A 67,010-nucleotide genomic window follows, 5' to 3' on the forward strand; every position below is an offset into this window, starting at 1 on the left:
CAAAATGTGCACACAAGCAAGGGCTGCTAGTAAGGACAAAAGCAGTTATTGTATAAGGCAGATTAGCAAGATCATGGGTGGTTTTGTAATCTTTAGTCTTTGTCTTTAAAAAAATCTTTTTTTTTTCCTTTTTGGTTTGGTTTGATTTTTTTTTTTTTTTTGGTTTTTTCCTTTAAAAGGAACACATTTTAGTTCCCTAGGCACACTGTGAGGGAAACCCCGGCCCAGAGAAGTCAGGACCTGAGTCCCCCCAGGGACTCCCAGGAGGTGACAGGGGACCTGGGCCAGGCCTGGGCAGAGGGCCGCCCCAGAGACGGAAAGCAAGTGGCCAGTGAAGCGGAGAGAGGTTGCATGACTAACCTGAAGAGGGAAAAAACAACCCACCAGGGAGTTACTTCTATTTAAGCTCAAAGAATTGCAGAAGTAGGTCTGTGCGGCCCTATCTCGGGTTTAAAGTGAAAGCGATGGTGCCCCGGGGTTCTCAGAGCACGGGGGTGGGGGGGGTCCTCAGCAGCAGGAGAGCACAGCCGCAGCAGCTGCAGCGGGTCGCGCCTCCATCAGCACTTCTTCCCTCTCCCGCCAGAAGGAAGGAAGGGAGGGAGGGAGGGAGGGAGGAAGAAAGGAAGAAAGGAAGAAAGGAAGAAAGGAAGAAAGGAAGAAAGGAAGAAAGGAAGAAAGGAAGAAAGAAAGAAAGAAAGAAAGAAAGAAAGAAAGAAAGAAAGAAAGAAAGAAAGAAAAGAAAGAAAGAAAGAAAGAAAGTCGGGCGGTAGCGCAGCGGGTTAAGTGCACTTGGCGCAAAGCACAAGGACCGGCGTAAGGATCCCGGTTCGAGCCCCCGGCTCCACACCTGCAGGGGAGTCGCTTCACAGGCGGTGAAGCAGGTCTGCAGGTGTCTGTCTGTCTCTCTCCTCTCTGTCTTCCCCTCCTCTCTCCATTTCTCTCTGTCCTGTCCAACAACGACAACAACAATAATAACTACAACAATAAAACAACAAGGGCAACAAAGGGAATAAATAAAATAAAATAAATATTTAAAAAAGAAAGGAAGGAAGGAAGGAAGGAAGGAAGGAAGGAAGGAAGGAAGGAAGAAAGAAAGGAAGAAAGAGAGAGTGCTCACCAGGGCAAGCATCTGAAGCCACGCCAGGCGCCCTGTGGACTGTCCCCCCCCCCCAGCCTACCCCTGCTTGTCCCCGTGCCCCAGGACCCCCACCCTGCACAGCCCTGTGCTCCCTCCACCTGACAGGAATGTGGTCACAGGTCAGCAAGGTGTGGAAGAAACACTGACTTTGGCCAACTATTTGTTTGGCCTTGTATGTTGACTCTCTTTTCAGCCACCAGCTTCCAGATGCCAGCAGGATGCGACCAGACTTCCCCGGACAGACGACCCCACCCATGTGTCCTGGAGCCCCGCTTCCCCAGAGCCCTGCCCCACTAGGGAAAGAGAGAGGCAGGCTGGGAGTATGGATCCACCTGTCAACACCCATGTTCAGCGGGGAAGCAATGACAGAAGCCAGACCTTCCACCTTCTGCATCCCACAATGACCCTGGGTCCATGCTCCCAGAGGGATAGAGAATGGGAAAGCTATCAGGGGAGGGGATGGGATACGGAGCTCTGGTGGTGGGAACTGTGTGGAGTTGTACCCCTCTTATCCTATGGTTTCCTTTTTATATAAAGAAATATAAAGTGTTTCCATTCTATATAAGGAAATGCCGACTGTGCCACCGGGCTCATTCCCCGGCGCGGCGGCAGCATAAGCGGCAGCCCGGCGGGGGGGGGGGGTTACGGCACGTGGCGCGAGGCGCAGGGACCGGCGTCAGGATCCGGGTTCGAGCCCCCGCTCCCCACCTGCAGGGGAGTCGCTTCACAGGCGGTGAAGCAGGTCTGCGGGTGTCTGTCTGTCTCTCCCCCTCTCTGTCTTCCCCTCCCTCTCTCCATGTCTCTCTGTCCTATCCAACAACGACGACAACAATAATAACAACAACAATAAAACAAGGGCAACAAAAGGGAAAATAAAGAAAGAAAGAAAGAAATATTAAAGACTTAAATAAATAAAAGAAACCCAGTGCCCGGTTGCGCGCACACATCACCATACACAGCGACCGGGTTCGAGCCCCGCGTCCGCACCCGAGAGGGAAGCCTCACGCGCGCTGCGGCGGCGGGCAGGGTCTCCCCGTCTCTCTCCCCGTCTGTCTGTCCTGCCACGCGAAAGTGAACTGACCCACATCTCTCACAACGCGCATGCGGAGACTGGGGGCAGAGCTCTGCGCCTCGCGTCAGCGGGTTCGAGGCCCCGCGGGAGCCGCCGGGCTTTTCGGGGCTTTTCGGGGCTTTTCGGGGCTTTTCAGCGACCTGCGGCCGCGCTGGGCTGGGCTCCCGGCTCCGGCGGGGTTTCCCGGGTGCGAGGAGCCGCGGCCACGGGCGCAGCGAGCAGGCGCTCGGGGGAGCGCCCCTCCCGGCCGCACGGCGCACGCGCCCCGATGGCCCCGCCCCTCCCCGGGTCGCCCCGCCCCCGGGTCGCCAAACCACGCCCCCGATGACCTCGCCCCGCCCCGCCCACGCAGGCCCCGCCCCCACCTGCTCCCGGCTCGCCCCGCCCACGCCGGCCCCGCCCCGCCGCCTGCCCTGGGGACCTGCTGCTGTTGCTGCCGCGGGGGAAGGGCCCTCGCGTGCTCCTGATTCGCTGTGCCCACCTGCACCCACCTGCACCCACCCTGACTCACTGTGCCCGCCTGCACCCACCTGCACCCACCTGCACCCACCCTGACTCACTGTGCCCACCTGCACCCACTCTGACTCACTGTGCCCACCTGCACCCACCCTGACTCACTGTGCCCGCCTGCACCCACCCTGACTCACTGTGCCCACCTGCACCCACCTGCACCCACCCTGACTCACTGTGCCCACCTGCACCCACTCTGACTCACTGTGCCCGCCTGCACCCACCCTGACTCACTGTGCCCACCTGCACCCACCCTGACTCACTGTGCCCGCCTGCACCCACCTGCACCCACCCTGACTCACTGTGCCCGCCTGCACCCACCTGCACCCACCCTGACTCACTGTGCCCACCTGCACCCACCCTGACTCACTGTGCCCACCTGCACCCACCTGCACCCACCCTGACTCACTGTGCCCACCTGCACCCACCCTGACTCACTGTGCCTGCCTGCACCCACCTGCACCCACCCTGACTCGCTGTGCCCACCTGCACCCACCTGCACCCACCCTGACTCGCTGTGCCCACCTGCACCCACCCTGACTCACTGTGCCTGCCTGCACCCACCTGCACCCACCCTGACTCACTGTGCCCACCTGCACCCACCCTGACTCACTGTGCCCACCTGCACCCACCTGCACCCACCCTGACTCACTGTGCCCACCTGCACCCACCTGCACCCACCCTGACTCACTGTGCCCACCTGCACCCACCTGCACCCACCCTGACTCACTGTGCCCGCCTGCACCCACCTGCACCCACCCTGACTCACTGTGCCCACCTGCACCCACTCTGACTCACTGTGCCCACCTGCACCCACCCTGACTCACTGTGCCCACCTGCACCCACCTGCACCCACCCTGACTCACTGTGCCCGCCTGCACCCACCTGCACCCACCCTGACTCACTGTGCCCACCTGCACCCACTCTGACTCACTGTGCCCACCTGCACCCACCTGCACCCACCCTGACTCGCTGTGCCCACCTGCACCCACCCTGACTCACTGTGCCCACCTGCACCCACCTGCACCCACCCTGACTCACTGTGCCCACCTGCACCCACCCCACCACGCAGGACCTGGCGGCCCCACCTGGCTGTGGGCTCACCCCGCAAGATGCTCAAAGACCTGACTGTATTTATCTGTTGGCTAGAGACAACCCAAAATGGAGATGGAAGGGGGAGATGGGGGGAGAGAGGCCCAGAGACACCTGCAGGCCTGCTTCACTACTCGCAAAGTGAGGACCAGCGGCTGGAACCCAAGTCCTTGCGCACTGTGACACATGCTCAGCCAGCTGCGCCACTACCTCGGCCCTCCAAAACCACCTTTTCCCTTCCAACTTGTGCACTCAACCAGCCCTGGGGCCCCAGCTGACTAAAAACATTACCTGGAGGTGTGGGGTGGGGGCGGCGTGGGGGCACTGGCTGAGTGAACACATTACCATGCGCAAGGACCCGGGTTCAAGCTCCCAGTCCTCACTGGAGGGTGGAAGCTTCATGGATGATGAGGCAGAGTTGCAGGTGAACAATAAAATAAAGCACAACAAAACATGGCCTCCTTCATATCTGAGCCGCATCTCTGCAACACTTCAGTAGTGAGCCCGGCGGCAGGCTTAGTGTGGCTCAGTGGTCAGAGAGGCAGAGGCCCTAAGTTCAATACCCAGGGTCGCATGTACCCCCGTGATGGTCTGAAGCCCTCGCTCACATGCACTCTCTATCACTCTTAAAATAAAACTTTTTAATTTTTTAAAAATATTTATTCCCTTTTTGTTGCTCTTGTTGTTTTATTGTTATTAGTATTGTTGTTATTGATGTCATTGTTGTTGGATAGGACAGAGAGAAATGGAGGAGAGAGGAGGGGAAGACAGAGAGGGGGAGAGAAAGACAGACACCTGCAGACCTGCTTCACCGCCTGTGAAGCGACTCCCCTGCAGGTGGGGAGCGGGGGGCTCGAACCGGGATCCTAATGCCGCTCCTTGTGCTTTGCGCCTCCTGCGCTTAGCCCGCTGCGCTACCGCCCGCTTCCCTCTTTCTTCCTTTCTTCCTTTCTTCCTTCCTTCCTTCCTTCCTTTCTTTCTTTCTGACAAGCTTGCCCCCTGCAGGTGGGGGACCTGGTTTCCTAGTGCAGGTACCCAGCCACAGTGATAACCCTTGGAGGCAAAAAATAAATAAATACATAAATAAAAATAAAAATTAGGGAGCGGGGCGGTAGCACATCGGGTTAAGCGCACTGGACGCAAAGGACCAGAGTAAGGATCCTGGTTTGAACCCCCGGCTCCCCACCTGCAGGGGAGTCGCTTCACAGGCGGTGAAGCAGGTCTGCAGGTGTCTGTCTTTCTCTCCCCCTCTCTGTCTTCCCCTCCTCTCTCCATTTCTCTCTGTCCTGTCCAACAATGACAACATCAACAATAATAACAATAATAACTATAACAATTAAAAAAACAAGGGCAACAAAAGGGAATGAATAAATAAATGAATAAATATTTTAAAAAATCATTATAGGGCGGGGGAGACCACATAATGGTTATGCAGAGACTCTCATGCCTGAGGCTCCTAAGTTCCAGGTTCAATCCCCCACACCATCATAAGCCAGAGCTGAACAGTGCTCTGTGTTTCTCTGTGTGTCTCTCTGTATCTCTCTCAAAAATAAAATTAATTTAAAAATTTTTTAAAGAATTTTAAAAATCTTTATAAAAAATTAAATTAAAATTTAAAAGAAAGAAAGGAAAAGGAAATAGGAGTGTAGAGGGCCTGACTTGGAAGTGTGAGGTCTTTTTTTTTTTTTAAGTTTATTTATTTATTTATTCCCTTTCGTTGCCCTTGTTTGGAAGCGTGAGGTCTTTTTAATTTTTTAATTTTTTTATTTATTCTCTTTTGTTGCCCTTGTTTGGAAGCGTGAGGTCTTGAGTTCCATCCCAGGCATCACAGCTCTCTGAGTAGTACTCTGGTTTGTATCGTCTCTCCTCTCTTCCTCCTCCCCCTCCTCCTCCTCCTCCTCCTTCTCTCACTCTCTTTCTCTTTCTCTTATTAGTACATTTAAAAAGTATAAACTTGGGAGTCGGGCTGTAGCGCAGCGGGTTAAGCGCAGGTGGCGCAAAGCGCGAGGACCGGCATAGGGATCCCGGTTCGAACCCCCGGCTCCCCACCTGCAGGGGAGTCGCTTCCCAGGCGGTGAAGCAGGTCTGCAGGTGTCTGTCTTTCTCTCCCCCTCTCTGTCTTCCCCTCCTCTCTCCGTTTCTCTCTGTCCTATCCAGCAACAACAACAATAATAACTACAACAATAAAACAACAAGGGCAACAAAAGGGAATCAATAAATAAAATTAATATTAAAAAAAAAGTAGAAACTCAGTGATGTGCTGGAACAGACTGGCTATGGCAGAGAAGGAAGGTGTAGACAGCAAGCAGCTTTTGGGTGACTTGGGAAGTCAGCAGACTCTGGGGGCTGCCTGAACTCCCTGCAGAGGCCAGCACCACAGGGCCCGGGGCCTGGGGCCAGGGAGGCCAAGAGACGCCCCGGAGGAGAGTGGAGGGTTTGGGGGTTTAGGCCCGGCTCTGGTTGTGCTAGGCCCGGGGGCTCATACCAGGAGACCAGGCCAGAATGCAACCGGTCAGAAAGACCCCAGGTCCTCCCACAGGGAAAAAGTGACACATCCACGGGCTGTCAGAGAACTTTTCTGGTCCGCCTGCAGGGGTCAACCTATCCCTTTCGCTCTGCGGGACTGAGGCCTGAGCCAAAAGTAGAAGCTGAGGTCACCTGGAAAGAATGCCACTGTGTGTCCTTGTGGTCAGTCCTGAGAGATGGGACATGTGACATTTCCATACAAGGCAGTTAAGGAAGCATCACTTAAGCAAGGAATGTTTACGTAAGTGAGTGAAAATGTAGAGAAAAAAATCCAGGTTTCGCAGTACACGTCAAATTAGGTAAAGCGTCAAGGTCGTAGCTCAGGCAGTTTCTCCAGGGTAGGCTTGTGCCTTGCCTGCCTGAGCCCAGCCCCACCCCCTCACACACCACATCAAAGCAAGACAGTACTGCAGTCTCTCCCTCCTTCGCTGTATCTCTCTCAGTCTGAATGAAAAAGCTGGGCCTCATTCCTTATTGTTTATTTATTACTGGATAGAGACAGTCAGAATTTGAGAGGGAAGGTGGTGATGGGTGAGAGACAGAGAGACAGCTGCAATACTGCTTCACCACTCATGAAGCTTTCCTCCTGCAGGTGGGGGCTGGGGGTTCGAACCAGGGCCCTTGCGCATTGTAACGTGCACTTAACCAGGTGCGCCACCACCCAGCCCAAATTTTAAAACAAAAATTTGAGGATGATTTTTTGTACCAAATAACAAACTTAAAATACCTCAAATAGTTAAAATGGGCATAAATCTGTAGAAAGCATCAATGTACCAGTAGCTAGATAAACAAAGGAAATAAAATACGTAATTCACGAGTACTAAAGTCAGTACATGGAGAAATGTTCCTTGTCCTTGATAAACATGAACTTTCAACATAGACCAACTCTGACAGCATCTTCCATCACTAAAGCAACAAAAATGTTTTTAAGTTGTAATGCGTTATGTTAACAACACAGTAAATTAGTAAGCATGGTTCTTTTAGAGACAGGCAGAGAAAGGGAGTGGAAGACACTACAGCACCAAAACTTCCTCCCCTGTGGTGGAGCAGAGCTGGAGCCAGGGTGGCAAAGCAGTGGGCATCACCCAGGTGAGCTAGCCAGTTCCCGGGCTCCTCGGCACAGCAAGCAGCTACAGTGTGGCCTTTATTTAATTTATTTATTTAAAAAAGGAGACATTAACAAAACCATAGGATAAGAGGGTTACAACTCCACATAATTCCCACCACCAGAAGTCTGTATCCCATCCCCACCCCCTCCCCTGATAGCTTTCCTATTCTTTATCCCTCTGGGAGTATGGACCCAGGGGCATTGTGGGATGCAGAAGGTGGAAGGTCTGGCTTCTGTCATTGCTTCCCCGCTGAACATGGGCGTTGACAGGTGGATCCATACTCCCAGCCTGACTCTCTCTTTCCCTAGTGGGGTGGGGCTCTGGGGAAGCAGAGTTCCAGGATGGACAACATACTCTATGCTACACCTGAGGAAGATGGGTCGATATTGGGGCAGCTTGGAACGTTCCTACTCATGACCACAGAATGTGAGCTCAGATCTACAGGGATGCAGAGGTCACATAGGCTCCTAAGCTAAACATGGGCCCCAGATCACATCAAATGGATGGGGTTTACAGTCAACAATATTTATACCCCTTTCCCATATTAGGGAGCTACTCTCTTCCCTGATCCAGCTTTCTGGTCCTTTTCCCAGCCATGACATCATCTCCCCAGAGAATAACTTGGATCCACCTGCATATCAGATTTCAGGCTCAGGGGGAAAAAAAAAAACAAAAAACAGTATAGCTACAGGTCCTTTGAAATATAACCAAAATATGCCTACTAACTATCTACAAAATGGAGGACCCCCCCCCCAGCTCTTCATCTGCACTATTCCAGCCTTTAGGTTCATGATTGGTCAACAATTTGTCTGGCTTTGTATGTTAACTCTCTTGAGCCTACAGTGTGACCTTGTTGTTCGTTGAATAAATAGCTACTAAGTCCATTAAGATGGGGGGGAGTGCCCTAGGGCAGAGGAAACAAAGCACACAGCCGTGCAGTGGGAGCATGCCGCTAAAGGCAGCCATATTGGGCATAGTTTCAGAATTCATATGCAATACGTCCCAGTGAACCCAACACGCCCATCCAAAAAGATGTGTGTGCACCTGTGTTCACAGCAGCACAATTTGTAGTAGCCAGAACCTCAAAGTAACCCCGGTGCCCCACAACAGATGAGTGACTGAGTAAGTTGTATACAATGGAATACTACTCAGCTATTAAAAATGGTGAGTTCACCTTCTTCACCTCATCTTGGATGGAGCTTGAAGGAGTCAGAAACAGAGGATGAATATGGGATGATCTCACTCACAGGCAGAAGTTGAAAACAAGATCAGAAGGGAAAACACTCAGCAGAACCTGGGCTGGAGCTGGTGTGTTGCAACAAAGGAAAAGACTCGGGTGGGGGGGAGGGTTCAGGTCCTGGGACAGGATGGCAGAGGACCTAATGGCAGTTTAAAGGTTATGGGGGGGGTTCAGGTCCTGGGACAGGATGGCAGAGGACCTAATGGCAGTTTAAAGGTTATAGGGGGGTTCAGGTCCTGGGACAGGATGGCAGAGGACCTAGTGGCAGTTTAAAGGTTATAGGGGGGGGTTCAGGTCCTGGGACAGGATGGCAGAGGACCTAGTGGCAGTTTAAAGGTTATAGGGGGGGTTCAGGTCCTGGGACAGGATGGCAGAGGACCTAGTGGCAGTTTAAAGGTTATAGGGGGGTTCAGGTCCTGGGACAGGATGGCAGAGGACCTAGTGGCAGTTTAAAGGTTATAGGGGGGGTTCAGGTCCTGGGACAGGATGGCAGAGGACCTAGTGGCAGTTTAAAGGTTATGTGGAAAACTGAGAAAATGTTACACAGGTGCAAACTATTGTATTTTACTGTTGCCTATAAACTATTAATCGTCGAATAAAGAATTAAAAAAATTAATGTGCTTTACATCTATATTTAAACAATAACAATTCATTGAATTGAAGTAATAGTCAACTACGTATTTTTTTATCTTTTTAATGTTTCTTTTTTAAATTTTTTAATTTATTTGATAGACAATCATAAATCAAGATGAAAGGGGGAGATAGAGAAGAAGAGAGACATGGGTGGGGGTAGATAGCATAATGGTTATGCAAAATTTAGACTCTCATCTCTGAGGCTCCAAGGTCCCAGGTTCAATCCCCCACACCACCATAAGCCAGAGCTGAGCAGTGCTCTGGTAAAAAAAAAAAAATTATATATATATATATTAAAAGAGAGAAAAAGAGACACCTGCATTCCTGCAAAGCTTTCCTCCTGCAGGTAGGGACCGGGGGCTTGAATAATAGATGTAAAAAATTACCCTTGTTTTTCCACCTGTCAGATATAAAAGTTAGAAAACTAACTTAGGGGGGGCCGGGTGGTGGTGCACCTGGTTAAGCGCACATGTTGCAATGCGCAAGGATCCAGGTTCAAGCCCCTGGTCCCCACCTGCAGGGGAAAACTTTGCAAGTGGTGAAGCGGGTAGCTTCTTTCTGTCTTTCTGTCTCTCTCCCTCTGTCTCCCCCTTCCTCTCAATTTCTGACTTTCTCTAGCCAACAAATAAATAAAGATAATTTTTTTAATTAAAAATTAAAAAAAAAAACTAACTTAGGATGATTATTAAGAACAGAGGTTGATATTGCAAAAGATTCTACAAAATAAAAATACATACCTGTACTATCAGGCTAGAGGCCGGAGGTCAAATTGTTATGCCCAGAGGTTCGAGTCCCGATCTCACACAAAGAAGACCAGAATCACATGCAATAATAGCAAGAGCCTTTATTGGGAAGCTTAAGCTTAGGCCGCCGACACCCTTCCACGCAAGGGGAGAGTCTGTGACCCCGATCACTTCTCGTCCCACCTTTTTATAGTTATCACAGGGTGGGCACAGGTGGAAATATCCACACGAAACAAGGAACAATTGGCCTTGGACCAACAGCTGCTCTCAATACTTGGGGCCCCTTTCCACCCCCACAAAATATCCTCCCACAAAGAAGACCGGTTTGGTGCCTCCCAGAATATATACATCCTTTCAGTTCATTACTTGTAGCTTGCCACCAGCTAGTTGAGTGGTGCTGTGGTGTCCTCCTGTACTTCTCCCTCTATGTGGAATTAAAAGGCTGAAGCAGCTGGCCCGAGAGCAGTGGAGTCACACATACACACGGGCCTGCCACTGCTAACTAAATCAATATTCAGAACTGCGTAAGATGAGCTGACGGGCACACCGACTCTACACAGGGATGCTTTTGTTGCTACCTCTAGGATGTCTCTGGGGCTTGGTGCCTGCACTACGAACCCACTGCTGCTGGAGGCCGTTTTTCCATTCTATTAGACAGTACAGAGAGAAATTGAGAGATGGGGCGATACAGAGGGAGAAAGACACCTGCAGACCTGCTTCACTGCTTAGGGGCTCGAACCCGGATCCCGGCGTGGGGTCCTTGCACTCGGTACCACGTGCACTTAGCTGGCCGCTTGCTGCTGCCTCCTGTTGCCGGCACAGTGAGCTTAGTGTGGGCAGTGTCCGCGTGAATGCAACACGGCTGCATGTGTGTCAGTGCCACCTCGCGTGTCTTCACCTTGAAGTCTGTGGTTCCCTCCTCTCTGTGACCTTTGCTTCTTTCCACACTTGGGCCTCTCATCTCCATGGTCACACTTGCCGTCATCATTGAGCCTTGTCACCTTCTAGAAGTGCCGCCCTCCCTGACAAAACCCCACAAGCCAAACACAGCCACTGTCCCTGCAGCTCCTTTCTGCCTCACGACCTCTTTTGTCTCTTTATCCATCCATCTTCTTGTCATCACATGCCGCTGAGTTGTCGTGGAGAAAATTCCCACTCCTTCACGGCCTAGGGCCAGGAGCTCTGGAGTCTCTCCGTGCGACACCAAGCTTGCTCTTCCCAGTGTCACCAGAGACCAGAGGGAAACTTCAGTCCTTATCTGTTAGTCTTCTCTACAGCTACCTCTGCTTCATCTTTGAAAGTCCTTTCTCCAAGAGCTACTGAGGCACTAGTCACCCTCCCATTTTCCTGTTTCACAAGTCCCTTCCCTCTGCACTCTGCCCCAACAAACCCATAAATGTTGCTGTTTCAAGAGTTCTGCCTGGATTTACTTCTGTTTTTTCCATTAAAAAAAAAATTCCTCAGGTTATTTCATTCACACCTAAGGTTCCAGTGACCACTCAGAGATGCACGACGTAGGATCCGGGGCTTTGGTGGCCAGCCTGTCGTCTGCCGGACATTGCCGCCCTTGCGCCTGCTGGGGACCTGAAACTCGGCGCGTCCAGAACTCCACTTTCTGTTCTGCAACTTGACGTCTCCTTTCTCTTCACGAAAACACTGCATCATAGGTGAAGTGGCAGAGTCTAGATTAAGATGCTGCCTTTCCCCTGGATAAAAAATTAAAAAATGGGGAGTTGGGCGGTAGCGCAGCAGGTTAAGCACAGGTGGCGCAAAGCACAAGGACCGGCATAAGGATCCCGGTTCGAACCCCGGCTCCCCACCTGCAGGGGAGTCGCTTCACAGGCGGTGAAGCAGGTCCGCAGGTGTCTATCTTTCTCTCCTCCTCTCTGTCTTCCCCTCCTCTCTCCATTTCTCTCTGTCCTATCCAACAACGACAACAACAATAATAACTACAACAATAAAACAACAAGGGCAACAAAAGGGAATAAATAAAATAAATATTAAAAAAATTAAAAAATGGGAGTTGGGTGGTAGCGCAGTGGGTTAAACGGATCCCAGTTCGAGCCCCCGGCTCCCCACCTGCAGGGGGGTTGCTTCACAGGCGGTGAAGCAGGTCTGCAGGTGTCTGTCTTTCTCTCCCCTCTCTGTCTTCCCCTCCTCTATCCATTTCTCCCATTTCTCTCTGTCCCATCCAACAACGACGACATCAACAACAATAATAACTACAACAACAATGAAAAACAAGGGCAACAAAAGGGAAAATAAATAAATACTAAAAAAAAAAAGAAAAAGAAGCAAAGGACTGAGTCTCTTTATGATGTTTAATTGAAGCACTGTTTTGTAACATGTTTAGGACTTCCTTTTACCTGGTAGGTGTCCATCAAAGTTAATCATCTTCTTTATTTTGGATACAATCCCTAAAAGAAGGAAAAGTTTGAGGTTAAGGAAAACCTAATATGATATAAACCAAGAGAGAAATATAAATGAGAAAGCAATTGTGAATATATATTACATGTGTGTATGCACATACATACATATATGCATATAGACACAGAAAAGCATTTCCCCCTTAACTCCCCAGGACCACAAGCCACATCCAAATAGTGTTCTCAAAAGTATTTTCTCAAGTTCTTAAAGTCCAGAAGCTCCACAAGATACAGCCTCCTCTAGTCCTCAGCAGAAGGGCCTGCCACAAGGGGGTCTACCTGCATGTTCCTTATCCCAGTGCCTGAAATAAAACCTATTACAAAGAAGAGCCTTCATATTTATTGTGGGGGGGGGGGAAGGGGAGGGAGACATGAAGAAAAAGAGTGAAGAATGGAAGGGGGGAAGGAGGCAGAGGGATACATCTTATCAAGCCTGCCTTTGCCTGAGGACCAAAGTTCAATCCCCTGTATTACAATATGACAGAAATGAGTGGTACTCTGGTTTCTCATAAAATAAATAAATATGGGAGCCGGGCAGTGGCACAGCTGATTAAGCGCAGGCGGCGCAAAGCACAAGCACTGGCGTAAGGATCCTGGTTCGAGCCCCCGGCTCCCCACCTACAGGGGAGTCGCTTCACAGGCGGTGAAGCAGGTCTGCAGATGTCTGTCTTTCCCTCTCTGCCTTCCCCTCCTCTCTCCATTTCTCTCTGTCCCATCCAACGACAGCAATAACAACAATGACGATGATAAACAACAAGGGCAACATAAAGGGAAAAATAAAAATAAAGTTTAAAAAATAAATTTATAGTTTTTTTCTTTTTTTACTTTGCTGATCCCCTCCTCCCACTGTTATTAAGTTTAATTTTCCTGTCGCTGCTGACACTCCAGACCCACTTTCTCAGATACAGTGAGAAAGACTGGGAGACGGAGATTTCCCTCAGTGCTATGGCATTCCACACTGTGCACGGCGAAGCTCTCCCGGTGGACTTCCTGACAGGTCCCTATTGGGGTTTAATTGACAAAAAGTCCGCAGACTCTGGGCTCAGGAGGATGTGCGGGGTTAAAGCACTGGGGGGTGCTGAGGGCTGAGTTATGGCAAGGACGCTCTAGTCCTCTCTCCTTTTCTGTCTCATAAATAATGATTCTATAGATTCAACGTGTCTCGCTGCCAAAGATTTCCTGGGGTGTCCGTGCCTGTATGATTCCACCACTCCATGCAAACATTTTTAAAAATTATTTTCCCTTTCATCACCCTTGTTGTTTTTTTTTATTATTGTTGTAATTATTGATGTTGTCGTTATTAGATAGGACAGAGAGAAATGGAGAGAGGAATGGTCCGGGAGGTGGCGCAGTGATAAGGCTTTGGACTCTCAAGCATGAGGTCCTGGGTTCGATTCCCGGCAGCACATGTGCCAGAGTGATGTGTGGTTCTTTCTCCTATCTTTCTCATGAATAAATGAAATCTTTTAAAAAAAGAAAGAAATGGAGAGAGGAGGGGAAGACAGAGAGGGGGAGAGAAAGACAGACACCTGCAGACCTGCTTCACCACCTGTGAAGCGACTCCCCTGCAGGTGGGGAGCCGGGGCTCTGGGATCCTGACGCCGGTCCCTGCGCTTTGCGCCACGTGCGCTTGACCCGCTGCGCCACCGCCCGACTCCTGCAAACATTTTTTTAACCAAAGCACTGCTCAGCTCTGGCTATGATGAAGTGAGCTTGGGATTCCAGAACTTCAGGCATGAAAGTCTCCCCTGTCCTCATATTTTTGGTTTTTAATTGCCACTAGGGTTATGGCCTGGGCTCAGTGCCTGCGTGACAGATTCTCCACTCTCGCAGCCGTCATTTCCCTTTCCCTTTCATTTGATAGGATGGAGAGAAATTGACAGGGGAGAGGGAGATGGAGAGGAAAAGAAAGGCACCTGCAGACCTGTTTCACTGCTCATGAAACTCCTCCCTTCCCCCACAGCCTGCACCCTTTTTTTTTTAAGGTTTTATTTATTTATTCATGAGAAATGATAGAAGAGAGAGAAAGAACCAGACATCACTCTGGTTTATGTGCTGCCGGGAATTGAACTCAGGACCTCCTGCTTGAGAGTCCGAAGCCCTGTCCACTGCGCCACCTCCCAGACCACACCCTGTCCTTTAAATAGTATTTACCATCAACGTTCATGTATCTGGAAAAAGCACCATTCTTTTGCAGTGAGATTTGGCTTGGAATTCTAGTTCTCATATTTACTGACTTCCATACTGCTCAAAGCAGTCAAGCTGTTTCTTTTAAATAGAAGGTGAGAGATGGGAAAGAGGTGGAAAGAACAAAGAGAAGAGAGATATCACATTACTCTACTGCTCCCAGGGCTTCCCCTTGCAGGGGCTCAAGCCAGGGCCCTTAGGATAACAAACGTGCTGTATTGGGTGAGCTGGCTCCTGGCCCCAGAATAGATAAAACCGTTAGACACACACACACACACCTCACAGTCCAGGAGGTGTCACGGTACATAGGAAGTTGTACTCTCAAGCATGAGGTCCTGAGTTCAACCACGTGTCAGAGTGGTGCTTTGGTTCTCTGTCTCCACTTTCCTCTCTACCTCATAAATAAAAATAATAAAATAAAAAAACTCAAGACATATGCTTATCAAAATATTTATTAACCATATAAAAAATAAACAATATGAACTATGATATAAATGTTGCTTTGAGGTATTTCTCTTCATGGACTGGATTGGCCGAGGTTTCTTAGACTCTTAATTTAATGAAGCTTGAACAGAACATGCCATCTTTTCCTGGTATATCTTCCTAGTGGAAATATAGATATCTTTCCTTACTCCAGAGAGCTTTGAACTGCCTTGAAAATTAGGGTCATCTGCCACAAAAGAAAATAAAATAAAAAAACAGAAAAACGTTCAATGATGTTCAAATGAGTTTTCAAAAGGCAAAAGATGGGAGAGGGACAGTTTGAATGTCTTATTCTTCCTTTTTCTTTTTTTAAGATTTTGTTTATTTATTAATGAGAAAGATAGGAGACAAAGAACCAGACATCACTCTGGTACATGTGCTGCCGGGGATTGAACTCAGGTCCTCATGCTTGAGAGTCCAGTGCCTTAGCCGCTGCGCCACCTCCCGGATCACTTATTCTTCCGTTTTTATAAAATTCTATTTTGCTGCACTTCTGAGAAATTTCTCATTACTATCAGGTTCACAGAAGAAGTTTCTATTGATATATTCACTCACTCTGCAATGTCAGCCAGTTTCAGTGGCATTTTTTAGCTCTACAAATGCCATCATAATACTGAATGAGGCAGTTTGCTCCAAACTCCTAGTACTAAGGTTCGCTTAGGATTTTCATAATATCCAAAACACTTCCAATTTTTTTCCCCTTTTGTTGCCCTTGTTGTTTATCGTCATTGTTGTTGTTATTGTTGGTGGTATTGCTGTCGTCCTGTCCTTGCTTGTTAGGTCAGAGAGAGATTGAGAGAAAAGGGGGAGACAGAGAGGGGACAGAAAGATAGACACCTGCAGACCTGCTTCACGGCCTGTGAAGCAACTCCCCTGCAGGTAGGGGACTGGGGACTCAACCGGGATCCTTATGTCGTGTCTTGCGCTTTCCGCCTTGTGAGCTTAACCTGCTGCGCCACCGCCCGGCTCCCCCAAATTTCTTTTTGATTCTTCCTTCTTGTTGATTTGACTTTTAAAATCTTCACAAAAGGCCAGGAGATAGCTCAGCCGGCTGGAGCACTAACATGCATGCCCGAGAACCCAGCAGCTATAGATTCAGTCTCTGGCACTGCCGTGAGTTACAGCTGAGTAGTGCTGTGGTCCTCTCCTAAGTGAAAATTTTTTAATTGTTAATTTATTTAATTTGATAGGACAGAGATAAACTGAGAGGGAAGGGGGATGGGGGAGAGAGGAAAAGGGAGACACCTGCAGCACTGCTTCACCATTCAAGAAGCTTCTCCTTTGCAGATGGGGACCAGGGACTTGAACCTGGGTTCATATGCATGGTAACCAGGTGTGCCACCATCCAATCCCGTAAGTAAATATTTCTTAAAAAACAAAATTTCATAATAAAAATACCTTAGAGATAAAACTTATTGATCAGTTTGAGTGGAACTGAATCGGGAGGAAGAAAAGCTACTGTCAGGAAGTTACTGCCGAAAGCACTACCCAGACCAGCTAGTCATTTTGTTTGTCTGTTGATAAGAGGGAGGGAGGGAGAGGGGAGCTATCGTTTTTTTGACTGGAATAAAGGCAAGTGGAAAATCTAAGAGTGAGAATTAGTGGCACGCTAGGTGAGCGCATGTCGCACCAGGCATAAGGACTTGGGTTCAAGCCCACGCTCCATCTTCAGGGGGACACTTGACTAGCAGTGAAGCACATCAGTGTCTTTCTACCTCTCTGTCCTGCCAAGTAAAACAGAAAGGGGGGAAACAGCTACTAGGAACAGTGGCTTCGCAGTGCCAGCATGGAGCACCAGTGATAGATAGCCCTGGTGGCAATTTAAATAATAATGAACAGGGCCCGGGTGGTGGTGCACCTGGTTGGGCACACATGTCATGGGCTTGAGCTCTCGTGCCCACCTGCAGGGGAAAAGCTTTGCGGGTGGTGAAGCAGGGCTGAAGGTGTCTGTCTCTCACTCTGTCTCCCCCTCCCCTCTCAATTTCTGGCTGCCTCTATCCAGTAAGTAAAGATAATAAAAACAAACAGTTCTTCAAAAGAATTAACTGTGGTGCAGTTTTAATTTGCAGTGGGTGACGAATCCAACTTGCTTCAGTGCTTCTATGCAAATTCTACTTTTGCTAAGAAATAAAGATTGGGGAGTCGGGTGCACATCAGGTTAAGTGCACCTGACACAAAGCGCCAAGGACCGGAGTAAGGATCCTGGTTCGAGCCCCCAGCTCCCCACCTGCAGGGGAGTGAGTCGTTTCACAGGCGGTGAAGCAGGTCTGCAGGTGTCTGTCTTTCTCTCCCCCTCTCTGTCTTCCCCTCCTCTCTCCATTTCTCTCTGTCCTATCCAACAACGATGACAAGAATAATAACAAGGGCAACAGAAAGGAATAAAGTAAAATAAAAAGAAATAAAGATTGTTGGGAGTCGGGCTGTAGTGCAGCGGGTTAAGCTCAGATGGCATAAAGCACAAGGACCTGCGTAAGGATCCCGGTTCGAGCCCCCGGCTCCCCACCTGCAGGGGAGTCGCTTCACAAGCAGTGAAGCAGGTCTGCAGGTGTCTTTCTCTCCCACTCTGTCTTCCCCTCCTCTCTCCATTTCTCTGTCCTATCCAACAACGATGACAACAATAACTATAACAACAAAGCAACAAGAGCAACAAAAAGGGAGAAAGGGGGTATTTTTCTAAAAAGATAAATAAAAAAATAGGTTTTTTTTAAACAAAAAATATTGTTGAGGCCAGGTGGTGGTGCACCTGGTAAAGTGCACATTACAATGCACAAGGACCCTGGGTTCGAGCCCCTGGTCCCAATCTGCAGGGGGAAAGCTTTGTGAGTGAAGCAGCGCTGTGTTCCTGTCTCTCTCCCTGTCTCCCCTTTCCCTCTTGATTTTTAGCTGCCTTTCCAATGAATAAAAAAATTTAAATAGGGGGTCGGACGGTGGCGCAGTGGGTTAAGCGCACGTGGCGTGAAGCGCAAGGACCAGAGCAAAGATCCCAATTCAAACTCCCGGCTCCCCACCTGCAGGGGAGTCGCTTCACTGGCGGTGAAGCAGGTCTGCAGGTCTTTCTCTCCCCCTCTCTGTCTTCCCTACTCTCTCCATTTCTCTCTGTCCTATCCAACAATGACAGCAATAACAAGTAACAAGGGCAACAAAAGGGAAAAAAATATGGCCTCCAGGAGCAGTGTATTTGTAGTGCAGCCACCAACTCCCAGCAATAACCCTGGAGGCAAAAAAAAAAAAAAATTAAATCAATGTGAAGTCTTTCTATCTAATGAAATCTTCACACCTCCGTATGTATCGACAGCAGGGTCCTAGTTCAAGTCCTTTTTACTTTAATTCTGGTTAGTACCAGAGGTTTGGAGTGAGTCTAAATGTAACTCCCTGGATCCATTCTCTTGTACCAGCATTTTTCCAAGGTACGTCTTGATTCATCACCCTCCATTGCAGTGTTTCAACATAATACTTACACATCGTCGTCATTACTTCATCATTACGTGGGTCTGTAATTCTTCCTGAGCTCCTAATGGACAGACTATTGCTGGTCTACAGACCAGTCAGCACACAGGCGTAGTCAATGCTAAGGAGCTTATATTAAATATGACCCCAGCTTTCAGGAAGCTCAGGAATTCTCTGCAAAAGCATCAACTTTTTTCTGCTTAATCTAATATCCTTAAATATACAAAAAATTTATTCATATCTCAAACCTGACTTTCTCTCTGAAGGTAGTACACTAGGAAAATGGACTTCATGACTCGGTGACCCTAATGAACACTTATTACACTTTTCCTTTTTCTGCGCCTCCAGGGTTAGCGCTGGGGCTGGGTGCCTGCACTATGAATATGTTCCTGGAGGCCATTTCCCCCCTTTTTTTGTTGCCCTTGTTATTGCTGCTCCTGTTGTTGGACAGGACAGAGAGAAATGGAGAGAGGAGGGGAAGACAGAGAGGGGGAGAGAAAGACAGACACCTGCAGACCTGCTTCACCGCCTGTGAAGCGACTCCCCTGCAGGTGGGGAGCAGGAGGCTCAAACTGGGATCTTTATGCCGGTCCTTGCGCTTTGCACCATGTGCGTTTAACCCGCTACACTACCGCCAGGCCCACCACCTGGCCCCCAATTGTACTTTTTATACATTTGTCTTCAGTGACTGTGACAATGTAGTTACCTGCTTCACTTATGAGACATTTTCAGACTTTCTACCACCCACATTTATCAACTTTTATATATAAACCATCTCCCACAATTCCCTTAACAGCTCTTAAATTATGCTTAAGAGATTACACTGGGAGTCGGACGGTAGCGCAGCGGGTTAAGTGCACGTGGCGCAAAGCGCAAGGCCCAGAGTAATGATCCTGGTTCAAGCCCCCGGCTCCTCAGCTGCAGGGGAGTCACTTCACAGACGGTGAAGCAGGTCTGCAGGTGTCTTTTTCTCCTCCTCTCTCCATTTCTCTCTGTCCTATCCAGCAACGACGACATCAATAACAACAACAATAACTACAACAATGAAACAAGGGCAACAAAAAGGGAATAAATAAATAAGAGATTATACTTTATTTTTATAATTTATTTACTAGATAGATAAAAATCGAGAGGAAAGGGGAAGAGAGGGAGCGACACCTGTAGCACTGTCTCACTGCTCAAAGCTTCCTCCCTACAGGTAGGGGGTAGGGGTTTGAACCTGGGTCCTTGCACGTTGTACTACGTGTATGTGTGCTCAAAAAGGCCATAGACTTAAAAGCTAAAATAATTAAGCATGTTAGAAAGTTTTTAGCAGGGGAGTCGGGTGGTAGCGCAGCGGGTTAAGCGCACGTGGCACAAAGTGCAAGGACCGGCGTAGGAATCCCGGTTTGAGCCCCCGGCTCCCCACATGCAGAGGAGTCGCTTCATAGGCGGTGAAGCAGGTCTGCAGGTGTCTGTCTTTCTCTCCCCCTCTCTGTCTTCCCCTCCTCTCTCCATTTCTCTCTGTCCTATCCAACAATGGCAATATCAATAACAACAATAATAACTACAACAATAAAACAACAGGGGCAACAAAAGGGAAAGTAAGTAAGTATATTTTAAAACTCTTAAAACAGGTGACACACCTGTGAACAAAAGGCAGAAGGATTTTGCAGCACCTGTTTTCATCTGACCACCAGGCTTTCCGTTTAGATTCTAAACGGTCAGAAAAAGATGCCAGAGGGGCCTGGAGAGAGCTCGCCTGACAGTGCATTTACCATGTTTAACAAGCCAGGTCTGAGCCTCTGGCCAGTCACATGGGAACACCATGCACAAGTACTGTGATTATCTTTCTTTCCTTCTCTTCAACTTAAAAGAGAAAAGCATCAAGTCCTGGCATGCCCCAGACCCCACCCCAAGAAGCCACAGAATTAGCAGTTACCACTTAAATTTGCTCCCTCAATTTCTAAAAGGTAGCCTCTCAGTGACTTAAAACACTGCCCACTTTAAAGTCCTTCTGTGACTCAGTCTATATTCAATTCACAACTAAAACTATTTTAAGCTATATTTCTTTAAGGTAAGGTGTATAATATGCAATGTGATATGAAATATTAAGTATGACAAAATAATTCTGGAATCCTAAATGTGAACTAAAATCTCCCATCTCAGAATCTATCAAAAGGATGTCCTCTGGAGGGGTAAGGGGTAGCACTCACCAGATACAGAGCAAACTCTATCGTGCACAAGGCCGTGCTGTGCTCTACCTGTCTTCCCCTCTCTCTTCCTCTACCCCTACCCCCCACCCCCAATCTGGAAAGGGAGAAAAGTCCACAGGGAGCAGCGGAATATACACAGGTGCAAAGCCCCAGGCATGACCAGGGGGAGGAAGTGCCCTTTGCTCTCAGTATAATAAAGGCATTCTACCCCTTTTGAATGTAGTGGTAACGTACATCGTATAAAGCAAGCACCACAGCATATACTAGAAAAGGTAAGCTCAGAGTGACTTTTAATACGCCAAATCAATGTTAGTAAGACACAAGTCAAACAGACAAGTGCAAGCACTGGAAACCAAAATAGGAAAACAAACAATAGAAAATTTCTGGGCTTACCCCCCAACATCTGCTAGCCACTTTTAGTCAAATGGCTAATCACAAATAAAATATATTTTTGAAAAACTTGGGATAGTCAGAAGTCATTCTGGCATTTCAGCTATGTACAGTGTCACCGAGATTAGTTTATATACACAAATATTGAAGAGAAACTGGGCAAAACACTTAAAAACAAACTAATAATACAATCCAGTACAAAACTCGGGAAGAGTGAAGAACATTTTAAAAAGAGCCAAGGAAGAGCATCATCAGGCAAAATTACAACACCAGTAATGTTTACACTACAGTAATACAGCATTTCAAAGAGGGGAAAGAAAGGTGCATTCCACCAATGCACTAGCTTCCAAGTTTATGGGGGCAGGAAGGCAAACAGCTGCTTTAACAGGAGCAGCTACCTATTCACATAATTGTTTTCAAAAGAAAGCCTATTAACAACGATGATTGTTTAATGCTACAATTTACAGCAAAGACAAATCTAAAATAGCAGCAAATTCACAAGGCAATACTTCCACAGAACATTCCATGGTTCATGCAGTGCCTACAAAGTGCTCCCAGTTAGACATACAAGTGTAATTCACAATTAAAAAAGAAGAAGGAACGTGAGATTGACACACAGGTACACTGAAGATGAATGTCAATGAGTCTTTCAGCATTCCCCCTTTCCGGGGACGATTGTTTGTAATAAAGCCCTTGAGTCCTCTTTATAGGCCACTACAAGGAAAGAGAACCTTTTATTACAACACAACAGCAAACCATAAGCAGCACACCACCATAGTGGTTAACCCTGGAAAGGCTGGTGAACATCCAACAGCAACTGACACCCTTCAAATAAACTGCTAAGAGCAGGTGAAAGCCTGAAGCAGCAATGCTCAGTTACAACTTCTAACTGGACTTCACAAGTCAAAGTCCTAAACGGTATTTCAGTAAAACTATTGACACAGACTGAGAAAAAAAAAATGCAAACTGCATTCTAGCAGTGATTTCAACCTAGCTTCCTCTTGTCACAGTTTTTAGGGGGAGGTGGGGAATGAGTAGTTCAGTATATGGTAAGACTGACAGATCGGTTCATTTTCTTTCCAATAAGTCGAGATGTTCTATTACTCTGGGTGGTGGACCGAGTGGTCATCCTGTCTGTGAAGAGTGCTCTTTCCTCAGCAGCAGCTTTGGCCATCTGGGCTTTCTTAAGTTCTCTGAAAATACAAAAATATGAAATAAGACTTTTCAGCTACTATTTTACTCTAGAAAGGAATCCCAAGAAGTTAAACATAAACTATATTATCAATTGGGAGAGCTTGAAATGCAATCATTATTATAGAGGAGAGCAAAAACACAATATGAAACTTTAGCTTCTGCTTGAAAATAACCCATGAAAATTTGAATGTTAGAATTAAAATATCATATATATTTAGATACCAGTAATAAAGATGCTAGTGATAACTTTGGACCTGAATAACAAATAATTTCAAGAGACCAGGCAGTGGTGCACTTGGTTGAGAAGACATGTTACAATATACAAAGCTCCAGGTTCAAGCCCACGGTCCCCACCAGCAAGACAGCATTATGACACAGTGCTGTAAGGTTTTCCCCTCTCTCTACCTCGCTTTTCCCTCTCGTTTTGGTCTCTAGTAAATAATAAAAGATGAAAGTAATTTTAAATAAAACTAATTCTTAACTGTGAAAATATAACACATTATCTACCAAACATCTACCAAACTGGTAAGAAAAAATTATGATTTAAGTTAACTATGAAAGCAAACTAGTTACAATTAATAGTTAATATACCAAGTCGGTTATCTTAGGTTAGTCTAAATGTTAACAAAGTGAATGAATTAGAGTAAACATGCCAATCACTTTCAAAAAATGCCTATGGTCATTCAGATTAAACTAACTGACATTAATTTCATTCTCTTGTAAAAAAACAAGAAGAACAGGGGTCGGGGAGTAGCACACCAGATTAAGAGCGTACAGTTCAAAGCGCAAGGATCCCAGTTCAAGCCCCCAACTCCCCACCTGCAGGAGGGGTTGCTTCACAAGCTGTGAAGCCAGTCTGCAAGTGTCTTTCCTCACTCTCTTGATTTCTCACTGTCCTATCCAACAACCAACGACAACAACAAGTACAACAAGGCTACAACAACAAGGGCAACAAAAGGGGAAGAAAAAAAAAAGGCCTCCAGGAGCAGTGGATTCATGGTGCAGGCACTGAGCCCCAGCAATAACCCTGGAGGCAAAAAAAAATAAAAAAATAAAAAATGAAATGGAAACAATGGCCTCCGTGGTGGTCCAGGAGGTGGCACAGTAGATAAAGCATCGGACTCTCAAGCATGAGGTCCTGAGTTCAATCCCTGGCAGCACATGTACCAGAGTGATGTCTGGTTCTTTCTCTCTCCTCCTATGTTTCTCCTTAATAAATAAATAAATTTTTTTTTTTTTTTTTTTTTTTTTTTTTTAGAAAAATGGCCTCCAGGAGCAGTGGATTTGTAGTGCAGGCAACAAACCTCAACAATAACCCTGGAGGCAAAAAATTCAAATAAGCAGAACAGAATGTTGCAAGGAAAATGTCACTTTATGATAAGCATTGAGGAAAGAATGTGACAGGCTCAGTTAGCTTGTGCTGAAATTTAGGGATTTAGTATTACAACACGTGCACATATGTCTTGTCTTAAAAAACTGGAAGCCCATGATCTCCAAGGTTAGAAACAATAAAAACATATACATCAAATACTAATTGAAAGAAGAAATCCTCAAACATCTAACATATCAAAACACTATGTTTTTTTCTTTTTCTTTTTTTTTTAAGTATTTTATTTATTTTATTTTTGAGAGAGATACACCAGAATACTGCACAGCTCTTGCTTATTGTGGTGCGGGGGATTGAACCCGGGACTTCGGAGTCCCAAGCACAAGAGTCTTTTTGCATTACCATTATGCTGTCTACCCTGCCAACACTATGGTTTTCTTTAGTGTAAGGTTCAAGTAACTTCTCATTAAAATTTGAAAATAACAAAGTCAAAACAAAAAACCTCACTTACTTCTGCAAAAGTGAATTTTTGAACTTTTCAGCATTCAATTCTATCCGTAGTTGTTCGGCACTCTTTCTAGAGGCGGACAGCAACACTGAATGCTTGACCAGTGCCATTGCTGAAGGTCTTCTCTCAGGATCGGGGTGAATCATGACCTTAAAAGAGAAGTAAAATGTAGGTAAGGCCATTCAGCTAAAACATGGAGCCAAGTCAATAAAGAGCTTGGTGTATAAGATGCCTACTTTTAGCAACTCTGTAAATTCATGAGCGAGCACTTGAGGAATCCGCGGTAATCTGCCCTGTCTGATTTCATGCCACTGGTCTCCATTCCTAGGAAGAGGCTCAGCGCCAGCAGCACATACTACTGTGAGGGCAAGGGCGAAAATATCCGCTTTCGGTAGATGGGTGTAATTCTGTAAATTAAGAAGAATGGGGAAAAGTTAAGTGAAAAGAATGAAGGAATTATATCGACAAGAATAACTAGAGAGCAAATCAAAGTCAGACAACAATGACTGAGATGACAAGTATGGCTAAATTAAAACATCCAACAAATAAATATTTAAGAAACAATTACAGAAGTATGAGACAGTAAATTCATCTCTAAAAACTGAGTATCTCGTGGGCCGGGCAGTGGCACGTGTGCTAGAGTGTGGCAGTGTGCACACATCACAGGGCACACAGGCTCCTGCTGAAGCTGCTCTTTCCCACCTGTGGGGAAACTTCACCAGTGGTGAGTGACTGATGCAGGTACCTCTCGCCCTCCTGCTTCCCTCTCAACTTCTATGTCTATCCAAAATAAATTATTTCACTTATAATAAATAAATCCTAGTCCAAGTCAACAATGGTTCAAAAAAAAAAAAAAAAAAAGAGCAAGCTATCTCTGTTTCTGAGCATTTATGAGAACTATGTTGGCTGGGCAGGGGTGAGGGGGTGGTGGTGATAGGACTTACTAAATTCGGGAATCGGGCTGTAGTGCAGCGAGTTAAGCGCAGGTGGCACAAAGTGCAAGGACCGGCATAAGGATCCTGGTTCAAGCGAGCCCTGGCTCCCCACCTGCAGGGGAGTCGCTTCACAAGCGATGAAGCAGGTCTGCAGGTGTCTATCTTTCTCTCCCCCTCTGTCTTCCTCTCCTCTCTCCATTTCTCTCTGTCCTATCCAACAACGACAACAACAATAATAACTACAACAATAAAACAACAAGGGCAACAAAATAAATTGATTAATTAATAATTATTATTTATTTATTTATTTTTTTAAAAGAACTTACTATATTCCTGTAATCTTATAATCTTGTAAATCACTATTGAATCATTAAAAGGGGGGGGGGGGTCGGGCGGTTTTGCAGTGGGTTAAGCGCAGGTGGCGCAAAGCACAAGGACCAGCGTAAGGATCCTGGCTCGAGCCCCCGGCTCCCCAACTGCAGGGGAGTCACTTCACAGGCGGTGAAGCAGGTCTGCAAGTGTCTGTCTTTCTCTCTCCCCCTCTCTTCTATCCACTTCTCTCTGTCCTATCCAACAACAACATCAATAATAACTACAACAATAAAACAAGGGGATAAATAAATATTTTTTTTGAAAGGTGGGGAAGCAATGGGATCACACAGCTTATCTGCTTTTTCAACTTTCATTCAAAACACCTATCAAGAAAAAATGTCATACTTTGGGAGTCAGGCTGTAGCACAGCGGGTTAAGCACAGGTGGTGCAAAGCACAAGGACCGGCATAAGGATACCGGTTCGAACCCCGGCTCCCCACCTGCAGGGGAGTCGCTTCACAGGCGGTGAAGCAGGTCTGCAGGTGTCTATCTTTCTCTCCTCCTCTCTGTCTTCCCCTCCTCTCTCCATTTCTCTCTGTCCTATCCAACGACGACAACAACAATAATAACTACAACAATAAAACAAGGGCAACAAAAGGGAATAAATAAATAAAATAAATATTTAAAAAAGTCATACTTTATGAAATGGTGCAATTAACTATGTATCATAATTTGCTTAATTATCTCTACTGATATTAGAGTTAAGTATTATGAAAAAAATAACAAAGAAAAAAAACTACCTCCTGCAAAACTTCATTTGCAAGAAAACGGCTATCACCCTCTTCAACCTGTGGACTGGAGATCCTTGTTACATGCCCAAGATCACCTGAAAGAATAATTAAAAAAAAAAAAAATTTAAACTCATGGAGAGGAAACAAGCATATGATAATAGGGAAGTACTTTCATGCCGGAAGCTGTGAAATCCCAGGTCCAATCCAGGTACCGTTATAAGCCAGAGGCGAGCAGCGCACTGGTTAAGAACAAAACAATAGCTCAGGCTGGCAAAACACTTCACCTAGTAAGCTGCTTTACCACCTGTGCCACCCAGATTCAAGCCTGGTCACCAACATGTTTGAGGAAGCCTTCACTGCTGTGGTGTCTCCCCCCCAACCCCCGTCTCTATAGCAAAAACGTAGTCCAGCATACTGACTTCTCATGGTAACAGCAAAAAAGCTAAAACTAAACAAAACATCCCCTTCTTATTTTAAGGTTAATAATATGACACTTTAAAAAAAAAAATCTGTTCTCCTCTCCCGGATCAACTAGGAATACCAAAGGAGACCACCCGGACCGAAACAAGACAGGACTAGAATGACCACAGGAACCCAGTAAATCACCCGTGAGTACAAACACGCGTGGCTGGTGACAGAGAGGAGAGAGGGGCCTAAGGAGAGATTAAGTGACTGCTAAGAGTTCGACAGTTTGTCAGTGGAGACACCACCTCCAGTCTGCTCCACAACAAGGGGACAGCTGAAGGGAGGAGAGGACTCCCCAGAGACTCCCCAAGTGCAACTCTGAGTCTCCATTGCTACTACCCTCAGAATCTGGAGCAGCAACAGGGAGGGACACCAGGGCACAGAGATCTAACCGGGAAACTCAGAAGACCTATACCTTGGTGGCATAGCTGAGGGGCTGTGAAAGTCTCTTTGCATAACCACTGGATTATCTCTGCCACACCCTGCTTTATCTCTTGGTCAGGAGTCAGTGATTAAGCTAAGAAGCCTATTGATAGTTTAAAAGCCCTCAGGCTCCCATAGCCTACAGGGAAGAAAAAAAAAAAAGAGGCTTTTACACCACTGAGCTCCAACTCAGGGATTGAAAAAACTGTTAACATATATAAAATGGTTAAAACAACAAGAAAAAATATTGGAGACTCGAACCAGGATAAGAGTCCAGCTAAAAGTCCTCCAGAGGGTGAAGCACAAAACAACGAGTTCAACATCCAAACATTAGCTAAGGAAATAATAATGGGAGTGAGTAAAGAATTTGAAAAAATTGTAATCAGAAATGCAGGAACAACAAATGAGAAAATGGAAGAAAATTCTAATTATCTCATGGTTATTAGAGAGCTGAAAGCTGAAATCGCTGAGCTAAGAATGCAACTAGCTGAACAAGCTAAAACAGTATCAGAGCAGGGCAACAAAATAGATGAACTCCAGAAAGCAGTAGAGGGCAGAGAGAATAGAATCTATGAGGCTGAAGACAGAATTAGCAAGATTGAGGATGAATTAGAGACAACTAAAAAAGAAGTAAGAGATCTCAAAAAGAGATTAAGAGATGCTGAAAACAACAAGAGTCCTATGGGATGACTTCAAAAGAAACAATATACGCATTATTGGCTTACCAGAGGAAGAAAGAGAAGGGGAGGAAGAAAGCATTCTCCAGGCCATAATAGCTGAAAATTTCTCTAGTCTAGACAACACCAAAGACATAAAGATTCAAGAAGCCCAGAGGGTCCCAAACAGAATTAACCCAGACCTAAAGACACCAAGACACATCATATTTAGAATGGAAAGGAATAAGGATAAAGAAAGGATCCTCAAGGCTGCAAGAGAAAAACAAAGAGTCACCTACAGAGGAAAACCCATAAGATGAGCAGCAGACTTCTCCATACAAACACTACAGGCCAGAAGAGAATGGCAAGATATCTATCGAGTGCTCAATGAGAAAGGCTTTCAGCCAAGAATACTATATCCTGCTAGACTGTCATTCAGACTAGATGGAAGCATCAAAACCTTCTCAGACAAGCAACAGTTGAAGGAAGCAACCATCACCAAGCCTGCCCTGAAAGAAGTTCTGAAAGGTCTCCTACAAACAACCAGACCACCACAAATAGGACATATATCAAAACACTCTAAAACTCTACAAGAATGGCGTTAAAATATCTTCAATCTTTGATATCAATAAATGTCAATGGCCTGAATTCACCTATTAAAAGACACATAGTAGGAAGATGGATGAGAAAACACAACCCAACAATACGTTGTCTACAGGAAACTCACCTACGTCAACAAGACAAACACAGACTTAAAGTGAAAGGATGGAAAACTATCACACAAGCCAATGGCCCACAAAAAAGGGCAGGAACAGCTATTCTCATATCTGACATAACAGACTTTAAAAAAAAAAATCTCATTATTGTGAGCTTGAGCAGATAGATATCCATTGCAGCGGGGGAAATTCCTAGAGACAGACATAGGACAACACTGAAGTTGTTCATTTTGCTGTCCTTTTGGATGTGAACACCGGGTTCTGGGCGGTGGTGCACCAGGTTAGGCATACATAGTATGAAACACAAGGACCTGTGTAAGGATCCCAGTTTGAGCCCCTGGCTCCCCACTTGCAGGGGGAATGCCTTGCAAGTGATGAAGCTGGTCTGTAGGTGTCTGTCTTTCTAGACCCCTTTCCCCTCTCAATTTCATTCTGTCCTATAAAAAAAAATTAAAAAATAGTCACAGGAGCAGTGGATTCATAGTGCCAGCACTGAGCCCCAGCAATAATCCTGTAGGCAAAAAAGAATGTGGACACAAATGCATTTCATGTATGTAATTTCTTTTTAATTTTTTATTATCTTTATTTATTAGATAGAAATCATAGGATGGGGGAAATAGAGACAGAGAAAGAATAAGGGACACCTACAGCATGGCTTTACCACTTGCAAAGCTTTCCCCCTTTAGATAGGGATCACAACATCAAGCAATGTAACAGAAAGGTTCCCAGAAGCAGAACTAGAAGCATACCAATACTCTATGATATAGTATCATGAACTTCATCTCCGTTTCTAATATTGTATAAAACATAATGTGGAATCTTTAACAATGTAGACTTTGAAGAAAGATAGAATTTGAATACAGACTCCACATTCTAGTGGTGTGATCTTGGCTGAGGTATGTAATCTTACAGAGCCTCAACATTCTCAATAGTTAAATAAAAAAGATACAAAGTTTTTCAAAACACAAACTGAATCTTTTTAATATATAGGCTGTGTATTTGATATGCGGACTCTCAAAAGCCTAGACCAAGTAGATCAGAAGCATCCAATAGCACAGCTATATACAAAACACTGGGTACTGTACAGCAAACCATAACAAAAGGACTTTTCAAAGTTAACCCAATTACCAAATAATGTGATGATAACATTAACTATCGATTGTCTTTTTGAACCCTAAGACAGCAGGAACCTCACATCTCCACTACAGAGCCCTTATTTCCCCCAGTCCTGGAACCCTTGGATAGGGCCCACTTTCCCGTATGCCTCTCCCAATCCATATCAAATAATATTGCATCCGCTGATCACAACCTAACCAACGCAACAATTGCCACCTCAACATGCTTCACTTCAGACTTCACTTCCAGAGACTTCACATGTGGAATGACAACCCTTCAGCTTCATTACTCGGGTGAGACCTTTCCTTTCATAGTACACTCTAATTTCATCTCAGGTGGTTCACTTTCTAACAAAGTCCCAAAACCTAGATATACACCAGTTTCTGTGAGAGAGAGCATATCTTCACATGTATCCATAAACTACTGCAAAATATATACCTGAAAGCAGAAGTACACTAGAGTTTGCAGTGAGTACCTCCCTAACACTTCCTCTCCACTATTCCAAGCTTTGGGTCCATGATTGCTCAACAATTTGTTTGGCTTTGTATGTTAACTCTCTTTTCAGTCACCAGGTTCCAGATGCCATCAGGATGCTGGCCAGGCTTCCCTAAACTGAAGACCCCACCAATATGTCCTGGAGCTCCGCTTCCCCAGAGACCTACCCTACTAGGGAAAGAGAGAGGCAGACTGGGAGTATGGACCGACCAGTCAACGCCCATGTTCAGCGGGGAAGCAATTACAGAAGCCAGACCTTCTACCTTCTGCAACCCACAACGACCCTGGGTCCATGCTCCCAGAGGGCTAGAGAATGGGAAAGCTATCAGGGGAGGGGGTGGGATATGGAGATTGGGTGGTGGGAATTGTGTGGAGTTGTACCCCTCCTACCCTATGGTTTTGTTAATTAATCCTTTCTTAAATTAAAAAAAAAAAAAAGAAATAATTAAGATTTAAAAAATCTACACACACACACACATATATATATGCGCCTATATACCTCAAAGTGAAAGTGCTTACTAGTCCTCTGGTTAGACTTAGACCTAATTAAAAAAGGCACCATAGGGGGCTGGGCAGTAGCGCAGCAGGTTAAGCACACATGGTGCAAAGTCCAAGGAGCAGCATAAGAAGCCACTTCGCAAGGGAGTTGGGCAGTGGCACAGCAGTTTAAGCACATGTGGCGCAAAGCTCAAGGACCAGAGTAAGGATCTCGGTTCGAGCCCCCGGCTCCCCACCTGCAGGGGAGTCACTTCACAGGTGGTGAATCAGGTCTGCAGGTGTCTGTCTTTCTCTCCTCCCCTCTCCATTTCTCTCTGTCCTATTCAAGGACATCAATAACCACAACAATGTTAAACAACAAGGGCAACAAAAGGGAAAATGAATATAATTAAAAAAAAAAAAAAGAATCACCTGCAAACCCCCGGCTCCCCATCTACGGGGAGTCGCTTCACAAGTGGTGAAGCGGGTCTGCAGGTGTCTGTCTCTCCTCCTCTGACTTCCCTTCCCCTCTCCATTTCTCTGTCCTATCCAGCAACAACAGTAACTATAACAGTAAAACAAGGGCAATATACATATAGATCTTCTTTAATATTTTATTTATTAATGAGAGAGATAGGAGGGGAATGAGCTCAGGACCTCATGCTTCAGAATCTAATGCTTTATCCACTGTGCCACCTCCTGGACCACAAAAGATATTTTATCTTCTGACAGCATCAGTGTTATTGCCACCCCTTGATAATCTTTAGAACAGTGTATAAACTTAACCAAGAGGTATAGTACCAAAAAGAATACATCAACTAAAGGACAGTTATCGACTCTAGAACAACCTTTATTAATATCATCAAACAAGTAAATGTAGTAAAACTCAAGGTTGCCTTAGACCCCACGAAAATGGTAGGTGTATTTCCCCCCTAACTTGAGGCCAGACCTCATAAACCTAATACCAGTTTAAATACAACATATGACACTCAACATTTTAACAGCTGGGAGAAAGTCTAAGCTTGTCAGATAAAAAAAAGGGACAACAGGGAGTCGCTAAAGGCACGTGGCACAAAGCGCAAACACCGGAGGTAAGGACCCCGGTTCGAGCCCCCAGCTCTCCACCTGCAGGGGCGTCGCTTCACAGGATAGGACATTTCTCTCTGTCCTATCCAACAACGACAACATCAATAACAACAATAACTACAACAACAATAAAAAACAAGGGCAACAAAAGGAAAAACAAATGTGGTGTGTGTGTGTGTACTGCTTCCTGAGAGATAGCAGGGCAGCCTGACAGCATCCACAGCACCATGTAAACACAATGCATCAGGCATCCAAGTCCTAAGCTTTACCTGGTAAGCCACACTCTGGCCACTGGTTCTTCTTTAGCTATTTTACTCCATTTTCTGAAGATTCATTCTATGTATTTCATATAAGATAGTTTCACATGAGGGAGTTGGGCAGTAGCACAGCGGGTAAAGCGCAAGTGGCGCAAAGCGCAAGGACTGGATTAAAGATCCCGGTTCGATCCCTTGACTCCCCACCTGCAACTGAAGCAGGTCTGCAGGTGTCCATCTTTATCTCCCCTCTCTGTTTTCCCCTCCTTGCTCCATTTTTCTCTGTCCTATCCAACAATAACAATAATAACTACAACAATAAAACAAGGGTAACAAAAAGGAATAAATAAATATTTTTTAAAAAGATAGTTTTTTTAAAATATTCACTTATTTATTTCCTTTTTTGTTGCCCTGGTTGTTTTACTGTTGTAGTTATTATTATTGTTGTTATTGATGTCGTTGTTGGATAGGACAGAGAGAAATGGAGAGAGGAGGGGAAGATAGAGAGGGGGAGAGAAAGACAGACACCCGAAAACCTGCTTCACCGCCTGTGAAGCGACTCCCCTGCAGGTAGGGAGCCAGGGGCTTGAACCGGGATCCTCACGCAGGTCCCTGCGCTTTGTGCCACGTGTACTTAGCCCACTGTGCTACAGCCTGACTCCCCAAAAGATAGTTTCATATGAAAGACAGAGAAAAGTCAGAACAATACTCCAGTATAAACAGCTATTTTTCTTTTTTTTTTTTTCCCTCCAGGGTTATTGCTGGGCTCGGTGCCTGCACCATGAATCCACCGCTCCTGGAGGCCATTTTTCCCCCTTTTTGTTGCCCTAGTTGTTGCAGCCTCGTTGCGGTTATTATTGCCATTGTTGACGTTGCTTTGTTGTTGGATAGGACAGAGAGAAATGGAGAGAGGAGGGGAAGACAGAGAGAGAGGGGAGAGAAAGACAGACACCTGCAGACCTGCTTCACTGCCCGTGAAGCGACTCCCCTGCAGGTGGGGAGCCGGGGGCTCGAACCGGGATCCTTATGCCGGTCCCTGCGCTTTGCGCCACGTGCGCTTAACCCACTGCGCCCACCTCCCGACTCCCACAGCTATCTTTCTTAAGCTATTTTAGTTACTGACGAGAAAGCAAGTCAGAGCATTGCTTTGAAATGCAGTAGCAGGAACTGAACTCGCCCCGCCTGGGTATCTCTCACCTTCTGGCAGCTCACCTATTTTAAACATGACTTTGTTGGACATCCAGTCATCTTCATCTCCTTCTTCAGAGGCAGCATTTGGGATTGAGGTTCGAGAAATGAAAATGTTACCTGCCAAAGAATTATATATGTAAGCCACAATAATAGTATATACATCCAAGTCTACAAGAAAGTTGATCAGAATAATCCAGAAAGCTTTTAAAAATACAGATTCGGGGGGAGTCGGGCTATAGCGCAGCGGGTTAAGCGCAGGTGGCGCAAAGTACAAGGACCAGCATAAGGATCCCGGTTCGAACCTCGGCTCCCCACCTGCAGGGGAGTCGCTTCACAGGCGGTGAAGCAGGTCTGCAGGTGTCTGTCTTTCTCTCCCCCTCTCTGTCTTCCCCTCCTCTCTCCATTTCTCTCTGTCCTATCCAATAACATCGACAACAATAATAACTACAACAATAAAACAACAAGGGCAACAAAAAGGAATAAATAAATAAAATACAGATTTGGGGGCCAAGTGGTGGCACACCTGGTTAAGAGCATACATGATAGTGCACAAGGACCTGGGTTCAAGCCCCTGGCCCCACCTGCAGGGGGAAAGCTTCACAAGTGGTAAAAGCAGGGCTTTACCTATCTTTCCCTATCTCCCCCACCCCTCTCAATTTCTCTCTGTCTCTATCTAGTAATAAACAGATATTAATACACAGATATATATAGATTCTCAGGGGCCAGGTGGTAGTAAGTACACTCGGTTAAGCACACATGGCGTAAAGTGTAGGGGCCAGCACAGGGATTCCGGTTCAACTGGAAGCCGGGCAGTAGCGCAGCGGGTTAAGTGCATGTGGCACAAAGCGCAAGGACCAGCCTAAGGATCCCGGTCTGAGCCCCCAGCTCCCCTCCTGCAGGGGTTCCAGTTCAAGCCCTCTCCCCCCACCCTGCAGGGGGGTTGCTTCACAAGCAGTGAAGCAGGCCTGCAAGTGTCTATCTTTCTCTCCCCTGCTGTCTCCCCCCTCTTGATTTCTCTCTGTCCTATCCAACAACAGCAATAGCAACAACAACTATGGCAACAAAATGGGAAAAATGGCCTCCAGGAGCAGGGGATTCATAGTGCAGGCACCCAGCCCCAGCAATAACCCTAGAGGCAAAATATATATATTCTCAGCTTGAGTGGCAGCACACCTAGATAAGCACACAATATTACAATTCAAAAGGACCCAGGTTCAAGTCCCTGGTCCCCAACTACAAGGGTGAAGCTTCACACGTGATGAAACAGTGCAGCAAATGTCGCTGTCACACCCTCCCCTCTGAATTTCTGTCCTGCCGAATAAATACACACATACACCCTCCCCATTCTAATCCAAGTCCAGTAAGTATAAGATTCTCAGCAAACGAATACAGGTCCATGAAGGATGATAAATGAGATAGTGGGGGTTGTATTGTTAAGTGGGAAACTGGGGAATGTTATGCATGTACAAACTATTGTATTTACTGTTGAATGTAAAACATTGATTCCCCAATAAAGAAATAAATTAAAAAAAAAAAAAAAAAGATTCTCAGCAACCAGGAACCGAGGCTCTGGTTTCTACAAACATACTTCTTGGACTAGCATTTCTCCTTGACTCCTGGAAACCATGTAATTAGGCTCTTGTCATATACATTATGATCTTTAGTTTTTATTACTTAGAAGTAATACAAATGCCAATAAATGTAATTTGCGGTATTCCCCAAACATAAATTTTAATCTAATGGTATAAGCCTGATATGATAAGATTCACTTAGTAGTGAGTTTGATCACATAGCAATGGTTCACTACTTCCAGTAAAAATATCTCATTTTTTCCCTTCAAATACAGGTAAGCTCATGATTAGGTTGTTAGAAGCAGACAGCATGCTAATAATTTTATCAGTAGAATAATAAGTTAATGGGCAGAGGAAACATAATGGTTATGCAAACACTCATGCCTGAGGCTCCTAAGCCCCAGGTTCAATCCCCCGCACCACCATAAGCCAGAGCTGAGCAGTGCTCTGGTGTTTCTGTGTGTGTATGTTTCTCTCTCTGCATCTCTCTCAAAAATAAAATTAATAAAAATAATTTTTTAAACTTGTTTTTAAAAAAAGAAGTTAAGGGCAACAAAAGGGAATAAATAAATATTTAAAAAAAGAAGTTAATAAATGTACATTCACTGGAGTCATGTTTCCAGTACTATATTTATAAGGCATTATTTTTCGTGGTATTTGTAAATTTGACATTTACTCTTCATACACTTTATTTTTCCCTTTTGTTGTCCTTTTTTATTGTTGTTGTAGTTGTTGTTGTTATTGATGTCGTTGGTATTAGGACAGAGAGAAATCAGGAGAGGAGGGGAAGACAGGGGGAGAGAAAGACAAACACCTGCAGACCTGCTTCACCGCCTGTGAAGTGACTTCCCTGACTGCCTTGCATGAGGGGAGCCAGGGACTCGAACCGGGATCCTTACGCGGGCCCTCGTGCTTTGCGCCACCTGCGCTTAACCCGCTGCGCCGGTCCTTGGGCTTTGCGTCATGTGCACGTAACCCACTGCACTACCACCTCAGTCCCACACTTTTTTTTTTTTGCCTTCAAGGTTATTGGTGGGTCTTAGTGCTTGCACTACAAATCCACTGATCCTAGAAGGTATTTTTTCCCTTTTGTTGCCCATGTCATTTATAGTTGTTATTGCTGTCGCTGTTGTTGGATAGGACAAGAGAAATAGAGAGGAGGGGAAGACAGAGGGGTAAGAGAAAGGCAGATACCTGCAGACCTGCTTAAAACCTAACCCTACAGACCTGCTTCACCACTGATGAAGCAACTCCCCAGTAGGCAGGGAGCCAGGGGCTCAAACCTGGATCCTTACGATGGTCCTTGCACTTCACACCATGTGTGCTTAACCCACTGCACTACTGCCTGGCCCCTTAATTTTTTTTTTTTAATTGCCACTGAAGTTATTCCCCCACAGGCAGGGAGTGGGGCTAGAACCCAGGTCCTTGTTCATAGTAATATGTACACTTAGTCAGGTTGCCACAAGCCAGCCCCTCACCTTAATATTGTAAGCTTTTTTGTGTGCAAATTAAGGTAGGAGTATTAGAAAACCTTACAATTCACATTAGTCTAAAGATGTCCTTCCTAGTGGTCTGGGAGGTGGTGAAGTGGATAAAGCATTGGGCTTTCAAACATGAGGTCCTGAGTTAAATCCCCAGCAGCACATGTACCAGAATGATATCTGGTTCTTTCTCTCCTCCTATCTTTCTCATGAATAAATAAAATCTTAAAAAAAAAAAGATGTTTTTCTATATGAAAACAAAAATTTACTGTCATTAATAAACAAATAAATTAACAACACATAATTAAAATAAGTGGGTAGAATGATTTATATTCATAGGAATCATGTTTCCATATCTTTTTAATTTTTTTATATTTATTTATTTTTCCTTTTGTTGCCCTTGTTTTTCATTGTTGTTGTAGTTATTGTTGCTGTTACTGATGCTGTCATTTGTTGGATAGGACAGAAAGAAATGGAGGAGGGGAAGACAGAGAGAGGGAAAGACAGATACCTGCAGACCTGCTTCAATCACCTGTGAAGCAACGCCCCTGCAGGTGAGGAGCCAGGGGCTCGAACCGGGTTCCATACACCAGTCCTTGTGCTTTGCGTCACATGCGCTTAACCCTTTGCGCTATCGCCGACTCCCATTTCCATATATTTTAAAAAAGATTAAATCCAACTTAAAAACACCTAGTCTAAAATGCATAGTTTGAATCTATCAATGTTTTAGTGATTAATTTCAATTTACAAGTAAAGGAGAGAAAAGAATAATGAATATGGGGTCCCGGAGCCTAAGCATGCCAGTCTTTTTACATAACCATTACACTATCTCTCAGATTAGGTACTTTTTTTTGTAAGTGGGGAGAAAAGTAAGAAAAGGAGAATGGGGGGCTGGGTGGTGGTGCACCCAGGTGAGCACACACACTGCCTGTCACGTCCAAGAACCTGCGTCCAGCCCTGACTCCCCACCTGGGTGGTGGTGCACCCAGGTGAGCACACACACTGCCTGTCATGTCCAAGAACCTGCGTCCAGCACTGACTCCCCACCTTCAGGGAGGGATGAGTGGTGAAGCAGGTCTACAGATGTCTATCTTTCTCTGTCTCAAACCTATCAAATAAAATAGAAAAAGAAAAAGAAAAACTGGCTGCCACTGGGAGTGGTAGATTCATAATGCCAGCAGAGCTCAAGGGATAACTCTAGTGGCAATTAAATAAACAAATGAATTAATTAATGAGAAACAGATATAGTGCAAGATTCTGAAATGAATACTAGTTTAAACTTCGGTCAATTAGGATAATTGTTATATGCTCTGTTTAGAAGATAAAGATTTACTGAAGGGGACTGGGCACTGGGGCACCTGGTTATGCACACCTGACCATGCTCACTGACCCAGCTTTAAGCCCCTGCTCCCCACCCACAGGAGAAATGCTTCAGAAGCAGTGAAGTAGGTCTGCAGGTGTCTCTCTTTCTCTGTCCCTCTCTACCTCCCCCCATCCTGAATTTCTCTCTGTCTTATCCAATAAAAAAACCACTCTTATGGGTGGGGTGTAGAGCATAATGGTTAATGCAAAGAAACTTTCCTGCCTGAGACTTCCCAAGTCCCAGGTTGAATCCCCCACACCGCCATAAGCCAGAGCTAAGTAGTGCTCTGGAAAAAATAAACAAATAAATAAAAACCACTCTTACCCTAATTCATACACCAGGACCCCAAATTTCCCTGCCAAACCCTCCTTCCTGAGAATCCTTTGCTTCAGTGCAAAACACCAAACACAGCTCAAGTTTTACTTATGTTCCCCTTGTATCCTTTTTCAGTTTGTGTTAATAATTCCTGTGATACTTTATTTTCTGGATATGACAGTAGCATCTTCAGTGTTTCACTGTGACACTAAGTGGTTCCCATAAAACACATTTTTTGTCATATACAGGGAAGATGCAACAATTTTCCTCAGCTTTCAATAGAAGTGAATCATTGCCACCCCGTTGGCTGGGGCCCTAGTCAGGGAGTCCTGGGATTCCCAAACAGACATGATGGGCCTAGACCTCAAATAAATCTCTCTCTCCATTGTTACCGGTCATCTCTATCAGGAACAACAAAAAAAGACCCCTTTATGGCCCCCATAGCACCTTGCCCTCAACTTGGATCAACAACAGTAGAGAGTGTTCCATCCTCTGAAGGGAGGCTGGACAACATACTCTATGCTACACCTGAGGAAGATGGGTCCTGATATTGGGGCAGCTTGGAATGTTCCTACTCATGACCACAGAATATGAGCTCAGACCTACAGGGATGCAGAGGTCACATAGGCTCCTAAGATGAATATGGGCCCCAGATCACATCAAATCAATGGGATTTACAGTCAATAAGATTTATACCCCTTTCCCATATTAGGGAGCTACTCTCTTCCCTCATCCAGCTTTCTGTCCCTTTTTCAGCCATGACATCACCTCCCCAGACAATAACTTGCATCCACTTGCATATCAGATTTCAGAGAGGGAAAAAAAAAAAAAAAAAAAACACTACTATAGCCACAGGCCCTTTGAAATATAAGTAAAATATGCCTACTAGCTATGGAGGACCCCCCAAATCTTCATTTACACTATTCCAGCCTCTAGGTCCATGGTGGGTCAACAATTTGTTTGGCTTTGTGTGCTCTCTTTTCAGCCACCAGGTTCCAGATGCTAGCATTATGCCGACCAGACTTCCCTGGACAGACGACCCCACCAATATGTCCTGGAGCTCCGCTTCCCCAGAGCCCTGCCCCACTAGGGAAAGAGAGAGACAGGCCGGGAGTATGGATCCACCTGTCAACGCCCATGTTCAGCAGGGAAGCAATTACAGAAGCCAGACCTTCCACCTTCTGCTCCCCACAGTGACCCTGGGTCCATACTCCCAGAGGGATAGAGAATAGGAAAGCTATCAGGGGAGGGGAGGGGATGGGATACAGAGTTCTGGTGGTGGGAATTGTGTGGAGTTGTACCCCTCTTATCCTATGGTTTTGTTAATATCTTCTTTTTAAAATAAATTAAAAAAAAATTTTTTTAAGTGAATCATTTTGGTTTTTCTTTTTTGGGGAGACAAGAAAACGGGTGAGTGGAAGTCATAAAATAATATTATTAAGTGGGTCAAAAGTCATTCAAAACTAACAAAAAATGGTAAGACATCTACTTTTATATTGTTTTAATAATCTATCATCCCAAAGAACACAGAGGATCTATAATACTTACTAGGCTTTATATCCATGTGGACCAAAGACATTGAGTGAATATACCTCAGACCCCGGCCAACTTGCAAAAGGAGATCCTTCAACTCTACTTCTGAAAAGTAACTCATGCTCCTGTAGTTTTCACTTATGGCATCAGCTAAACTTCCACCTAACAAATACAGAAATTAATTAGTAAATAATTTTATTCCACCAGAACAATGCTCAGCTCTAGCTTATGGTGGTACAGGGAATTGAATCTGGGACCTCTTGGGTCTCAGGCATGAAATCTTTTGTATAACCATTATGCTGTCACCCCCTTCCACACTCTCTCCCCTTTTTAACATTTTTTGTTTATTTTGTATAGACAGAATCTGAGAGGGAAAAGGAGGATTAGGGAGGGAGAGACAGACAGAGAGAGAGAGAGACAGAGAGAGAGAGAGAGACACCCGCAACACTGTTCCACCACTTGTGAAGCGTCTCCTTGCAGGTGGAGACCAGAGCCTGACTCCTGGTTCTCAGACACTGTAATGTGTGTGCTTTACCACGTGCCACTACCCGGCCCCACTGGTGGCTTCTTCCTTCTGAAATAGTTTCCCCTATCCTTACTGAATAACCAGAATCAAAGAAAGTGTTTTATAGGCTAAAGTAAATAGCATAATGGTTATGCAAAGAGACTCTCATACCTGAAGGGAAAGTTTTTATAAGACCTATTCCCTTCAAACTGACTACAAAACTAAAGAAAAAAACAGCAACAAACGGATCCTCCTTCCCAGAGTAAACCAATGTTAGCAGTTTCTTAGAGAACTTCAGCTTATTTAAATGGTAACTCATTAGCCAATCTCCTAATAATGAACCTAAAAATGTTTAAGAGTTTATTTATTCATAAGAAAGACAGGAGAGAGAGAACCAGACATCACTTTGATACATGTGCCACTGTACCACCTCCTAGACCACAATTTTTTAAATCTTTTGTTTTTTTTTTTGCCTCCAGGGTTACTGCCTGGGTTCAGTGCCTACACCATGAATCCACTTTTCCTGGAGGCCATTCCCCCCCTTTTTTGCCCTTGTTGTTGTAGCCTTGTTGTGGTTATTATTGTTATTATTGATGTTGTTCGTTGTTGAATAGAACAGAGAGAAATGGAGAGAGGAGAGGAAGACAGAGGGGGAGAGAAAGACAGACACCTGCAGACCTGCTTCACCGCCTGTGAAGTGACTCCCCTGCAGGTGGGAAGCCGGGGGCTCAAACTGGGATCCTTACCGTGGGTCCTTGCACTTCGAGCCACGTGCGCTTAACCTGCTGCGCTACCGCCCCACCCAACTTTTAAAATCTTTTAACTCAGGACTTCGTGCTTGTAAGTCCAGGGCTCTCTGCCACTGCAACACTTCCTAGCTGCTTTTGAATGCTTTTTGTGTTTTTTACCCCATCCCAACCTTTCTCTGTGATGGGTATTTTTTTAAGAGTTCCCATGTCTTTACTGATATGTGCTATGGTCAAGTAAATAATTATACAATTTACTGTGTCTTTTAAAAACAAAATAATGGGTCAAAGAGTACATACAATGTTATGTGTATAGTGTTACTTTATAAAATATAGTGTAAATTTTTATTTATTTAAACTTTTCTTAAAAAAAAGATTTTATTTATTTATTAATGAGAAATATAGGAGGAGAGAAAGAGCCAAGCAGCACTCTGGCACATGTGCTACTGGGGACTGAACTCAGGACCTCATACTTGAGAGTCCAATGCTTTATCCACTGCGCCACCTCCCGGACCACAGTAAATTTTTATTTTTTTAAATATTTTATTTATTAATGAAGAAAATAGGGAGAGAGAGAAGAACCAGACATCACTCTAGTACATGTGCTGTATATACATTAAAAAATTACTATACATTAAAAAAATTATTCTAGTGGTCTAGGAGGTGGTGCAGTAGATAAAGCACTGGATTCTCAACCATGAAGTCCCAAGTTCAATCCCTGGCAGCACATGTACCTGAGTGATGTCTGGTTCTTTTCTCTCTCTGCCTATCTTCCTCATGAACAAATAAATAAGTTCTTTAAAAAAAAAAAAATTATTCTAGGGAGTCGGGCAATAGTGCAGTGGGTTAAGTGCAGGTGGCACGAAGTGCAAAGACCGGCTTAAGGATCCCAGTTCAAGCCCCCAGCTCCCCATCTGCCAAGGAGTCACTTCACAAGCGGTGAAGCAGGTGTCTGTCTCTCTCTCTCTCTTTCTCTGTCTTCCCCTCTTGTCTCCATTTCTCTGTGTTCTATCCAACAATGACGACAACAATAAGAACTACAACAATAAAACAACAAAAGCATCAAAAAGGAATAAATATTTTTTAAAAACTTATTCTAGTGTTCCAGGGATGTGGTGCAGTGAATAAAGCACTGGACTAATTAAAAGTTTCTACAGCTGAGTCATTTCTGTCTAGAATTTTGTGAAAGAGCTTAAAGTGGGGTGGTCCGGGAGGTGGCACAATGGTAAAGCATCAAATTCTCAAGCATGAGGTCCCAGGTTCAAACCCCGGCAGCACATGTATCAGAGTGATATCTGGTTCTTTCTCTCTCCTCCTGTCTTTCTCATAAATAAGTAAATAAATAAATAAGCTTAAAGTGGATAGTCCACACCATAAACGCCAAGGTTTGACTGTCTCTATATAAAAGAAGCAAGAGTGCACTCTGTGACAGTGTGCTTGAAGTGCTAAAGTTTTTTCTTTCCATCACAGTGCTTCACTACAGGTACATCCCCCAACCCCGAAGTGAAAGAGGAGAGACACCAAACACTATTGCACTGCTCATGAAGCTTCCCCTTCCAATGATGCTCCCCACATGGTAGCTGGAGGTTTGACCCGAGGCCTTGTTCATGGTAAAGTGTGCACCCTACCAGGTGAGTCTGTCTCTCTGAGATCAAGCAGTGCAGCCAGGAAGGTGGCTCAGTAACTTGTATGCCTGAGGGCCCAGGTTCAATACCCAGAGTGGTTACTTTATTTTCTTTCTCCCCCATCAAAATATGTATTTAAATTTAAAATAAAAAGACAAAGAGACAAGCTTGATTTCTAATGGGTTTGGCAACTATTGCTGGAGCAGTTAGTTCCTTCTATCTCATTACAGGTAGAGGTAAAGATAAGAAAGTACTAATCTGATAATTCTATCATTTCACTTCATATTTCAGGTTTCTCTTTCTTTTCGTTTTTCTATACTTCTAGAGGGTGGGAATTTCAACCTAACACCAAAACAAAAGGCTTAAAAAATAACTGCGATAACAGAGTCAGTTAAGGGTTAGTTAATCAGCAAGTGTAAATGACTAATTTCAGAATTCATATTCCTTCGAAGGAAGGAGAGAAATCTGAAGATCAAGCATATCACTAGGGCATTCTGAGCTTTATGTGGAGAGATGGAGTGTGGAAAGGAAAACAAAAAGTAAGAAAAGGAAGAGCACAAAGATTATCAAGACAATCTTACTTCATCCATGCCGAACAAGCAGCCACAGGAATAAAGTGACCACCCTGTTTCTCCAAGGCCTGCTCACTTTTGTCCCTCCAGGGTTATCATTGGGGCTAGGTGCCTGCACTAGGAATCCACTGCTCCTGGAGGCCAGCTTTTTTTCCATTGCTGTTGCTGCCGTTGTTGTTAGATGGGATAGAGAGAAATCGAGAAAGGAGGGGAAGAGAGAGAGGGAGAGCGAAAGTAAGACACCTGCAGACCTGCTTCACCGCTTGTGAAGCAAACCCCCTGCAGGCGGGGAGCCGGGGGCAGGAACCAGGATCCTTACACCTGCCCCTGCACTTCGCATTATATGCGCTTAACTCGGTGTGCTAACACCGGGCGGCCCCCAAGATCTATATTCTTTTTCTTTTTTAAAAATTTTTTATCTGTATTTATTATAGCATAGAGACAGAGAGAAATTGAGAAGTGGAGAGGGAGATAGAGGAGAGAGACAAGAGACACCTGCAGCCTTGCTTCACCACTGGTGAAGCTTTCCTCCAGCAGGCGGGGACCAGGGCCTTGAACCTGGGTCCTCGCACACTGTAATGTGAGCGCATAAACAGGTGCGGCACTGCCTGGCCCCAAGATTTATATTCTTGAGCGTTCTCAAAATCACCCTAAATCACACAGCCAGAAGGGCTGGGCAATGGCACACCTGGTAGAGCACACATTACAGTGCACAAGGATCCGGGTTCAAGCCTTTGGTCCCCTCCTTTGCAGGGAAAGCTTCATGAGCAGTGAAGTCGCTCTGCAGGAATATCTCTCTAAATACATATTTCCCCCTCCCCTCTCCATTTGTCTCTATTCAAAATAAACTATTTTTTTAATTACACAAACACATACTTGGCACTGTTACAAATATGTGACCCCTGAACAATTTTTTAAATTTTATTTTATTATATTTATCCCTTTTGTTGCCCTTGTTGTTTTACCGTTATAGTAATTATTATTGATGTTGTTCGTTGTTGGATAGGACAGAGAGAAATGGAGAGAAGAGAGGAAGACAGAGAGGGAGAGAGAAAGACAGACACCTGCAGACCTGCTTCACCGCTTGTGAAGCGACTCCCCTGCAGGTGGGGAGCCGGGGGCTCAAACCGGGATCCTTACGCCGGTCCTTGCGCTTTGCACCACATGCGCTTATCCCGCTGCGCTACCACCCAACTCCCAACCCCTGAACAATTAAAGAAATACTGTTAAGAGAACAAGGTGAACCAGGAGGAAGAAACTAAAAAGGAGATGCTTCCTAGCAAAAAAAAAAAAGGTTTTTTTTTCCCCTTTACCTCTGATTTATTGCTGGAGCTCGGTGCCTGCACCACAAATCCACTGCTCCTGGAGGCTATTTTTTCCCTTTTTGTTGCCCTTGCTGTTATTATTGATGTCATTGTTGTTGTATAGGACAGAGAGAAATGGAGAGAGGAGGGAAAGACAGAGGGGGAGAGAGACACCTGCAGACCTGCTTCACCGCTTGTGAAGTGACTCCCCTGCAGGTGGGGAAGGAACCAGGGGCTTGAACCCGTATCCTCACACGGGTCCCTCGCTTTGCACCACGTGCGCTTAACCCGGTGCACTACTGCCCCCCAATTTTTTTTTAATATTTTATTTATGTATCAATTGAGAAGGATAGGGAGGGAAAGAGAGAGAGAGACAGAGAGACAGAGAGAGAGAAAGAACCAGACATCACTCTGGTACATGTGCTGCCTAGGATTGAACTCAGAACCTCGAGCTTGAGAGTCCAATGCTTTATCCACTGCACCACGTCCAAGACCACCCCAAAATTTTTTTTAATATTTATTTTCTCTTTTGTTGCCCTTGTTGTTTTTTATTGTTGTTGTTGTTGTCATTGATATCTTCGTAGTTGTTGGATAGGACAGAGAGAAATGGAGAGAGGAGGGGAAGACAGAGAGAAAGATAGACACCTGCAGACCTGCTTCACTGCCTGTGAAGCAACTTCCGAGTTGGGGAGCCGGGGACTGAAACCGGGATCCTTATACAGGTCCTTGCGCTTAACCCGTTGCGCTACTGCCCGACCCCCACTCTCTAACAAATATTAAGTGGCTGTTACGATCAAACTTGGGACCTCAAGACGGAGAGTCCAATGCTTTATCCACTACACTACCTCCTGGGTTGCACGTCCATTTTCACGAGCTCACAAAATTTAAAAGGAGTCATTGTATTACTCACCATTACAATATTCATTCTGTATAAGCATATGATCATCTTCTGCCCACGCAGAGAAATATCGCACTACATGAGAATGCTGTCCAAGCACTGCATGAGCATAGACTTCTCTCAAAGCATTCTGCCTAGAAATTGGAGATTGACAGTAAGTCACTTATTCAAGCCTGGACAAAAATCAATGTATCTGAAACTTGAGTTGTGTTATCATCATTATGAAGAACAATATGCTTAACAGAGAGGTGGATTAAAACTGTCTCCCCTAAAGAACATCAAATAAACATATGAGAATTTGCAAGCTCAGATTCATAACAGATGAAACTCTATTTCACTATGGGATTTGTGAACACCAGAAATAAGAAATTTATTGTAGATTTCAAAATTAGATTATTCATATTATTTTACCAGGTCCAGTAAATAGCTGCATAGCAATAAAAATAGTACAAAATGAAAAGGATGTGATAAAATTATAACATATTTTCAAAAGCTACAGAATTCAGGGTTTGATCTACTAAACCCTTAATGTCTGTGACAACTAAAAACAAGAGTGCAAAAGATGAAGTTTTTAATACATACTCATCAACAGAGCCAGCCAATGGTTTCTTTGACCGCTTGATGGCATAAATGCATCCATCTAGCCTCTTTACACACTTGAATACAGAACCAAATTCTCCAGAGCCAATTTTCTCTAGTTCATGAAATTCTGTAGTATACCGTGACTTCATATTGCTTTCAGTAATTGTAATTCTCTGTAATGAAAAGTGTATCCATATATATAATACAAAAGTATGAAAAGGGGCGGAGGGTAGATAGCATAATGGTTATGCAAACAGACTCTCATGCCTGAGGCTTCAAAGTCCCAGGTTCAAGCCCCTGCACCATCAGCCTGAGCTGAGCAGTGCTCTGGTAATAAAAAAAATAAAAGCGTGAAAAGAATCTGTCTCCACAGTGATGGCGCTATGTGTGCTCTTTTTTTCTTTTTTTTTTTTCTTTCTTTTTGCCAGGGATTGAAATCAGAACTTTTAAGATTTCAACATGTGAGAAATCTTGAAATTATTTATCTTACATTGATTTTTTTCCCTTTTTCCCAGATAGGATGAGGACAGAGAAGAAAAAGAGGAGATAAACCACAGTAGTGGGCACCTGGTTGAATGCACGTTACAATGTGCAAGGACCCTGGTTCAAGCACCCCAGTCCCCACCTGCAGGGGGCAAGCTTCCCAAGTGGTAAAGCAGTGCTGCAGGTGTCTCTGTCTCTCCCCCCCTCAATTTCTGGCTGTCTCAAATAAATAAAGATAATTAAAAATAATTTAAAAAAGCAAACCAAAGTAGTGTTCAACCACTCATGAAGCCTCCCCTTTTGCATGGTGCTCCCCCGAGGTGGTTCAAACCAGGTTCTCATACATGGTAAACGCACATTTTGCACATGGTCTATCAGCTGAGCTAGCTACCTCTTGGTCCCTATGTATTCTTGTTAGTGTTTCGTTTTTTTAAGGTGTTTGTGTAGCTCTTTCTCAAATATACATATATACATATGGAAACAGAGAGAGGAGGGGCAAAGAGCAATGGAAAACAATAGACACCTACAGAATCATTTCACCTATTGAGAAGCTTCCCCAGGTAGGGGGGAAGCAGGGGGCTTGAGCCTAAGTTCTTTCCTTTTTTTTTTTTTTAATATTTATTTATTCCCTTTTGTTGCCCTCCTTTTATTGTCGTCGTTGTTGGATAGGGCAGAGAGAAATGGAGAGAGGAGGGGAAGACAGAGAGGGGGAGAGAAAGACAGACACCTGCAGACCTGCTTCACAACTTGTCCGGGGGCTTAAACTGGGATCCTTATGCCAGTCCTTGCGCTTTGGGCCACCTGCGCTCAACCCGCTGTGCTACCGCCCGGCTCCCGCACCTAGATTCTTGTGCACGGTGATGTGTGTGCTCAACTGGGTAAACCACCACCCACCCGGCCCGTTAGTGCTGATTTAATAACATATATACCATAACTCGTTAAATAAAAAATTTCAATTTTTTCTTATTATTTCAGAAATAATTTAAAAAGTATTTACTTTTGCAGGTCTTGTTTCATCTTCAAACTCATAATCGCTGGCTTCCATGTCCTCACCACAAGAACTGAAAAATATTATATACTTTTCCAGCAATATATTATGAAAAAATACATCAAAGACCCAAAACTTTATCTGATAGGTATACAATGAAGTGGAATTCTAACAAATCAGAAAAGAATGGAAGACTTTTAATTTTATGACAAAGCTCAGCTAACTGTAGTGTCCCTGATGAGACTCAATTACCCTCCATAAGCCAAAAGCAGTACATACTAAAATTAAACCTTTCTAAAACAACTTTCTCTATCTTCCTAATTTTTAACATCAGCAAATTTCCTGAAAGCTATTTATATTCCTGATTTTTTTCACTTTTTCCATAGCTGACAACTTCTGATCCATCTCTCTTGAGAATGAAATGCTAGTTGGGGGCGGGTGGTGGCACACCTGGTTGAGTGCACGTGTTACAGTGCACAAGGACCCAGGTTCAAGCCCCTGGAACTCATCTGCAAGGGGAAAGCTTTGGAAGTGGTGAAGCAGTGTTGCAAGTGTCTCTTTGTCTCTCTCCCTCACTATCTCCCCCACTCCATCTCGATTTCAGGCTGTCTCTATCCACTAAATAAAAATAATTTTAAAAAAATAATCAAATGCTAGTTGGAAAAAGAATTCAGTCTAAACTTACATCACTCAACTGAAACTAAATTTTGATGGGCACATCTAATAAACTGCATCTGGAGAAAACAAACTGTACAGTAACAACTTACTCATCCCAATATGTTCTCTTTCTTCTCCGACAATGTCCCGAGGAATGAAGTAACACAGAATCTGGAGTGAAAGGATTAATATTCACTTGAGGAGTCTGTCGTACATCAAATTCCCTTTTTACTGATCTTTCTGTATCCATGAATAAAGAGCCGCCTCGGAGTTTAACAGAACTAGAATCAATTCCTCGAGCTTTGGAGAGCAAACTCTGAAAGAGAAAAGGAATTCTTCAGGATCAAGTTCTTCAGCCAGAGGCCGGGCGGTGGTGCTCACATCACAGAGAACAGGACCCGGGTTCCAGCCCCCGGTCCCCGCCTGCAGGTTTGCAGGTGTCTCTCGTCCCTTTCCCTCCTCCCCTCTCAACTTCTGTCTCTATTCTGTAATAGACCAATAAGTAAGTTCTTTTTTTTTTTTTCAAGTTTTATTTTTGCCTCCAGGGTTATCAGTGGGGCTCGGTGCCTGCACTATGAATCCACTACTACTGAAGGCTATTTTTTCCCTTTTGTTGTCCTTGTTTTATCACTGTTGAGGTTATTATTGTTGTTGTTACTGCTGTTATTGTTGGATAGGACGAAGAGAAATCGAGAGAGGAGAGGAAGACAGAGAGGGGGAGAGAAAGACAGACATCTTCACCACTTGTGAAGCGGCTCCCAGGCAGATGGGGAGCCAGGGGCTCCAACCAGTTTCCTTATGCTGGTCCTTGCACTTTGCGCCATGTGCATCATGTGCACTTAACCTGCTGCGCTACTGCCTGAATCCCCCAAACTGATCTTAAATGAATTATGTAGCTCAACGTGGAGATGAAAGAAAAATAAGCAGTGTGTGCCGAGGCTTCAGGTCTGAAAAAGCCAAGCTGAGGGGCCTCTAGTACTAAAGAGGGAACACAGGCTACAGCAACAACACAAACCAAGGGGACAACACAGGCCAAAGGGACAACAATACCAGGGGGACAAAACAACCAGAGGGAGAACACAACCAGGGGGACAACACAGATCAGGGGAACAACACAGGCCAGGGGGACAACATAGACCAAGGGAAAACACAGACCGAGGGGAAAACACAGGCCAAGGTGATAACACAAGCCAAGGGGACAACACAAGGCAAGGGGACAACACAGAGCAGGGGGACATCACAGACAAATGGAACAACACAGTCCAAGGTGATAACACAGATGTAGGGGACAACACAGGCCAAGGGGGACAACACAGGCCATGGGAACAACACCGGCCAGGGGGACATCACAGGCCAAAAGGACAACACAGGTCAAGGGGACAACACAGACCAAGGGGACAACACAGGCCAGTAGGACAGCACTGGCCAAAAGGACAACACAGGTCAAGGGGACAACACAGACTAAGGGGACAAGACAGGCCAGAAGGACAGCACAGGCCAAGGGGACAACACATGCCAAGGGGACAACAAAGGCCAAGGGGACAACACAGAGCAGGGGGACATCACAGACAAATGGAACAACACCGTCCAAGGCGATAACACAGGCCAAGGGGACAACACAGGCCAGGGGGACATCACAAGCCAAGGGGACAACACAGGCCAGAAGGACAGCACAGGCCAAGGGGACAACACATGACAAGGGGACAACACAGACCAAAGGGGACAACACATGCCAAGGGATCAACACAGGGTAAGGGAACAACACAGGCCAGGGGGGCAACACAAGCCAGGGGGGCAACACAAGCCAGGGGGACAACACAGGCCTAGTGGACAACACAGACCAAAGGGACAACACAGACCAAGGGGACACTATAGACCAAGGGGACAACACAGGCCTACAGGACAACACAGACCAAAGGGACACCACAGACCAAGGGGACAACACAGTGTAAGGGAACAACACAGTTCAGGGGGGAACACACACCAAGGGACACACACAGACCAAGGGGTCAACATGGGCCTGGCGGACAACACAGTCCAGGGAGACAACACAGGCCAAGGGGACAACACAGACCAAGTGGACAACACAGGCCAGGGGACAACACAAGCCAAGGGGACAATTCAAGCCAGGTGGACAACACAGACCTGGGGGACGCACAGACCAAGGGATAACACAGGCCAAGGTGACAACAAAGGCCAGTGGGACAACACAGTCCAAGGGGACAACACAGAACAAGAGTTCAACACAGGCCAGGGGACAAGACAGACCACAGGGTCAACCCAGGCCAGTGGGACAACACAGACCAATGGGACTACACAGACCAAGGGATCAACAGAGCCCAGGGGGACAACACAGGCCAGGGGACAACACTGACCAAGGGGACAACAAAGACCAAGAGGACTACACAGAACAGGGGTACAACACAGACTGAGGGGACAACACAGGTCAAAGGGACAACACAGGCCAAGGGGACTACACAGGCCAGAGGGACAATTCAGGCCAGGGGGACAACACTGACCAGGGGGACAACACAGGCCCAGTAGACAACACAAACCAAGGGGACAGCACAGACCAGGGGCTCATACAGACAAGTGGGACAACACAGGCCAGGGGATCATCACAGACTAGGGGGACAACACAGGCCAGGGGGACAACACAGACCAGGGTTCAACACAGACCATGGGGTCAACACAAACCAGGGGTCAACACAAACCAAGGGGACAACACAGACCGAGGGGACAACACAGACTAAGGCGACAACACAGGCCAGGAGACAACACAGATGAGGGGATCAACATAGGCCGAGGGGACAACACAGGCCAGGGGGACAACACAGTCCAAGGGGACAACACAGACCGAGGGGACAACACAGGCCAAATGGAGTAAACAGACCATGGGGACAACACAGGCCTAGGGAACAACACAGACTAAGGGAACAATACAGGCCAAGTGGACAACACAAACAAATGGGACAGCACAGATCATGGAGATCACACACACCACAGGGACAACATAGGCCAGGGGAACAACACAGTCCAAGGGGACAACACAGGCCAAGGAGACAACACAGAACAAGAGGTCAACACAGGCCAAGGAGACAACACACGCCATGGGGACTACACAGACCAAGGGGTCAACACAGGCCAAGGGGGACAACACAGGCCAGAGGATCAACACAGACCAGGGGTCAACACAGACCAGGGGGACAACACTGACCAAGGGGACAACACAGACCAAGGGTATTACACAGTTCAAGGGGACAACACTGGCCAGGGAACAACACAGACCAGGGGTCAACACAGACTAAGGGGATAACATAGACCGAGGCAATAACACATACCAGGGGAACAACACAGACCATGGGGTCAACACAGATCAAGGGGACAACACAGTCTGAGGGACAACACAGTCCAAGGGGTCAACACTAACCATGGGGACAACACAGGCCACTGACCTGGCCAAGGGGTCAACACAGGCCAGGGGGTCAGCACAAACCAGGGGGACAACACAGACTGAGGAGTCAGCACTGACCAAGGGGACAACAAAGGCCAAGTGGATAACACAAACCAATGGGACAGCACAGTCCAAGGGGACAACACAGACCAAGGTGTCAACACAGTCCAAGGCAACAACACAGACCAAAGGGTCGACACAGACCAAGGGGTCAACACAGTCCAAGGGGTCAACACAGGCCAAGGGGTCAACACAGTCCAAGGGGTCAACACAGACCAAGGAGTCAACACAGGCCAAGGGGTCGACACAGGCCAAGGGGACAACACACCGAGGGGTCAACACAGGCCAAGGGGTCAACACAATCCAAGGGGTCAACACAGACCGAGGGGTCAACACAGACCAAGGGGTCAACACAGACCGAGAGGACAACACAGACTGAGGGTCGACAACACAGGCCAAGTGGATAACACAAAACAATGGGACAGCATTGTCCAAGGAGACAACACAGACCAAGGGGACAACACAGACCAAGGGGACAACACAGACCAAGGGGTCAACACAGACCAAGGGGTCAACACAAACCAAGGAGTTAACACAGGCCAAGGGGTCAACACAGGCCAAGGGAACAACACACCGAGGGGTCAACACTGGCCAACGGGACAACACAGACCAAAGGGACAACAGAGACCAAGGGGACAACACAGACCAAGGGGTCAACACAGACCAAGGGGTCAACACAAACCAGGAGTCAACGCAGGCCAAGGGGTCGACACAGGCCAAGGGGACAACACAGACCGAGGGGACAACACAGTCCAAGGGGTCGACACAGACCAAGGGGACAACACAGACCGAGGGGACAACACAGTCCAAGGGGTCGACACAGTCCAAGGGGACAACACAGACCAAGGGGACAACACAGTCCAAGGGGACAACACAGACTAAGGGGACAACACAGACCAAGGGGACAACACAGTCCAAGGGGATGACACAGGCCAAGGGGACAACACAGACCAAGGGATCAACAGACCAAGGGGTCAACACAGACCAAGGGGACAACACAGACCAAGGGGACAACACAGTCCAAGGGGACAACACAGACTAAGGGGACAACACAGACCAAGGGGTCAACACAGACCAAGGGGATGACACAGGCCAAGGGGACAACACAGACCAAGGGATCAACAGACCAAGGGGTCAACACAGACCAAGGGGACAACACAGACCAAGGGGACAACACAGTCCAAGGGGACAATACACCAAGGGGACAACACAGACTAAGGGGACAACACAGACCAAGGGGTCAACACAGACCAAGGGGTCAACACAGACCAAGGGGACAACACAGTCCAAGGGGACGACACAGACCAAGGGGTCGACACAGACCAAGGGGACAACACAGACCAAGGGGTCGACACAGACCAAGGGGACAACACAGACCAAGGGGACAACAAAGTCCAAGGGGACAACACAGACCAAGGGGACAACACAGACCAAGGGGACAACACAGTCCAAGGGGTCGACACAGACCAAGGGGTCGACACAGTCCAAGGGGACGACACAGACCAAGGGGACAACACAGACCATGGGGACAACACAAGCCAAGGGGACAACACAGTCCAAGGTGTCGACACAGACCAAGGGGACGACACAGTCCAAGGGGACAACACAGACCAAGGGATCAACAGACCAAGGGGTCAACACAGACCAAGGGGACAACACAGACCAAGGGGACAACGCAGACCGAGGGGACAACACCGGCCAGGAGGACAACACCCTGAAGGCCGCTTCAGCACCTACAAGCCGCACACGCAGCTGCAGCCATCGCGCGGCCAGTGCTGGGGTGGCGCGTCAGGGGCCGGTCCCAGCGGGCGGACCGAGGCGGTCCGGCAGCTACGCTGAGGGAAAGGCCGCAAGGCGCAGCGCGATGCCGCCCACCTCAGCCCTGGCGCGGCCGCGCTCCTCAGGGACCCGGCGGGGGCAGCCCGGGCAGGGTGGGCGGCCCGCCCTTCAGTTACACAACCGTAACGGACTCCGGGCAGCGCCCCGGGTCTGCGCGCCGTGGGTGCGGGCCTGCGGGGTGCACAGTGCGGGGCGCGGCTCAGCCGATCACCTTGGGCGTGTGCGGGGCGTGGGTACGGGGTGCTGGGTGCGGGTGTGGGCGCGGGCCTGCGGGTGCAGAGTGCGGGGCACAGAATGCGAGTCTGCAGGGTGAGAGTGTGGGCGCGGAGTGCGGGTTCAGGGCGCAGAGTTCGGGGCACGGGGCGCGGAGTGCTGAGTGCGGGATGCAGAGTGCGGGGTGGAGAGTGCGGGCGCAGGGCATAGAGTGCGGGGTGCAGAGTGCGGGATGCGGAGTGAGGGTGCAGGGCGTAGGGTGCGGGGTGGAGAGTGCGGGTGCAGAGTGCGGGGTGCAGGGTGCGGGGTGGAGAGTTGGGTGCTGGGCATGCAGTGTGGGGTGCAGAGTGCGGACGCGAGGCATGGGATGCAGAGTGCGGGGTGCAGAGTGCGGGTGCGGGGTGCAGTGAGGGTGCAGAGTGCGGGAGCGGGATGCAGAGTGCGGGGTGCAGAGTGCGGGGTGCCGATGCGGGGTGCAGAGTGCGGGTGCAGAGTGCGGGTGCAGGGCCTACAGTGCGGGGTGCAGTGTGCGGGTGCAGAGTGCGGGGTGCAGAGTGCGGGTGCAGAGTGCGGGTGCAGTGTGCGGGTGCAGAGTGCGGGGTGCAGAGTGCGGGGTGCAGAGTGCGGGTGCAGAGTGCGGGTGCAGGGCCTACAGTGCGGGTGCAGAGTGCGGGTGCAGAGTGCGGGCGCGGGGCGCGGGCGCTCACCTTGGGCGTGTGCGGGGTATCGAAGAGCCGCAGCTTGCGGAAGGTCTTGTGCGGCGGCGTCCCCGGCCGGTCGGGCGGCGGCGAGCAGGACCCCTCGGCCGGCCCGCGGGCCCCGCAGCGCAGCGGCGACGAGCAGCCGCCCGGGAAGCAGGCGGCGGGGGACGCGGCGGGCGACGACGAGCCGAAACCCTCCTCCTCCCACGAGTCGCCCTCGGCGCGGCCGGCGGGCAGCAGCAGCAGCGGGTCGTCGTCGGGGCTGCGCGGGCTGCGCGGGCTGCGGGGGCTGCGGGGGCTGCGGGGGCTGCGGGCGGCCGGGCGGCGGCGGCCGGGCCGGGGTGCGGGGGGGCTGCGCGCGGGCGGCGGCGAGTCCGCCTCCTGGAAGGCCGAGTCGTCGCCGGTGCTGTGGCCGCTGCCCTCCGCCTCCTCCTCCGCCTCCTCCTCCTCCTCCTCGCAGTCGCTGCAGGGCGAGAAGATGAGCTTCTGCCGCAGGCTGCAGGCCGGCCCGGGGCGGCGCGGCGGCGGCGGCTGCTGGCGGCTGAGGAAGCTCATCGCGGCGGCGGGGCGGCGGCGGGCGAGGGCGGCGCGGACGGGGCGGCTGAGGCGCGGACGGGGCGGCTGAGGCGCGGACGGGGCGGCTGAGGCGCGGACGGGGCGGCTGAGGCGCGGACGGGGCGGCTGAGGCGCGGACGGGGCGGCTGAGGCGCGGCGGCGCGGTGGCCCGGGCCCGGGCGTCCGCAGGTCCGGCGGCAGGTCGGGGCTCCGCGGCTTCCCGCGACCGTTAACCACGTGACGGCGCGGCCCACCAATCCCCGCCCGGCTCGGGGTTTGAAAAAAAAGGAGGGCGCGACGTCGTCCGCGGGGGCGGGGCCAGCGACGCGATTTTGGCGCGAACCGCCCGGCCACGCCCCCGCCCCGCCCCGCCCCGCCCCGCCCGCCAGGAGCCGCGAGTCGGGCGACCGCCGCCCGCACGCGCCCCGCGCCCCGAGCGCCCAGGCGGGGCCGGGAGAGACGCCCTCGGGGAGGCGGGCGGAGCTGCGGGCCGGTCCCTCAGCGCGGGTCCCTCAGCCCGGCGTCGCCTCGGGGCCGGAAGCGGCGTTCCCGGCCGCCCCTCAGGGGCTGCGTCAGCTGGGCGACGGCCGCGGCCCTCAGGCGCCTCCCGGGACCGCCCGGCCCTCAGACCCGACGGCGCCGCAGCCTCAGCGCCTCTCGGACTCCGGGGCGCGCGAGTCCGTCTGTCCGGCACCGGGCGGGTGGCGGGAACGAAAACAAAGCGGCGCCCGGGCGAGCGCCTCCGCCGGGCCGCTGCCCTCACGGGCCTCGCGGGTGGATGAGCCCGGGCGGGCGGCGGGGGGCGGCGCAGTGAGAGGACCCGGGTTCGAGCCCCGCGCCCCACCCGCACGGGCGTCGCGTCACAGCGGTGAGGCAGGTCTGCGGGTGTCCGTCTGTCTCTCCCCTCTCTCTGTCTGCCCTCCTCTCTCCATGTCTCTCTGTCCTGTCCAACAACGACGACATCAGTAACAGTAACCACACCAATAACATAACTACAACAATAACAATGACTACAACAATAACATAACTATAACAATGACTACACCAATAACATAACTACAACAATAACAATAACTACACCAATAACATAACTACATCAATAACAATGACTACAACAGTAACATAACTACATCAATAACAATAACTACACCAATAACATAACTACATCAATAACAATGACTACACCAATAACATAACTACAACAATAACAATGACTACAACAGTAACAATAACTACACCAATAACGATAACTATACCAATAACAACTACACCAATAACAATGACTACAACAGTAACAATAACTACACCGATAACATAACTGCACCAATAACAATAACTACACCAATAACATAACTACACCAATAAAAATGACTACACCAGTAACAACTACACCAATAACAATGACTACAACAGTAACAATAACTACACCAATAACAATAACTATACCAATAACAATGACTACACCAGTAACAACTACACCAATAAAAATGACTACAACAATAACAATGACTACAATAACATAACTACACCAATAACAATACACCAATAACAATGACTACAACAATAACAGTAACCACACCAAAAACAATGACTACACCAATAACAATAGCTACAACAATAAAACAACCAGGGCAACAAAAGGGAATAAAGATTTAAATTCTTTTTTTCTGGAACGGCCTCCAGGAGCCGTGGATCCCTGGCGCAGGCACCCGAGTCCCAGCGATGACCCTGGAGGCAAAAAAACAAAAAAATGAAAAATAAACATAGGGCCGGATGGCTCCTGGCTGAGCGCGTGTTGCAGCGCGCAAGGACCCGGGTCCGAGCCCCGGTCCCCAGCTGCAGGGAGGGAGCCAGCTGCTGCTGTCTGTCTGTCCCTCCTCCGGGTCCCGGCCGCCTCTGTCCAGGAAACAAGAAGCTGAAATAAGTGGAAAGACGGACTGACGGGCGCAGAGACGAGGCGCACACCTGGGCGGGACCAGCTGCCTGTCTGCGGGCGTGTTTATTATTATTTCTTATATTCATTTACTTACTCCCTTCTGTTGCCCTGGTTGTTTTACTGCTGTAGTTATTATTATTATTGTTGTTACTGATGGCGTCGTTGTTGGACAGGACAGAGAGAAATGGAGAGGGAGGGGAAGACAGAGGGGGAGAGAAAGACAGACACCTGCAGACCTGCTTCACCGCCTGTGAAGCGACTCCCCTGCAGGTGGGGAGCCGGGGGCTCGAACCGGGATCCTGACACCGGTCCTTGCGCTTTGCGCCACCTGCGCTTAACCCGCTGCGCCACCGCCCGACTCCCCAGCCATTTATTTATTATTGGAGAGAGACAGAACTTGTGAGGGGAGCTAGAAAGAGACACCTGCAGCCCTGCTTCGCCACCTGTGAAGCTTCCCCCCTGCAGGCTTGAACTCGGGTCCTTGTGCGCTGTAGTGTGTGCACCTAACCGGGTGGGCTATTGCCTGGCCCTCCCTTGCTTAGTTTCCTAGATCTCATATGTGGGTGAGATGATTCAGGAAAATGGATTTTTTTTTTGTAAATTGTGAACATGATTCAACTTGAAAATAACTCTTTTTTTTTTTATTATTAAATAAAGTCTTTCCTCGACTTTTTCCACTTGCAGGTAGGGTTGACATCCTCGGCTCCCGGGATGGGATGGATGTGCAACCTTTGTTTACCTGTCTGAGTCCAGTCCTCCAAGGGCGGCATCAAGTATTTGTCTCCGGAGCCCAACAACCAGCATTATGCCCTGGGCCCCAAGAAGACGCCTACTAAGTGCTCCTGGAATGATTTAATAAAAAATAAGGGAGTCGGGGGGCAGCACAGCGGGTTAAGCGCAGGTGGCGCAAAGCGCAGGGACCGGCATAAGGATCCCGGTTCGAGCCCCCGCTCCCCACCTGCAGGGGAGTCACTTCACAGGCGGTGAAGCAGGTCTGCAGGTGTCTGTCTGTCTCTCCCCATCCCTGTCCAACAACGACGACAACAGCAACAGCATAATAACTACAACAATAAAAAACAAGGGCAACAAAAGGGAAAACAAGTAAATATAAAAAATTTTAAAACCTATTTAAAAAATAATTCTGATGGTGGGAATCATATGAAAGTATTCCCATTATCCTATAAAAAATTAATAAATAAATAAAAACAAAAAATATGGAAACTGGTACTTTGTTTGTTCATAAACTTTCATAAAAGTGCCAAAATGACGGAGCAGCCCAGGCCCTGCGTCTTCCGGCCGAGAGCGTGGTTTGGCCGCCGGCAACACGTCCTAACTGAAAGTCTACAAGCGGTGTTCCAATGCCATGCTCCTCTGAGTACAGCACCTGCTTTCGCCCACCTGCCCCAGGCCTATCGAATTCCAATCTCCTTTTCGTTTTCAGACCTGGTGTTGTTTCTAGGTGTGATGTTGCTAGGCAACACAAACGTGTGGTGATATTGTGTTAGCTAAGTCAAACACGTGCCTTTGGTATTGGGAGCACAAACTCTACCTGTTTATTCCTTTTAGACAGAGGACTTAGCAAGGAAAAGGCCTCGATTAACCCTCGAGGTCCGCCCATTCTGTGCCTTCTTTGCCAGAGAGAAAAAAGCAAGCAATCTGACTATAACCTGTCTTGAAGATTTATAACTGAGATTCCTAAACCACCCTCTCAGGTGCTTTGATGCAGCACACTAATATGTCTGTGGCTCTCCCCCCTTTTTCATTTTATTTATTTATTTTTATTTTTTACCAGAGCACTGCTCCGCTCTGGCTTATGGTGGTGCCAAGAATTGAACCTGGGCATCTCAGAGCCTCAGGCATGAAAGTCTGTTGCGTTAATCATTGTGTTCTCTCCCCAGTCCAATATGCATGTTCTTTTTAAAAAATATATTTTATTTATTTATTAATGAGAGGGATAGGAGGAGAGAGAGAGAAAGAACCAGACATCACTCTGGCACATGTGCTGCCGGGGACTGAACTTGGGACCTCACGCTTGAAAGCCCAGCACTGTCTCCACTGCGCCACCTCTGGGGTCACTGCATGTTGTTATTAACATGAACCTTGCAGTTTCAATGAAAAGTCCGTGTGGTCCAGGAGGTGGTGCAGTGGATAGAGCATCGGACTCTCAAGCTTGAGGTCCTGAGTTCAGTCCCTGGCAGCACATGTACCAGAGTGATGTCTGGTTCTTCCTCTCTCTCCTATCTGTCTCATAAATAGATAAATAATATTTTAAATTTCTTATATCTATTTATTGAATAGATAAACAGAGACAAGAGCGACATTTGCAACCCTGCCTCACCACTTGCAAAGATTTCCTCCTGCAGGTGGGGACTGGAAGCTTGAACCCAGGTCCTTGAGCACTGTAACACGTGCACTCAACCAGTGTGCCACCACCCAACCCCTGGAATTTTTTTTTTTACATAAAAAGAGAACACTGATAAAACCATAGGATAAGAGGGGTACAACTCCACACAGTTCCCACCACCAGAACTCCGTATCCCATCCCCTCCCCTGATAGCTTTCCTATTCTTTATCCCTCTGGGAGTGTGGACCCAGGGTCACTGTGGGATGCAGAAGGTGGAAGGTCTGGCGTCTGTCATTGCTTCCCTGCTGAACATGGGGAAATAATTTTTTAAAGACTTTTTTTTTTAAATATATATTTGTATTTATTTTTCCCTTTTGTTGCCCTTGTTTTAGTTATTGTTGTTGTATTTGATGTCATCATTGTTGGATAGGACAGAGAGAAATGGAGAGAGGAGGGGAAGACAGAGAGGGGGGAGAGAAAGACAGACACCTGCAGACCTGCTTCACCGCCTGTGAAGCGACTCCCCTGCAGGTGGGGAGCCGGGGGCTCGAACCGGGATCCTTATGCCGGTCCTTGCTTCGCACCATATGCGCTTAACCCTCTGCGCTACCGCCTGACTCCCAAGACTTTTTAAAATATTATTTATTTATGGTCTGGGAGGTGGCACAGTGATAAAGCTTTGATCTCTCAAGCATGAGGTCCTGAGTTCGATCCCCAGCAGCACATGTGCCAGAGTGATGTCTGGTTCTTTCTCTCTCCTCCTTTCTAATAAATAAATAAAATCTTTTAAAAATATATTATTTATTCATTTTAACTTTTTGCCCTTTTTTATTGTTGTAATTATTGTTTTTGTTATTTATGTCTACCTTTTGGATAGGACAGAGAGAAATGGAGAGAGGAGGGGAAGACAGAGAGGGGGAGAGAAAGACAGACACCTGCAGACCTGCTTCACCGCCTGTGAAGTGACTCCCCTGCAGGTGGGGAGCTGGGGGTTCGAACCGGGATCCTTGCGCCGGTCCTTGTGCTTTGTGCCACCTGCGCTTAGCCCGCTGCGCTACCGCCCGACTCCCAGGGAAATAATTTTTTTTTTTTAAAGCAATGTGAAATCTTACGGGAATGCTTCACAAGGCCAGTCAACTTTTCCTACAAGTGAATCTTTTCTAGTTCATGCACATGATTCTAGAGCCTATTCTGGTAGATTTCTACTATAAAAATAAAAAAGCCACCAGCGTAAGGATTCCAGTTCGAGCCCCCGGCTCCCCACCTGCAGGGGAGTCGCTTCACAGGTGGTGAAGCAGGTCTGCAGGTGTCTGTCTTTCTCTCCCCATCTCTGTCTGCCCCTCCTCTCTCCATTTCTCTCTGTCCTAGCCAACAATGACGACATCAATAACAACAACAATAATAACTACAACAATAAAATAACAAGAGCCACAAAAGGGAATAAATAAATAAATATTAAAAAATAATAAGGAAATAAATAAGCCATGTTGTTCATATTTGGTTCTCACCTCAAAATTATAATAAAATATTAAATAAGTTGAAGTGTTTTGTCGTTCTTCATCTTTGTTTCTCTATCTTTCTGCTGGTGCTCTCGTAAACCTCACCTCACTTCACTGCTCTGTTACCAACTGCCGGTTGCTCCCAGGAGTCCAGGTCTCTGGCTAGAATGTGGGGATTTCTACCACTGCTCCTGTTTGACTTCCCGGGTAGAGATTAGATTTCGTCACTGTCACGTGCCTTAATGCCCTCTGATGGATGCCACTGTTTAACCGTTGACCACATGTTCATAAATTTACCCCGAGTTTAAATAAGTTCAGGTCCTCCTTAGTGGATTCAATGTGAGACTAGCATTGTCCCTGACAATCGTGTTAATAAACGTCTTGTGTGCTTTTAATTATAGCAATGTTATTTGAGAATAATCTGCACTTATCAATGGCTCGATAATCCTGACTGACTGACGGCCCCACAATAAATTTGTGGTCGACTAGTGAGGATCATAAAGTCAGAGCAGAGATGGCATTAGAATAATAAGAATTTGAAAACTATAACTCAGAAAAAAGTGAGCAGTTGAGAACTAATAATTTAATGAAACTATTTCTCATCACACTTTTTTTTTTTTTTGCCTTCAGGGTGTCTCTGGGGCTCGGTGCCTGCACTATGAGTCCACTGCTCCTGGAGGCCATTTTTCCCATGTTGTTGCCCTTGTTGTTGTTGTTATCATTTTTTTTTATTTAAAATTTTTTAATATTTATTTATTCCCTTTTGTTGCCCTTGTTATTTTATTGTTGTAGTTATTGTTATTGTTGTCGTTGTTGAATAGGACAGACAGAAATGGAGAGAGGAGGGGAAGACAGAGAGGGGGAGAGAAAGACAGACACCTGCAGACCTGCTTCACTGCCTGTGAAGCGACTCCCCTGCAGGTGGGGAGCCGGGGGGCTCGAACCGGGATCCTTATTCTGGTCCTTGTGCTTTGTGCCACCTGCGCTTAACCCCTGCGCTACCACCTGACTCCCTGTTGTTGTTATTATTATTGTTGTCATTGCTGTTGTTGATGTTGTTGGATAGGACCGAAAAATTGAGAGAGGAGGGAAAAACAGAGAGAAGGAGAGACACCTGCACTGGAAGACGTTTTGCATCTGTGGAGCATGTCTCTCTCTCTCTCTCTGTCTCTCTCATTCCCCTCTTTGTGAAAAACTACATAGAGTAGTGAGGCCCAGTGATAACAGAAAGATTAAAAAGCTGTCTGGCTTCTCAATCTTTTGACTAAGTCCAAGTGTTACATCAGTTCTTACCAGTTGTGTTTATAGACCAGGGAAATAACATAATGGGAGCACGGACTTGTATGGAGAGGTCCCAGGTTGGATCCCTGGTACCACCAATAATCAGAGCCGGTCAAAATGCAAACCCTTGGCTAATAGCCAGTCGTTATACTAGAAGAAACCTTCAGGCTTCTCAGCTATCTGCTCTGCCCGTAGTAATCAACCTTCCTAATCTTGTAAAACTTTACAGTCCACTACAATTAGTCAAGCCTGTGGCAATGATACTGCGAAGACTTTTCCCAAGAGAAAATACTGCTCCCCTGTCTACATCATTCCTAGATGCGAGAGATATTCTCGGCCAAAAACTACAGCTCTGTGAAGCAGCTAGCCAACATCATGCTGTCTTTTCTCCTTTTTCTTCATATCTCTCTCTGTGTGTGTCTATGTATACAGAGAGAGAGACTATAGCACTGGCATGCTATGTTATTATGTTTTTATTTGTAACTCCTTTCTGCTGGAATGAAACTGAGTAAGTCCTCCCCCTGCTTTTTTTTTTTTTTTAGAGAGAGACACAAAGGTCTGCTTTTTCCTATGTTCTTAATGAGTCTCAATAACTTGTTGAAAAAGTTGCTTCACAAAAGTGCTGTAAACTGGAGGAACTGTAAGTGCCCAACAGAATGTGGTATTTAATACACATTCATTCGGGTAACTGAATTGCCTCTCCTCTGGGGTTAGTGACACACACAGGAAATGACCCGGGTGACCACGAGAGACTGTCAGTTGCTTTGGGATCACACAGTGAAGACTTACACGAGCTTTGTTCAAATTAGGCATCACAAAAGTTGTGACGCCTCTGCCCCAGCGAGTCCCCCGGGGCTTGTCTCTGGGGGAGGGGAAGGAGCTGAGGCTGGTCTTTTGTGTGGTAACAGGGCTGTGTTTCTTAGGGCTGTTTATGACACAGAGGTGAGCTGGCCTTTAAGAAGTCCTGTGAAAGGCCTTGTTCCGCTCAGACTTGACTGAGAGCTGAGCTCACCCAGAAGCTATTTGGGTGGAGACGCCCAAGGGGTGTGGGACAGTCAGCTGGCTGGTGGATGGAAAGACGCGTGGGGAGCACAGTGCTGCCTCCAGTGCAGACCAGCCCCGCCTGCCAGTCAGTGCGCGGCTCACCTCGTCTGAGACACCAGAGAGGTCAGAGCACTGCTCAGCACTGGCTTGTGGTGGTGCTGGGGATTGAACCCAGGACCTCAGAGCCTCAGGCAGGAGAACCTTTTGAACCGTCCTGCTACCTCTGCAGCCCAGCTGTAACTGATTGCGCCTGCTCTGCCGGTGTCGCCCATGTCTCTGCTCGCCGCCGGCTACTCAGTAGGGGTCAGAGTATGAGAAATGGGCTAAGAGCTGGAGTACTTTTTAGGTTTCTTTATGTTTTGCCCAGAGCACTACTCAACTGTGGTTTATGGTGGTGGTGGGGACTGAACCTGGGACCTTGGAGCCTCAGGCATGAGAGAGTTTTTTTTTTTAAAGAATTTATTTATTTATTTATTCATGAGAAAGATAGGAGAGGAAGAAGCAGACATCACTCTGGTACATGTGCTGCCAGGGATCGAACTTGCGATCTCATGCTTGAGAGTCTAGTGCCTTTGCCACTGCGCCACCTCCCAGACCACATCAGAAAGTCTTTTTCAAAACCATTATGGTCTCTCCCCAGCCAGAGTTGGGGTTATTTGAGGGAACTGGGAAAGGAGTAGGACTAACTTTAAGCCACACACTGGAGTCTCATGTACCCATCCTGTTTAATCTTGCAGGAGTACTCTGAAACTGGAAGAAAGGAAAATTTTTTAATATTTATTTATTTATTGCCCTTGTTTTATTGTTGTAGTTAATGTCATCGTTGTTGGATAGGGCAGAGAGAAATGGAGAGAGGAGGGGAAGACAGAGAGGGGGAGAGACAGACAGACACCTGCAGACCTGCTTCACCGCCTGTGAAGCGACTCCCCTGCAGGTGGGGAGCCCGGGCTTGAACTGGGATCTTAAGCTGGTCCTTGCGCTTTGCACCACGTGCGCTTAACCCGCTGCGCTACCGCCTGACTCCCAGAAAGGAAATTTAAAAAAAAATAATTATTTATTCTCTTTTGCTGCCCTTGTTGTTTTATTGTTGTAGTTATTACAGTTATTGTTATTGATGTCGTCGTTGTTGGATAGGAGAGAAATGGAGAGAGAGGAGGGGAAGACAGAGAGGGGGAGAGACAGACAGACAACTGCAGACCTGCTTCACCACCTGTGAAATGACTCCCCTGCAGGTGGGGAGCCGGGGGCTCGAACCGGGATCCTTATGCCGGTCCTTGTGCTTTGCGCCACCTGCGCTTAACCTGCTGTGCTACCGTCTGACTCCCAGAGGAAATTTTATTCACACTTTACAGATGAAAAACAATGAAACCCATCTATGTTCAATACCTGCGTCTCACAGCCACAGAGCTAGGGTTACTGAGATCGTATTTCTGAGGTCCCATTGCCACTAGCCTGGGAACTCTGGTTGTTTCTCCTTGGCAGGAATGGTAAGGGGTGGGGGCGGCAGGAATGAATTGGGAGACAGTGAAGAGAGTCAGTGGGCCCAGCTGCTGTGCCAGACCGGTCATGCTGGGCGCGCCCCAGCCCCGCTGCCTGACAGCAGAGCACACAGTCTTCTGAAGAAAAGAAGTGGAAAGTGGGATCTGAGTCAGACTTACACATTTGCTTTTGTTTTTACCATAAAACCCATGAATATATTTCAGATCTAAAATCAAGAGTGACCTGGGAGATGGCTCAACAGGAGAGGGCTGCATTTGCACGAGTGAGTGAAGACTCAAGTCAGATACCCTGCACAGAACTGGCCTTTTCCTCACTTAAAAAAAAAGAGCCCCCGGCTCCCCACCTGCAGGGGAGTCGCTGCATAGGCGGTGAAGCAGGTCTGCAGGTGTCTGTCTTTCTCTCCTCCTCTCTCCATTTCTTTCTGTCCTGTCCAAGAATGATGTCAATAACAACGATAAAAAACAACATGAGCAACAAAAAGGAAAATAAGAGAGTCGGGCAGTAGCGAAGCAGGTTAAGCGCATGTGGCGCAAAGCGCAAGGACCAGCGTGAGGATCCCGGTTCAAGCCCCCCGGCTCCCCACCTGCAGGGGAGTCGCTTCACAGGCGGTGAAGCAGGTCTGCAGGTGTCTGTCTTTCTCTCCCCCTCTCTGTCTTCCTCTCCTTTTTACATTTCTCTCTGTCCTGTCCAACAACAACAACAACAACATCAGTAACAACAATAACCACAACAATGATAAAAACAAGGGGAGTAGTCCAGGAGGTGGTGCAGTGGATAAAGCATTGGATTCTTAAGCACAAGGTCCCGAGTTCGATCCCCGGCAGCACATGTACCAGAGTGATGGCTGGTTCTCTTCTCCTATCCTTCTCATGAATAAATAAATAAATTCTTAAAAAAAAAACCAAGGGGGAAAAAAGGGAAAACAAATAAAATAAAGTATTTTTTAAAAGATGGCTTCTTTTTTTTTTTTGAGATTTTATTTATTTTATTAATGAGAAAGATAGGAGGAGAGAAAGAGCCAGACATGACCCTGGTACATGTGCTGTCAGGGATTGAACTCAGGGCCTCATGCTAGAGAGTCTAGTTCCTTAGCCACTGTGTCACCTCCCAAACCACAAGATGGCTTCTTTTTAAAATATTTTTAATTATCTTTATTTATTGGATAGAGACGGTCAGAAATCAAGAGGGAAGGGAGGGATAGAGAGGGTGAGAGACAGAGAGACACCTGCAGCCCTGCTTCACCACTTGGGAAGCTTTTCCCCCTGCAGGTAGGGGCTGGGGGCTTGAACTTGGGTCCTTGTGCACTGTTAACGTGTGCGTTCAACCAGGTGCGCCACCACCTGGCCCTTATTTTTTTTTAAATCTTTATTTTTTGGATAGAAACAGCCAGAAATCGAGAAAGGGAGATAGAGAGGGAGAGAGACAGGGAGACAACTGCAGCCCTGCTTCACCACTTGTGAAGCTTGCCCCCTGCAGGTGGGGGATCGGGGGCTGGAACCCGGGTCCTTGTGCCCTGTCATGTGAGCACTCAGCCAGGTGCACCACCACCCGGCCCCAGGCTTCTCTTCTATTTGCCAAGAAGGCTGTCAGTGGAGCTCTGTGCCTACACAATGAATCCACTGACCCCAGTCCCTACTTTTTTTTCTTTTTCTCTTTCTTTTTATTTGCTAGGACAGAGAGAAATTGAAATTCACTGAGGGGAGACAGAGAGGGAAGAAGCAAAGAGAGAGAGAGACACTTGCAGCAGTGCTCACAGCTGGAGAAGCTTAGCCGCCCTGCCCTGCTCTTCTGCAGCTGAAGCCCGGTTCTTGCACTCAAGCAGCGGCCCCTCTGACTGGCTCCTGGGAAGGCTTTCCTGAAGACACGCGGCCTGAACGGGAGCCCGGCTGAAATGAGGGTACCAGCTGGACAGGAGTCTACGTCACCAATAATAGTAGCCGGTTCCCAGGACAGTAAGTGAAACACATGGCGAAATGATGAAACTAAATAAATAGGCCTACCGGTGCTGGGTGCCTGGTGCAGAGGGTGAGTGAGCGAGCACGTCACAGTGCACAAGGACCGGGTTCCACCTGCAGGGGAAAGCTTTGCACGTGGTGAAGCCGGGCTGCAGGTGTCTCTCTCCCTATCATCCCCTTCCCTCTTGATTTCTGGCTGCCTCTACCCAATAAAATATAAGCCCACTTGCAGGGGGGTCGCTCCACAAGCAGTGAAGCAGGTCTGCAGGTGTCTTTCTCTTCTACTCCTCTCTCCATTTCTCTGTCCTGTCCAACAACATCAATTAACAACAATAATAACTACAGCAATAAAAAAACGAGGGCTGGAGTTGGGCAGTAGCGCAGCGGGTTAAGTGCAGGTGGTGCTAAACGCAAGGATCAGCATAAGGATCCCGGCTCAAGCCCCCGGCTCCCCACCTGCAGGGGAGCCGCTTCACAGGCGGTGAAGCAGGTCTGCAGGTGTCTGTCTTTCTCTCCCCCTCTCTGTCTTCCCCTCCTCTCTCCATTTCACTCTGTCCTATCCAACAACGACATCATCAACAACAATAAAACAAGGGCAACAAAAGGGAATAAAAATATTTTTAAAAACAAGGGCAACAAAACAATAAATAAACAACAAAAGAGAATAAATATTTTTTAAAATCTCGGTTTGAGTCCCCGGCTCCCCACCTGCAGAGGGGTCACTTCACAAGCAGTGAAGCAGGTCTGCAGGTCTCTCTCTCTCCGTCTTCCCGTCCTCTCTCGATTTCTGTCCTATCCAACAACAAAACAGCAATAACAATGATGATAACATTTTCAAGAATGGGAGCTACTGTCTGCCCTAATCCAAT

General features: G+C 47.1%; 1 protein-coding gene across 5 annotated transcripts; it reads right to left on the reverse strand.

Annotated features, from left to right (window-relative positions):
• Nucleotides 1–12,374: 12,374 nt before the first annotated feature.
• WEE1 (WEE1 G2 checkpoint kinase) lies at nucleotides 12,375–54,965 on the reverse strand. Of its 5 annotated transcripts, none has more exons than XM_060177203.1 (13): nucleotides 54,722–54,964; nucleotides 54,034–54,628; nucleotides 47,871–48,076; nucleotides 47,113–47,176; nucleotides 45,633–45,805; nucleotides 45,063–45,184; nucleotides 39,416–39,562; nucleotides 33,159–33,254; nucleotides 26,268–26,353; nucleotides 24,457–24,627; nucleotides 24,224–24,369; nucleotides 22,296–22,384; nucleotides 12,375–12,480 (listed from the first exon to the last, which is right to left on the reverse strand). In XM_060177203.1, exons 2-13 carry the CDS (start codon nucleotides 54,580–54,582, stop codon nucleotides 12,413–12,415), a joined length of 1,917 nt encoding a protein of 638 aa, XP_060033186.1. In that variant the 5' UTR covers nucleotides 54,583–54,628; nucleotides 54,722–54,964; the 3' UTR covers nucleotides 12,375–12,412. The 5 variants fall into 5 exon arrangements, with proteins under 5 accessions (XP_060033186.1, XP_060033185.1, XP_060033189.1 ...); XM_060177202.1 differs by lacking the exon at nucleotides 12,375–12,480 and adding an exon at nucleotides 15,113–15,346; XM_060177206.1 differs by lacking the exons at nucleotides 12,375–12,480; nucleotides 39,416–39,562 and adding an exon at nucleotides 15,113–15,346 and having other exon boundaries at nucleotides 54,722–54,965.
• Nucleotides 54,966–67,010: the final 12,045 nt, after the last annotated feature.

Source organism: Erinaceus europaeus, chromosome 17, assembly GCF_950295315.1.
Source record: "Erinaceus europaeus chromosome 17, mEriEur2.1, whole genome shotgun sequence".
NCBI classification, from domain to species: domain Eukaryota; kingdom Metazoa; phylum Chordata; class Mammalia; order Eulipotyphla; family Erinaceidae; genus Erinaceus; species Erinaceus europaeus.

What these genes read in the sequence shown, in the direction of transcription:
- WEE1 (XM_060177202.1), bottom strand. Translation starts at nt 54,582, where the DNA reads ATGAGCTTCCTCAGCCGCCAGCAGCCGCCGCCGCCGCGCCGCCCCGGG. An exon ending in CCACATGGATATAAAGCCTA is followed by an intron (nt 33,255 to 39,415) that starts GTAAGTATTATA and finishes ATTCTTTGGCAG; the next exon opens with GTAACATTTTCATTTCTCGA. An exon ending in CAAATGAAGTTTTGCAGGAG is followed by an intron (nt 24,628 to 26,267) that starts GTAGTTTTTTTT and finishes CTTAATTTACAG; the next exon opens with AATTACACCCATCTACCGAA.